The sequence below is a fragment of the Malania oleifera genome, chromosome 11 (genome assembly GCF_029873635.1).
Source record: "Malania oleifera isolate guangnan ecotype guangnan chromosome 11, ASM2987363v1, whole genome shotgun sequence".
Classification (NCBI taxonomy): Eukaryota; Viridiplantae; Streptophyta; class Magnoliopsida; order Santalales; family Ximeniaceae; genus Malania; species Malania oleifera.
Genome location: NC_080427.1, coordinates 80,181,627 through 80,253,715, shown reverse-complemented (window position 1 = coordinate 80,253,715; position 72,089 = coordinate 80,181,627). Strand labels below are relative to the sequence as shown.

Below are 72,089 nucleotides of genomic sequence, written 5' to 3'. Positions count from 1 at the left end.
TATTCTATAATGGGGGTATCAATTTTTTTTGGAAAATGCTGAGAGTTTGGAGTAGTTCAAATACTTTGGTGTTTTCTATGAGAGGAACACCTTGGTTGGTGGGGCTAACTTCCTAACTCGATTTTGGCAACTTAGCATGGTTTTGGCCTTCCCAAAGGACAGCTCGGTTGGTGGGGCCTAGCTTGGTGTCGGCCTTCTCAAAGGGCACCTCGGTTGGTGTGCCTGTTTTAATTTGACCTTAACAAAAACCAATGCAAATATTAAAATGAGTGAAACAAATTTGTGACATTAGAGAAACTTATATGAACATCCAAAACTACTTATCTATACAAAAGAAGATTTTCTCATTTTAATTTTTTTTCTAAAATATCCCTATAAAATATTAATTAATTAAAATTTCATGACAGTATACAAAGTATTGCTGTTTCTCATAATCAAAATTTTTATACATATAAATAAAACAAAAAAAGCTCATAACTAACTCATACTTAATTTATATTTTTTTATTATATGTTTTTGAAACATCTTAAAAAATGATTTAAAAATAGAGTTATTTAAAAATGTTTTTTGGAACATTGGGCTTTAAATTCACTTGTGGGCCGAAGCCCGTCTCTAAAGAAAGAAGTGAGCCCACCTCGCCCTCAGAGATGGCCCACCATGTCTGCCTTATCCACAACCAGGAGAGGAGAACACAAGCCATGTACTGGTAGAAGATGAAGCAGGGGCTTCTGCTATGGAATCCTCCGCGTGACTCTTTCTCTCCACCTCTCCCTCTCTCTCTCCTCCTTCCGATCACCAGAACCAGACGCATCGCAGTAGTTGCTGCGACTACGGAGCCCGTCAATGGCGAACAGCTAACGGCGAGAGAGAGGAGGCGGCTCAAGAATGAGAGGAGACAGAGCAACGCCTACAATTGGAGGGAAGAAGTGGAGGAGAGGCTCCTGAAGAAGCCAAAGAAGAGGTACGTATCTTGGACTGAAGAGCTCAACCTCGACAAGCTTGCTCTTTTGGGCCCTCAATGGTGGATATTTCGAGTTTCGCGGGTCTCTGGTCTGTACACCGCCGAGGCACTCGCCCGCTCACTAGCCAGGGACTTCCCCCACCTCGAGTTTAAGGTAATTCCAGCCTTAAGAGCTCTTATACTCTTGGTTTTTAATTATGAAGAACATGATGTTTAGTTTTTGTATGTGAGAAGGTCGCGCAATTTGCACATTCTGGTGTTATATCTGTACTTTGATTTTCATTCTGCTATGATATACGAATTCTTGGTTTTTGTTTGTTGAGTTGATTGCAAAATCAAATGTTTAAGGCTGTTCTAGAAAGCAGTTTATTTTCATTTACCAAATTTTCAAAAAATCATAAAAATATCATTTATTTTTCAGTTTCTTATATTTGTATATAACTTTTTATGTGTCTGTTCACATTAGAAAACAGTTTTAATTTTTTTTTTCTAATTGTCAAAAAAATTGTAATAATATGTTTAACAGAGAGAGAGAGAGAGAGAGAGAGAGAGAAGTTCAAAAACTACTTTTATTATTTTTCGGATTTACTATATAAATATTGCAAAATTAAGGAGAAAATACACTGACCACCGTGTGGTTTGGAAAAAACTAGGGACTCTGAAGCTGCAAAAGTAACATGAAGGTTTGGGAAATAATTATGGACCTCTCCTTTTCAAAAATTCTGCATACCTTCCTTGATATTTGATTTTTGGAATATTTATAATTTGACAAATCTAAGCTAGTGTTTGAGAGCATGGATTTCGAGCCTTGGATTAGGATATGTGTGGATTGCAAACAATATAATGCACTGTGTTTTGTTCAAATTCATACAAATCCAAACCCAAGGCATGAAATCCATGCTCCCAAGTGCAGGGTAAGGGTACGTCCATGAAATTTTTGAAACAGGGAGGTCCGGGTCCTTTTGTCAAACCTTGGGAAGGTTTTAGGGATTTTTGAAATCTTATGGCTATCTGTTTCTTTCCATCAAACATCATGAAATGCCAGTGCTTTACCCAAAAATTAAAAAGCAAAATGGCATTTTATTAAATGTTTGAAAAACTAAATGAGACTGAAAACTTATCTTCCATAGCTGAAGAAGCCTTTGACTTTCATATAGAACAAAGTGGCCAAATTTCTGTGGTTTCGTTCTGCAAAGGAGATACATATATACATATTTTCTGTATGTGGCTGTGAGTTTGATGCTAACCCATTGATGTAAAGTTAGTTCAAGGATAATTAAAGCTAAAATTTTGTAGGATAAGCTGGTAAAGTTTGAAGGCAGGTTCTTTTCTTGACATTGCATGGTTTAAATAAAATGTGTCTCAATCTGAAAGTTTTGCTGGCAGAGGCTTGCTGGCATGATGAGAGCTAAATGATTGTATAAACCACTGTGACAAGGTAACAATTACTAGCATATTACATATTGTTGTAGATGTACGTGCACATTGGGAGGCATAAGTAACAGCTTTAGAGACTCGTCGAACCATATAATGTTTTAAACTTGCTGCCACCTGTTCCTGCTCCTGCACCATGCTCTGGTAACCTATGCTGCCTGTTGTCATGCTCAAATGGAGCATGAGTTCATCAATAGCGTGTCTGTCTGGTTTCATGCTTGGAATTGGGCTTAGGTTCTTGGGTTCACAGCTCAATTAATGCCAAATGGTTTAAATGAAGGCCATGTTAATGTCATTTTGTTGATATGTCTTTTGTGAGTGTCTATGTCTCTGTATTTTTATTTATTTTGAGACAACTGGGCTATGAGAGATTCAGCAGCAGGGCCTTTCTGAGGCTGAGGATAGAGTGGGGAAGAGTCATTCTTTGTGATTGTAGTTTGTTTTCAGTGGATTTGAGCACTTTCTCCTCTGTGGGCATAGGCAAATCTCCAAACAGTGTAAATCTTTCCGTGCTTGTTAGTATTTGATTAGTTTCTTCATAGTATCCGTTTTAGATCCCAGGGATTGCAGTTAAACACATTTCAATACATTTTAAAGGAAATATCTTTCCTGACTGGGTTGCCAGAGGAACCTAACTGTTGGGACTGAAGGCCTCCCCTTGTAGTGGGACATAAGGAATTTGGACTTAAGAGACCAAACTATAATGATCACAGATAGAATGACAGATTGTACATATACATGGCCCTTTATTGTTTGTTTTGCAGGTTTATGATGCGGCTGTCCATGTGAAAAAGAAATTAAAGGATGGTTCCTACTCAATCAAGCCAAAACAACTATTTCCTGGCTCTATTTTTCTAAGGTGCACACTTAACAAGGAGATACATGATTTTATAAGAGAATTTGACGGAGTAGGAGGATTTGTTGGATCCAAAGTTGGAAATTCGTAAGCATCCAAAATTTAATTTCTTTGTACCTGTTGAATTTCTAGAACCATATGTAATATGTTTATAGTTTCTTAGATAATTCATTGTAAGAAGATATTTTCTTCGTGTCCAAGCTCCTCTGATCTACATTGAATCAGATTTTCACTTCCACTGTTAGGAAGCTCCTGTCTGAAAAGGCAAAGCAAAGCAGTGATGGCTGAATAGAGTCTAAGGATGTTATTGGCTTGAAACCTAGTTAAAGACCTCAAAAAAAAAAAAAAAAAAAAAAAAAATTTAATGTGTGAAATGTTCCAACAGTGAAGATTGACTGGATGCAAGAATAACAATGTGAAGAAATACATATTACAAAAGAGAAAGAACATAATGCAAGAATTAAAAAGTGAAGAAATACATATTACAAAAGAGAAATAACATACTAATTTAATGTATTTTGGTGATAAATAGCCTACATTCACTGGCCCCACAACAAGAGGAAATCCAGTAGGAAACAAGAAGTGTACAAATGGAAATGATCTCAAAGCACTCTCAAGTCCCAAAGCCCCAAAGACACCCTTAATTACAAAAGGAACTCTCAAAAAATGTCTTTGTAACATGTCTCAACTCTTCTTCAAAAGAAATTGCTGTACTAAATAAAAAATCAGAGGATAGACGTCCAATTCAGACTGCAGAAAAGGTGTGATCTCCATTCAGATCGGACAACTAATGGAGCTGAGCTTGGGCTGCTTCTCCAGATGATTGAAGAAGATGGGGCATCTATCCTTAGTGATTAAATGTACAATCTTTAGTGAAAAACAGCCACATTTATCAATATGTCAACCTTATAATTTTTTGGAACTTAAAAAATTATAAATGGTTTTGTTAGGGGTAAAATAACACATACAACCACAAATGGCCGACATGAATTTCCCTCCCTACTCTCATGGAAGATGAAAGTGGAGAGAGTGGTGAGAGATGGTTACAACTTCTCCTAACTCCTATAAACCACCTCAAAGAGCTATGATATATAGGAGAAGTGCTCTCAAAGGAGAGATATGCTAGTCTAATGTTGAAAACACTTCTCTTGCCATTAAGTGCCTTCAATAGATTTAAGCATTAGAGGGTTTTCTCGAAGCTTGGACCTCAGTCGCTGCTGTTCATTTTGTAGGATTGGAAACACTTGTCAAGTTAGAGATATTCATCCCACCTCCAACTTGAAACAATGTTAACAAGCAAAAGGCATTATTCATTTATGATCTTACTGAAATAACAAAAGAAAGGCTATCCAAGACAATGAAAACATAAGCACCCATGGGTGTTCTCTCACCTTGGAGAGCCCTCTAGACAAGAGGATTCCTTGTCACGGATACCCTTAGGCCATATCTTGCTTACTTTTTTCTTACTCAAGAATAGTTCCTTGCCATGCAAGAACAAATTAAGTGTTGCATAAAATGTTCCAACAATGGTGGCCTGCAATACCTCCATCCATGAAAAAAGTAAGCCTTTCCAACTAGTGGGCCTAAAACAAGGAGAAAGCCTTTGAAGCCAAAGGAAGACTAGAGGCCAGATAACAATCAATAGATGAAAAAGAGCTTGAACTTGAAGTAGAAGAATGTTGTTGTAAGAATGCTGAAGCAGATTCAAAGTATAGCAAACCAAAGCAAATATAAAGTGAAAAGTGGTGGAAACCCCATTCTAGGAAGAGATCATGGTTGAATCATTACAAGCCACGATTGAATCATTTGATTGTAGCACATACCCTGTAAATCATCTAGAGGCATTATGGACTTTGATGGTCCTTCTTGAAGACCCTTTTAGCATACAACAATATAATGGGTTGCCCCTGCTTGAACTCAATCAAGGTTGTAACTTTCACCTACCATGTGATAGTGAAGTTTCCAACCTTGAACGGAGTTGGAGAGCTTCAAGGAGGTGTAGCATGGAGATGCTATTTCTCCACCTTAAAAGGGAAAAATGCTTGAGAATTGATACTGACCATTGAAAACATGGAGCCTTCTTTCCTCGGGATCAGCGAACTTATCCTTCCAAGGATATGGAGGAAGTGTAATGGATGAAGCTAATCCGAGTTAGAAGGTTTGGTTGGGGCTTCCATTTATGTAGAAGTGAAACGAAAGCTATTTGAGTTCTTGAGGAGCAACGCAAATGTGTTTGACTCGACCACAAAAGGCGTGTTTGCAATAGGTCAATGAGTCATTTCACATTGTATAGATCCTATGCACAAGACGATAAGGCAAAAGAAGAGAACCTTGTCTTCATGGAAAGTATGTTACCTTTACTAGCTCTTTAATGTTATATTTGTTCAAAAAAGAAAAAATTTGTATGGACTTTATGGATCTCAACAAAGCATTCCCTAAAGATAGCTTCCACTTCCAAAAATTGACCAATGCCCTTTATGATTCAGTCAATGGGAAGTTGAAGAGAAGAACTCCTTTGTCTAAAAAAGAGGGACTTATTTCTATTGGGTTATGCTCTTTGGGCCCAAAAATGTCAAAGCAACCTTTGGAAGGTTGGTCAACCGAATCTTTGAGAACTGGTTAGGACAAAATGAAGAAGCATATTTCAATGACATGCATGTGAAGATCCAAATTCAAAGGATCATACACTAACATTTAGGAAACTTTTGTAGTATTGAGGAATTCATCCAATAAGTGCTTTGGGGTTTCATCTACAAAATCCTTTGATTTTATAAAAATACAGATAGGAATAAAAGCAAATCTGGAAAAAGGAAAAAGTAAATACTTGCATTGCTTTATGTTGAAACCACCCTGCAATGTTCATGAATCACAAGGCTTGGAAACTGATAGGACAAGTGGCAACTTGGGGAGATTCTTATCCCATGCAATAAGTGCTAGCTCTTTTTCTCTATGCCTTGTAAGGTGCCAAATTTTAAGTGGGTAGAACAGCGACAAATTTCCAAAAATTGGATAAGTTTCTTAGATCACCCCTAATACTCCCCAAACTGGACTAGAGAACCTTTGTTGCTATATCTTCTTTCCTGCTACACATTGAGTTTGGTCCTCATTTGGGATGAAGGTCGTCAACACCAACCTATTTATTATGTCAACTACCTTTTGAAAGGTTAGGAATTGAGGTACCTTAACTTTGAGAAGATTTCTTATGCTCTGATAATCTCATCCCAAAAGTTTTACCATATTTCTAAGTCCATTCTATAATATAATTAACCAGTCCATCAAGCAAGTGTTTTAGAAGTTATGATAAAATGTGCCTTATAATTGAGTGAGTTTGATGCACAATAATACCCCAGCCTACAATTAAAAGCGCAAGTTTTGGCTTATTTTGTGGTAGAACGCATGATGCTAGAGTTAGAAAAGGTGAAAGAGAAGCTAACATCAAAGTTATTTGTTGATAAAGTTGCGATTTCAAGTTCATAAGGCATAGGAAGATTCTTATCACCCTAGATGAGTGCACCATGGAGTTAGCTCTCTGAGTCTCTGATTTGGTTTTAAAGTCTTAACTAGTGAAGCAGAAGGATAAATTCAGCAATTCTTGTGCTTAAAGGATCCAATTTATTTCCATCTAAGAGAGGGACCCACCCTGACTCCTCCAAGTAGACAAAAATGAAGCACGGTTGAAGCATAGTATGTTCTCTAAGAAGGGCATAGTGGCATTTGGGGTTTGCAATAATCATCTTGGTGGATGGACCCTGGCATACAAAACTGTTTGTCAAGGTTGTTATTGTCACACCTTATAGAGAGATGCCCCAAACTTTATTTGGAAATGAGACCTTTGTCAACACCGCATACACACTCATCCCAAGAGTACCTTCAACCTTGCTCACCCCTTTAGTGAGCACATGCCCATCTCCTCAATGGGGAATGGGCCTCCTTAGTCCTTTCGAAAGGGCAATTGTACTAAGAAGATTCCTTGTTGTAGCATTTAATTATTTTACTAAATGGACAGAAAGTGAAGCCATAGCCCAAATCTTTGAACAAGGCCGGGAGAATTTTGTTTGTTAGTAATTTGCTAGTTTGGAATATCCCATGTTGCTTTGATGGATAATGGGAAAAAAGTTTGATGGTGCAAGATTCAAGAATTTTGTGTCGAGCTACATATTTGCACCTAGTACGCCTAGTTAGCTAACTACAAGGAATGGCTAGGCCAAGGTTACCGGTAGAACACTACAAGGGGAGGATAGAAGGTGTAGTTGGAAAATGGTTGATTAATTCCCTGTGATTTTTTGGTCTTTATTAGTCAATGAGTCACATGGTGATTAGGGAGACCCTTATCAATTTGGCATTGGCATTTGGAATAGAGGCAAGTGTTAAGATGCCGTTAAAATGGGTTTTGAATTATGTCTTGGAGACTAGCAATGAAGACCTCTTAGAGTAGGTTGAAGAACTAGCTTCGATTCAAGTAGCGACTTTTTAGTAGAAAGCGGTGCCTCTTTTGAGAAAGTGACCTGGTTATTGGAAAGCATAACATGACTTGGAGAGAGGGAAGGAAAACTCCTAGCTAACTGAGAAGGACCTTATAAAGTTTGAGAATTCATCCAATGTGAACTATTATACTACAAACTTTTATAGGGGGTGTTGCAACCAAAAATTGAACAGGTTAATTGGATCAACCACAACCTTGACCATTTGCTAAGAATCAAGAAGAAGAGGCTTGGAGGAACCGAGGTGTACTTTGGTGGATGACTTTGATGCCTAAGTTAGGGAATATGGAAGGATTGAGTTATTGCAACCGTAAAAGAATAAGTAAGAATGAGATGTCTTACCTCTTCCTGGAGTTCCGCTTTTATAGTCGTGGGAGATATGCCTCTACTGAATTCGATATTTATTGGTCAATTATTTTGATGGTGGGGGACTATATTTTTATTTAAGGATATTTAATGGAAAATAATTGTGGTGCCTTGATTTTTGCCTCTTATTAGTGCACTTTATTAATCTTATTATTGTTATTTTATGCTATATCAGTTGTCCCCCCCTCTTTTTTACTCTTGAGTCTTTTAATTATATTTCCTTGAATCAAGAGTACCTCGAAATGCCTAGAAATTTTGCATAACCATGAAATTTAAGTCTTTCTTGAGAGTTTATCACTTTTTGGCTTAGTTCAAATCGATTTTGACCCGATTTTTGGCTCAATTTGGGCCATACATACAATCTTTGGTTTAATATGAAAGGAGTTAAGCACCATTTGGCTCAAACCTGAGTTGATTTGGTTCACTTTGAGCTGTTCATGTAATTTTCGCTTAATCCAAGCTGTTCGGCTCAATCCGAAATGTTTTAATTAATTTCAACTCGATCCAAGTAGTTTTTTTGCCAAGTCGGTAATTCTATCTTTTCTGTTGAGCAGCTCTTTGGTCGAGCAGTTGATTTTATCTGCAGAGCAGCGTTTTGGCTGGGCAGATAATTCTATATCTTGAGCACCTTTCATTAAGCATGCATTTTTAAGCCTCATGAGCAGTTCTTATTGGATGGGCCGTGCTTTGGTGAACTGTGCTATTTTCTTGTTGCCTCATAAGCAGTGCTTATCATGTGGGAATGTTTGGGTCTTATGAGTAGTGCTAATCAAATGCGTTGTGTTTCATGAGTTGTGCTCACTTTTTGTTGTCTCATGAGCTGTGCTCATCAAGTAGGCGTTTTCAGGCCTTTTGACTCATTAGATGCGTTGTATTTTGGTAAGTTGTGCTCACCTCTTGTTGTTTCATGAGCGGTACTCATCAAGTGGGCGTCTACGGGCCTCATAAGCGATGCTCATCAAATGAGCTGTATTTTAGTAAGCTGTGCTCATTTCTTGTTGCCTCATGAGCTGTGTTCACCAAGTGGGCGTCTTTGGGCCTCCTGAGTAGTAGATGGGCCGTATTTTGGTGAGTAGTGTTCATCATTTGAGCTTTTTTCAGCAAGTGGGCCTAGCTGGATTGTTGAATTAGTTTTACAGTCTTTGTAATTTATTACTTCTTTGCATTCAGTATTAACAAATTATATTGAATTCATCTAATATAGATTGATCTCAAACTTCCATAACTTTTTCATTGCACTTGAAAAAGTTTTAGAAAAATGGGTGCACAAAGCACAAAGGATGCATCCAAAAAAGGAAAAAGAAAAAAAAGAAAGGGGAAAAAAAAGCATCATGATAAAGAGGTTGTTGTATCTTGGCCGAGAGCATTAGGGTTCTTTATCAAGAGCGAGCGTTGGTTATTGCTAGGGCTGTTAAAAAATATTTGAAAATTGAACTAATACGAAAAACCAAATTGAACCAAACCAAAAGTTCAGTTAACTGATTTATTCAGTTCGGTTTTAGTTCAAATTTTACAATTTTTGGTTTTTATTTGTATTGATTCTAAACCAATGGTTGCCCAAACCGACCCAATACATAAATATTTATTTATAATATGTATAAATATATAACTATATTAATATAAATATATGATGTCTTAAGATTAAAAAAATAAAACATAAGGTTATATTCTATTGGTTGTTTGGGACCTTAGGTAAGTATAGTGTGTCACTAACCTCACCAAATCAAAACTAAAACATAAGGTTAAACCAATGCTCGTCTCTCAACCGTCATGATCTGCTCATTTTTTTTCAGAAATTCGGACTCGAATTTCCTAGAGGACTTCTTATACCCTCCATCAGATATGCTTTTATTGGGTTTTTAATTTTATGCTCTTATTCAGTTCATGATCTGCTCTTTCATTCACGATCTGATTGAGGCAGTTTCCAACTGCAGTGCTGCACGATCTGCTCGTCGCCCATCACTATCTTGTCAGGTCTGGCATCCCTCACCACCTTGCCAGATCTGATACCAATTTTATAGCTTACAAGAGAAATCTCTAAAACACATTGCTTATTTCTCACTACTCCTTTGTACTTGTTATTACCTTTTTGATATTCTGTTCGGATCCCAAACCGAACCGTCAGTTAACCGTGTTGTGGGTTTACCAAAGTATTCAGTTCGGTTTCGGTTTAGAAAATCTATGAATCAATAGGATCGGTTTGGTTCAATAAATATAGGTTTGGTTCAGATATCCAAACAGTGAACAGCCCCAGTGATTGCAATAGAATCCTCCACAGAGTTGTTGTCAATATCCATGTATAGGGATCCATAGAGCCCCAGTTTCTGGGTTCCTATGGTCTTTTAGAATGGCCTTTTTTGCAGATCTTGAAGCCATCCACCCAGAGTAGGCTGCTATGGTCTTCAAGTTCCTTCTTGTAAATCTTTGAGACTTTGAAACCCTAGACTCCTTGGCCTTAACCAACTTGTGCTTTAATGTAGCCATTGGCCTCAGCACGTTGGCATCATGCTGCAACAGTCTCAAGCTTTTTGCTCTTCCCAACCTTAATCTTGTCCGCTTTCTTTGCAGCCCGACACCTCGTAGTGGCTTCATCCTTCCTGCCACCAACTCCCTGAGCTGAACTGCCTTCTTCTTAGCAAAAACTAGTCTCTTAGAGGCAACTTTCAAGGCAATGCCTACTTAAAGAAGAATAAAGAGCTGGGCATGTTTGTTAACAAAAGAAGAGAGGAGATAGGGCAAATAGAAATGACTACTTACCTGGAGCCAAAGGGGAGTGGCTGTCACAAAGGCTGTCCAAGGAGCAGTTGTCCAAGGAGGCCTTCTCAGGAAATACAGCTAATTAAAGCAAGTGAATCTAGTTGAGCCTTTTGGCTGAGGCTCATTTGTGCAGCTCAATCTCAACAATTTGAGTTGAACCCTTGGGTAGTCATGGCCTCTTTGAGGGCTGATACTCCATCGAAGGCCCATGCTTCCCATCCCCATTCCCTTCACTCCAGCCTGATTTTTGCTGCTTCTCGGCAAAGGGACTGATAATTAGACTTGCCAATTGGCATATTGGCTTCTTCCTTTTGAATTTTTTCTTGGAAGAGCAAGAGCAAAGGAACTTGCTGATAAAGAAGTAGGAAACAATCTCAAGTTCTGAGAAAAAAGAAACAACATTTAAAGCTTATCAATGCTCACCTCCAACTTATTCCAGTGGGGTTGGATTGATCTTCCCAGTCACATTCTAGCTTGGAGAGAAGAATATAGGACGGGGAACTTGGAGCTTGAAGAATCCCTCAATCTTATCCCTTTAACCCTTGGAACAATGAGGATAAAGCTCACGTCCTGAGCGGATTCCCTCTTGGTCCTCACAGGCCATTCCCCATCCCATTGGACAAAGAAGTACTTGTCCTTCCAATTGCAAATGGAGGAGATTGCATTCGAGATGAACTTTTTGTGGGGCTTGGCACACAAAAAAAAAAACTGAAGAGTTTGAGCTCATAAGGGACTCAATGCTCAAATACAAGAACAATAAACCTAGCAAGGGTCCACCATGAGTTGGGAAGCAACTAGGAATGGAAGATCTTGTAGTGGTTGAAAATCTTGATGAAGGGGGCAATTAGGAGTCTCAACTCTAGCCCAAAGAGCATCCTTGTAGGCATAAATCTCCCAAGCTGGGTGGAAAAGGCCCTTTTGGGAGTAAAAGCACAACAGTGTTCGAGATGTAGAAAACGTATGATATGTGTTAGAGGTCCTTAGAGTTTGGGATACTAGGTTCTACCGAAGGAGGCCAAAAGGATCGCCGAGCTCTTGCAATGAGAGTTATGTAGTGTCAACAAGTGAGGGAATAGGAGGAGAAGAAGAGGAGGGGGACTTGGACCTTAGTCTTGTCCATTGAACATTAACAACTATTCAATGAAAAGTAAATAAACACCTCAAGAGATAAAGGGTGTGTGAGGAACATAAAAGAAAACCTTAAAAAAAGATGATGAACTGGAGGGAGAAGTGTAATTGAAGGTGTTGGGGTCGGGATGCAAAGACCTAAAAAAATCCTGGAACTTGCAACTAAGGAAGCTTGCAGGAATAGAGAATGCATAAGAGGAGAAGTCTCCAAATGCTGCGAATGAAAGAAGAAGAAAAAGCTTAATGTCAGGAAGCCTAGGCTTTAAGTACCCTTCATGGTTCGAAATCACGGTTGCGGGTAACGTCGCGTAATGGTCGCGGGTGTTGTGGGACGCGAGAGATGTGGGTGTTACGTAACGGGAAGCGCGCGTAACGGTCGTGAATTTTTTTCATGCATGCACAACCATGCCAAAATCAAAAAAATAAGCATGAAATCCATTAATACATGATTTTTAATAAATTTTGAAGGCTTTCATTCAACCTACAAATGTTTTTTAATAGGCATTATGATTTTTATATTAATTTTAGTGCGTTGTTTTAAAAAAAAACATATTTTTTTATAGTTTACATTACTTTAATGAGTAAAAATATGTAGAAATGTAATTAAAATGAAGAATCAATTAATTAAGACATAAAGTTACTAAAAATGAGTCAATAGACTCAATACTCAATATACACATTACACATACATGAATTTAAAAAGTGATTGATATCAAATATCAATAAATAGTTGGAAATACATGAATACAACATTACAAATTTATACCATAACACATGTCACCACCAAAAAGAATGACGTGGAGGGCATTCATAATTTGCATCTGTATCTTGAGATCAGGATTGGAAATTATCTCCCCATCCTTGTGGATATACATAGTTGAATAAACCCAAGTTTGTGTCATTTCGTTGTTACTCTTGAAAATGTACTGGTAGTGAAAATCCAACTGATATAGGAGGTGCGTAATCTCTTCTTTGACTATATCCTGAATAATGTCCATAAGTTGGGGCTGGGGCTGGCTCTGGGTAATGTGTAGAAGAAGACTCACTAGATCCTGAGATTCCTAATCCACTAGGATAAAAACGTGAGTCACGAGATGCATAATGTGGATATGCTAGATGAGATCCATATGATTGTGATGATGAACCATCTAAACCAAAGTCGCCAAAACTACGAACCACACCATATGAATCTTTAGTAGAACAACTAGGGTCACCACGAGCACTCTTTCTCCTGGGTTGTGAAGATTGATTCCCTGGAGGAATACCCAAGTCATAATTTTCAGGTATATCATGTAGTCCATAAAGATTAGAAGGATATATATCCTTTACAAATGATGTCCCTGTGTCATATCCTTAATCATATTCTACACCGCCGCCGCCACCACCACCACTACCACCCCACCAACCCCAGCTCTAGCACCACTATTACCATCATCATCGCTCGGTGGGCTCAAACCAAGATTGTCATCACTTTGTGTACGTTCAGGGCTTGAACTTGAATCATCTTGCACGTTTCTTGGTGATTGATCACCTCCTTTTGCAATACCACCAACTTCTTCATTTAACCAATTTGAATTGTCCCGACCCTCGAGTGTGGTGTCTGTCTCTCCTCTAACCATTGACTCAAAAGGATCATCTTCTTCGAAAATGTAGTCCAAATTGATAGGATTGAAATCATCTTCAATTTCCGATTGGCTTCTTTTCATTATACGTCTTAACTTTAACCTCATGCTGTAATGTACGAAAACAAGTTTTTGCAGTCTCATGTACTTTAATCTATTTCTTGTTTTCGTATGGATGAGGCTAAAGGTACTCCAATTACGCTCATAGTTCGAAGCTGATGTGGTATGGCTAAGAACTCTAATTGCTATTCTTTGGAGTTCAGGAACACACAAGTCATAATGAATCCACCATTCGGCTGCATGAATAATTAAAGAGAGTTTTATGTTAGTATAACGTATTTTTCAGTCAAATTTGAACATAAAGAGAGAAAATAGAGTCATTCATCCATTATTTAGCTATATAGTATATATTTACCAGGATTTGTTTGTTTCACTGCCCTTTAAGCCAATGGGGTTTCAAACGTCTCCTACCTATCTCAATATAGCAACAACTAAAAAAAGATGATTGTGAAATAATATTAATTCATTAGATGTATTAATAATTATTCTAGAAAGTATTACAGAATACTAGAACAATTCATTATTCAATTTAATGGAACCAATACTTACTTGATTAATAGCCCGAATTTGAGTATCTATATTGGGTATCAATTTGGTTATCACTTTTTTAACCTCATTCATGACTTCTCTAACAACTTCAGGAGAGGGTGGGGCACTATAAAGAAATTGTGGGTTCAAAAAATATCCTACAATTAAATTTAGAAACATATTAATCAATAGTTTTTTAATGCAACTATGCATAATTTAAAAGTTAAAATAATAAGAAATTGTATTTGATTTACACTTACCAGCAGTGTGCAAATCTTGGTGCAATTGAAAATTTCACCAGTTGTTAATAATTTTCCAATAGTCTTTGTAGAACCGGCAATTTTTTTGAATGACTAACTTCAATTGCCTCGTATATGAAACTCATGGTTGGTTTTTCATCACCATCAACCACTTTAATTATATCGGAGGCCTTTTGCCAAAACTCTTCGCCTAGGATAATCTTCTTCAAATCATATGCTGGGTCTGATTTTGCCACCTCAAACCGTGAGTTTTTCCAAGCATCAGATGTAAACATTTCCCTTAATGCTTGTTTATGCCTAACAATAGTCTCCAAAGCAATGAAGTTGGTGGCAAATCGAGTGACGATAGGATGAAGTAACTCTCTATTATTTGTGAATTTCTCCATGAAATTCACTTTCCATGTGTGGTTGCAAATAAAGGAGGTTATTGTTCTTGCATCTTCTAAGACCTTCTTCACGTTACTTTTTTACCAATATCTTCAAGAATAAGGTCTATGCAATGAGCTGCACATGCTGTCCAATAGAGATTAGACCTTTTCTGCATTAATAATTTTCCTCCTGCCTTCATTACAGCTTCATTATCAGTCATTACTTGAACAATATTCTCCTCTTCAATTTCTTCAACCACCTCGTCCATTAATCTAAAATGAAATTATAGATTCAATAATTACTACTATTTAATTAAAAACATACAAGTTTATAATACTATTTGCATATACAATTAAAATTAGAAAATTACTTGAAATAATATTCAACTGTTGTGCTTGACACATCAAAGGCATAAACAGATTTATAATGTGTTTTCTAGTTGGTCTTGACCAACCATCACACATAAAGGTTACACCTCTCTCCTTCAAAATTCCAGCAAAAGAAGTTATATAATTTTTCATTTCTTGATACTCTTGTTCCAAATAAATTTTTGATACCTCATAAGGTGATGGACCCTTCACCCCCTTTCCAACATCTGCAGTAATATCAAGCATAAGCTGCATAAATGGAAAGTCAGTTACATTCGTTGGAATCCGATTATAAATTAGGAATTTTTCAATTACTTTTCCTAATTTATTTCTTAAACCTTTCAGTAACTTACAGTTGAATTTTGGTTGTTTTGCACTCTTACTTTTTTCTAAAATAGGAACCATTGCCTTTAGTCTAGCTTCAGGGGCATCGGGATTGATCCATTGTCATCCACTACCTCCAGCTTCTCGACCACTATAAGATTGAGCTCCTACCCTATCGAAACCACTGGTAGCACCACTGCCAGAGCCACCTCCCTCTTCATAAATATTACCCCCTCCAGTTGTTCTTGCTCAAAATTTTTGTCTCTCTTCCCATTGTTGTTGTGATCGTATGCTTTCTTGTCGAGCAAATCTCATACTTTCTTCTTCTGAGTCTTCTTCATCGCTCAAATTTTCAAAATCTCATTTAATTTGGGCTTCTGCTTCATCTTGCCTTTTTTGTTTATCTCTTTTCTTCTCCGCAAACTGTTGTAGATGTTTCATCATTTGTTCTTTTGTGTGGTCACATTTGAGCATCCAGCTACTTGACCTTTTTTATGTGCCAAGTGTTGTTTCAAGCATCTAATGCCTCCTTTAATTATCTTCTCACATAACTTACACATAATAACATGTTTATTACTGTTCACCATAGTACCAAAATGTCATCCAGTACCCCCAGGGTGTGGTTCAAGTGGTAGTGCGGGCTGCGGGAGTGCCTTTCACGAGGTCAGGTGTTCAAACCCTCCCGGGCTCGTTTTCGCCTCTGAACTCTTGAATTTACCCTCCCTTTGAAGTTGTGGGGTCAATTTCAAGGGGTGCAGGATTAGTCACGTGGACCGTAAAATGGACACGTGGATACCCGGTGCGTATTCCAAAAAAAAAAAAATGTCATCTAGTATCCTCACTAGGTAAGTTCTCATTTCCTCTCTCACGTGGCATCTTGATAGACTTGATTTGATGATCTCTACACAAAACATAGAGAAAATACAAAGTTACGACCTTTATAAAAAAAAAATGACAGGTATAATATAATTAGTAATTTAGTAAATATTAAATAGTAAGTACTAATTAGCCCTTCTAATTTTAAATACTTATTACGTATAGATAAAATATCATATTTGATTAAAAATAATAAGTAATGTTTATTTAAAATATTTAAATAAACAAAATTATAAAATATTAGACATTTTATTTATTAGTAAAAATAAGAGTGTTTATGCATATATTTAAGGGATATGTTCTCTTGTTGAAAGGATTTCAATAAATACATATTTTTAAAGTGTGTAAATAATTACAAAAAAATATATTCCTTTATCTTTAAAAAGATATTTTCATTATTTTTTATAACTTGATTTTATTTTCATTTATAACTATAAAAAATTAACATTGTAATTTTAAAGGTGAAAAAGACTTTTGCTCTACTTTCATATACATCACTAATAGAGATCCATGCAATACAAATGGACTATTTAACTTTTTAAGCATTTTCTCAGTATATGGATTAAAATAAATTTTTTCTAGAAATTCTAGTAGTAAAAATAAGAATTATTAATGTATTAACTATTAAGTTAAAATTTTGTTTATTAAGTTATCAATTTTTACTTTATTTGATAACAAAAAACAAAAAATAGATCATGTAAAGATTTTTTTTAACTAATTTCACATTTAAGGTCAAAATGATGTTTTAAAACTTAAAAAATATTAAGAAAAAAGAAATATGTGATGAAACTAGATTTTCATAATTACTTTTAAAAAAAATAAGATAATTAAAATATTCATAAATTAAGAAAAAATTATTTTACATATGATTATTATTGATTTCTAATATTTTACTCTATTAAATTACTTTTTTTTAATCCAATTTAACATACATGATGCAAGTTACAATTATAACAAAATATAATTTTTTTAAAAGAAAAATATTATGAAAAGTTTAAGTGGCCGTGGGTGGGTGTTGATTGATTGACTCTTAAGACTTATCTCATATGTTGGAGAGTGGCGAAGTTGAGTCTTGAGAGTTGAGAGTGGAGTGCGCAGAGAGTTTGAGACCGAGAGAGGAGCCTCGAAGGAGTTGAAGCACGAACGGCCGATGACTCCAAGCTCCGAAGCCGAAATCGAAGTGCTGGCTAGTGGTGAGTGGCGACGACTAGCGGAGGGAGCTGCTGAAGGGCTATCAGTGACTCGCAGAGGCGACGAAGATGCTGCGTGGCTGTCGCCGGTGACTCGGAAAGCTACTGCAAGTCTGCAACTCTTGCAAGGCTGCGAATGCGACAGTTTGAGGGCGTAGATGAGTAGATCTGCTGATCTGATCTCACTCTTAGGCTTCGAAGAAGTGAAGCCTTCTTATTCAACCTCATCCAACAAAAGTTCAAGGAGTCAAGGTACGATTTTTCCTCTTTGAATGTTAGATTGAATTGCCGGGTGGTTGGGAGAGGGGGAAAGCAGCGGAAAGCCTGGAGGGATTCAGGAATATTGGCAAGCTGTCGGCCAGTGTAATGGACCGTTACGAATTGTAATGTTGGGTAATGGCTGTTACGTCTGTGAATTTTTTTTGCTCCGCAATATCGGCCCATATCGGTTTCGAAGCCTTCAATTTCCGTTACGTAATGGTCGTTATTTAAAACCATGACCCTTGGGGGAAATGATACCTAAAGGGCCTGTAGAAGGAGGCAATATTTGTCACATCTCCCCACCACAAAAGTCAAAGCAATGATGCATGGCCTTGATGAGTGTGGGTTGGGGATCCAAGTGACATGCTCTAATGTAGTATGCAATGTTTGATATTCCCACTACAAATCACCTCAAAGGGTCATCGCATTTGAAGTTTTTTACGGAATTAATTAAAAACAAAAAACAAAAAACACAAATATGGACGGAATGAGCAAAAAGTACCGAATTGTACCCAACCAACTTTTCAAAAGTTGGTTGAGGTTAAATTTTTTTTTTTTTTATAAGTCCACTAACAGCGAGGTGACAGTTGATTGGAAACACGCTAGTCAATGTACAGATTATGGGGCAGACTAATAGCGTGGAAAAAGAAAAAAAAAACCTGAGTTATTGAAAATCGACTTTTGGAAAGTCGGTTTTCTTGATGTCGCAACACCCTAGCCAAGTCTTCTTCACCCCCTATCGCACAAAAAAAAAAAGGATGAGTGAAAGTTGGGGGGGGGGGGGGGTAGATGAACGATTAAATAGGAGAGGGGGCAAGTAAGTGCATGAGCTGCATGGTTTGGTATGTGAATGTCAAAACCGATTTTCCACCAACTTTTGGAAAGTCGGTTTTGTAACTTTTCATGTTTATTGCGTGCATGCATGCGCACAAACGTGGGTGGCCTGGACCAAACTAATTTTTCAAAAGTTGGTTTGGTTATTTTATAGGTTTTTTTTTTTTCCATGCGGCAGGGGATGAAGGCTTGGCTGAGGTGTTGCTACGTTAAGAAAACCAACTTTCCAAAAGTCGGTTTTCAATAACTGGGGTTTTTTTTTTTCATGCCATCAGTCTGTCCCGTAATCCGTGCGTTGATTGGCACATTGTCAGTCAGCTGTCGCCTCGCTGTCAGTGAATTTTAAATTTAATTTTTTTAATCCCAACCGACTTTTCAAAAGTCGGTTGCAAGAGTCGGTTGGGTACAATTCGGTATTTTTTGCCCATTCTGTACATATTTGTGTTTTTTTTTTTATTAATTTCGTAAAAAATTTGTACTGAACTATGGACTGTTTTGTTTTTTTGGTTTTTTTCCCAATTTTAGGGGGTGGACTGGTGGTTAAAATAAGCGGATTACACATTTATGGTCACAAATAGTCTAGCAAAATTTCCTCCCACTGTGGTGGAAGATGGAAGCGGAAAGTGTGGGTAGAGACAATTACAACTCCCCCAAGTCCCCATAAACCACGTCAAGGAAAAGGATGAACTTTCTTAAAAGAGAGGTATACCATTCTAACTTTGAAAAGCCTTCGCGCCTTTTTCTGACTTGAGCATCAAAGGGCTATCCTAGGACCTGGACTCTGGTCACTCCTATTAATTTTGTAGGACTGGAAGCACTTGTCATAGAGATGTGGATCCTCCTCTGACCTGAAATTTGATTGAAGAATTATAAATGCTTTGATTGAAGACCCTACATCATGTTTGGTTTGCTAGATGGAATGGGATAGAAAGGAATGGAATGAAAATTTGAATGGAAAACATGACAAAATCAAGTGAAAAATTCGATTCCATTGCGTTCCTACGCACCGGATGTGCAGCTAGTTTCAGAACCCCGAGGGTCATATGGAAGTTTTACAATGGTAGGGTGTAATGAAGTTAACAAAGTGGGGTTTTGAGTATTTTTTTTTCCTGGAGCTTCTGTCAATAAATGAACAAGGACATTATTATATGACCAAGAGCTGCGGCTCATGTTCCAGCCAAAAGAATGAATGTAAAATTTTGAAGTTCCCTATTTTTGTGGGCCTCTTTTTTGGGTTCGTTAAGCCCCCCATAGACTTTTTATCAACTTCATTTCCCAGGCCCCTATTTTTGATTTTAGCACACCTTTTTCATTACTTTGAGTCTTATGGTGAGTTGTTCTTTTCACAACTGCAGGATAAGACGGATTAACAAACCCAAGCCAGTTTCTGTTGATGACATGGAAGCGGTGTTCCAAAAAGTAAGAGAGGAACAAGAAAAAAATGACCAAGCTTTTAAAGAAGAGCAACATGTTGAAGGTGCCCTTAACCCTGAGATGCTGGATATAGACTCTCATGTAGATTCCAGTGATGATGCAGAACCTGTTATTGATTTCAAACCTAAAAGGAGAACTAGAAAGGCTTCAGAGGCTTTCGCCGGTAATTCTTCAACAGGAAAGGATGATAAGCTCCTTTTTAAAGGCTCAACTGTTCGAGTTGTATCAGGGACATTTGCAGAGTTTGTAGGCAGCCTTAAGAAGATCAATCGCAGGACAGGAAAGGTATGCTATTTCTGTCGCATAATGTTTGGACTAAGAGAGTTTAGGCCTTTAGGGTGAGGGAATGTGCTTACATACTATACGAGCAAATACTCAGAAATGTCCCAGTTCAATGCTTTAAGGAAATATATAGTCGAGGTGACAAAACATGGTGTCTTTTCATTATTGATCTGCTCCTGAGACTGCATTAAACTCTAGGAAGAGGAAAAATGTCTTCTCACAGGCAACTGTTCAATTTACGCTGTTTGGGAAAGAGACACTAGCAGATCTAGATGTCAATGAAATTGTTGCAGAGACTAACTGAAGTAAAGCAGTTCCTGATATGTTGACAGTAAGTCCATTTATTGTTAATTTAATCTTGCTTTTCTCAAAGGTTTATTTTTCTTTTTTCCTGCATATGATGTGGTGCCTCAGCTTAAAACATAAAAAGGCTGGGCATAAAGTGAAAGGGATGTACATTGTTTCGAATAGAGGCAGTGGATACTCAGTTTCATTTATTTGTTTGATTATCCATTAAAAATTAACCTTCCTGAGGTTAGTGTCTCAGCATTGCTTATGTTCGCATTTCTAAAGTTGTCATGGAATTCATTTATATGTCAAAGATGGGTAAACCATGGAGTGGGTTGTTTGTGAAGATAAGTTGCCAAATGAAATCAAAATCATCTTGCAGCCTTCAGATGCTATGCATTCTATAACTCTCATTTCTATTGATTTTTTCAAATTGAGATATCTGTTAGATCGATCTTTTCCAGGTTGGTTGCATGTTGCATGAGCTGTCTCAAATCAGTTTACCAGGGTATGAATTCTATCTGGCAGTGTCAAATATAGGGTTGAGGGAGGCCTTACCCTGCATTTGCTGTTCAGGTTACAAATGTCTAAACATATGAAGCTGCCATGTACTATGAAGAAGTATAAGATGACATTTAATATGCATTATGACATCGGTATGGTGAGGCCATGGTTTAAGATTTAACAAAAAGGAAAGGTAGAACTAATTAGTTAGAACTTTGAAGAGGGGTTATGTCATATCAAATAACCAGTACTAAAAAAAGGAACCTTTTTTTCTGCGTAGTGCCTGTTTGATGTTTTGCTTTCCATGCTCTATATTTTTATGAGGAACTTTGTATGTCGTCAAATTTTTAATCATTTGCAATCTTTCCCTAATTTGTTTGTGGAGGAGGGAGCATGACAAGGCGATTGGTTGCTCCGGTTCAGACTTTATCAGTTTTTTAGATGAGAACAAAGGGTCTTTGCTTCTTTATCTGAAATCTTATGTAGTCAGATCCCAAACTTTCTTATCTTATGTATAGATACAAGTAGTAAAACAGTAGCTCATTTCCAGGAACCCCCTTCGGCATATATATCAACAGTTCTACACAGGAATTCTAGCCAACCAGGCTTTGTGTGAAGTATGAACAGAGTGCACATGGTTCTTTTTACTAGCCAACTAGGACCCATTTCATCTCCCAAGGAGCTCAACTAATAGGAACTCTCTCTCTCTCTCTCTCTCTCTATGCACAGATATGGTTTTTACTTTTTCAAATCTCATTTTTGATTAGTGTATAAATAATGCAGATGAAGAGTACAAAGTTGTCACCAGTGTGGCTGCTTATGTTGACGCCAAAAGATGAGTTTGACAATGCAAAATGGTGGTTGATGAGACAAGTATGCTTATGTGCTCATACACCAGGACTTGTAGATTGAGATCTGTTTTGGATCAGCTAGGTGTTGGTTGTCTTGTGGGTCTGCAATGCTATTGGTTTTTTTTACTTTTTTTCTCTTGCCTGTCTGGTTTTCAAGCCAGACCATACAGGATGTTCACACGTGCCACATTTTTTTTTTTTTCGATATAGAATGTATTTATCGGCATCGTGGGTTCTGCTATGAAACTGGGTTTTATTTAGTTTAGTTGTGTTGTTTTCCCTTGCTGGTGCATATAGGGCTTCTTTGATTTGTAACTTCACATTTTATTTAAAAAGATTGATGTTTATTATTATTATTATTAAGAGAGCGTAGGTGGGTGATGGCATCAAGGAAGGTAGAGAGGGAAAAGTAGAGGAGATTTGAAAGATAAAATAAGTAAAGAAAGAAAAAAGAGAAGGAAATGAGAACGGAGACAAGAAGAAAACAAGAACAATGGAGAGGAGAAATGTTAGGAATCTACTTTCTACTCAACTGCATTTCAATCAAATACCACACGTGACAAAGTATTTATACAATAATTATGAAATATGGTTGTTTGCTTTGCAAAATAGTTATTTCTTTGAACAAGATAGAATTTTATGAAAATTTTGAAAATATAGTAAAATTGTTAATTCATTGTATGTTTCTTATTTTTTCATTTAAAATGTAATAAGAAAGAAATATATATATATATTTGGATGATGAAATATGAGAATTGATATTCTTTGTCTATTCCTTGTTATAACTTTATAAAATATTTCACATCGTAATTTACTTTATGGTACCAACATTAAGTAAATTGTGTCTAACCTCTTGTAACGAACATATATTATTAATGCTGTTTGTTTTTTTTTTTTTAAATAAAAAATTCAATGATCAACATTTAACATTGTAACAAGTTACAAGGGCCCATCATAAGATGCATTACACTTGAAAAACGAAGATGGTTATTATATTATTTCTTTTGGACAATAGATGGATCGTTGCGCCATGAATTCAATAACCTACATTTAATTAGGACAACTAAATTTTTTTTTTGAGAATTGAATTGATTAAGAAGTTGAATTTGAATCTAACTAAAATGTCAATTAATTAACCAATTTGTTCGATTAAATTTCAATCTATATTTTTTTTTTACGATTTTTGATATCCGATTCAAGTTCGATAACTAATGATAAATGGATGATTACATGATTCAAACTAACCAAACTATCAATTAATCTATGACTTTGAATTAATTTTCAATCACAAAAATAATGTTATGCAAAGTATACACCAATGCATAGTGGAAGCACAAATTGAGTTGGAATGTGCAATGCAACAATCAACAATGAACAATATGAAAACAATCAATCACAAAGAGAATAAAGGAAAGCAATAAAAATACACGATACGAGAATTTACATGGTTCGGCAATGTGCCTATGTCCACAGTAGCAAGCGGTTGAATTTTTCACTATCGTAGGGTTGCAAAATAATGTTTATATGCTAACTGTATGCGTACAGAAGGGCTAGAAATTATCTAAAGTACTTTTGTAGTAATCCTCAGAGGAAAATCTTCCGAAATTCCCAATCTATTGATCTTCTCGATTTAAATCTCGCAAACAGTGTTGAATAATACCGTTGACGGTTTCAACAAACCGTAGACGGTTTAATGTTGAGGATGAAGGATGCAGACTAAAGCCATCGACAATTATCTACTCTGAGCACTGTTGACCAAACCATCGACCCAACTGTCGATGGTTTCTTCCTACAGCTCAGCTTCCTTGTTCTTACTTCACCTTGCTTTCACTGAGCATGTATTCTACACAATATGAGCCACATACTCCAACCATCTCCACCTGGGCAAATATAAACCCCTTAGGAGAAATACGAAAGCATAACCCGCAGCTCCACCTGGGATAGTAGATTGGGATGCCTCCCATCTAACACTTGGAGACGTTGATCAAGTCCAAGCAATGCTTGAACTTGTCCATTGTAACAAGCTTTGTTGGTGTTTCGCTTAACTTGAACATGAGTAGTGGAAACACACAATCAAACACGAACACCAACAATCCCTAGTGCAATCACTTGATGATGAAATATACTTAAGAAGCAATCAAACAATAACAAGAAGAATAAAAAACACAGATTTACGTGGTTCGTTAATAGCCTACATCCACGGGAGCAAGGCTTCGGTTTTCATTATGATCAATGAAGTTTGCAAGCCTAATGAAGCTTGAACCAAGCTTAATCTCATCTAAGGTTACATAATGATGTTTATATAACAATCTAATGCATACAGAAGTGTTCTAGTATAACTAAACTACATTTGTAGTAATCCCCCGAAGGAAATCCCTTTGATAAGCCTAATTTACAAGCTCCCAGTTCGAGAATACGTAATTTGCGCCAACGGAAACTTTTGAGGGATTGGAGTAGAAGAAAACTCTTTGTAGCTATTGCTTGAAACCGTTGACGATTAGGCCCTAAACCATCGACAGTTTGCCCTCCGTGGCTACACCTTGCTTGTGTCCTTTTGTTCCTCGGGTCACATAGCTTTTTACAGTACATGTGATATGCTCTGAATATGAGCCACATCCCCAACCCCAATAGGCTTTGTCAACATATCAGATGCACATGTGACCTTTCTCAAGTAGTAGTTCACTAGAAGCAACCAGTTCCCTAATCCTATGAAATCGCACATTTATGTGCTTTGACCTCGCATGATACACTTGATTCTTTGCCAAGTAGATGACACTCTGACAAATAGGTCCTCCTACAAGGGTGAATACGTACCTTGTGGTAGACCTCATGTCATCCAAGTCCCTTGCATAATTAGCATCCACATAACCTACCACTGATGGATCACTTTGTTGTCTACTGAACATGATACCATATCCGGTCGTACCCCTCAAGTATTGGATAATCCACTTGACTGCATCCTAATGTTGTTGACCCAGATTTGAAAAAAACTTGCTCACCATGCTGACAGCCTGTGCCAAGTCCGACCTTGTACATACTATGGTATACATCAGACATCCCACTGCACTAGCATAGGGGACCTTTAACATGTCACGAACATCATCATGTGTCTTTGGGCACTAGGCGGTAGATAGCCTAAAATGATTTGCTAACGGTGTACTCATCGGTTTAGCATTAGCCATACTAAACCTCTCCAACACCTTCTCCACATAGCTGCCTTAAGATAACCACAATCTCCTTGCAGCTTTGTCCCTGTGAATCTCCATCCCAAGAATCCTCTTAGCCGCACTCAAGTCTTTCATGTCAAACTCTTTACTCAATAGAGTCTTCAACTTATTTACCTCAGTCATATTCCTTACAACAATTAGCATATCATCAACATAAAATAACATAAATATGAGTGAACCGTCCTCAAGATTACTCACATAGACACAACAATCGTACTCACCCCTCATGTAGACAATATGAATCATGTAGAAGCCAAATAGTTTGTACCACTGCCTCCGAAACTGCTTCAACCCGTAAAGTGACTTCTTTAGTTTACAAACAAAGTACTCCTATCCAGGTTGGCAAAACCCTTTTGGCTATGTCATGTAAATCAGCTCCTCTAAATAACCATCGAGAAACGTTGTCTTTATGTCCATTTACTCCATATGCATGTTGTAATGCACCACCAATCCCAACACTACCCTAATGGAAGTGTGTCTGATCACAGGGGAGAAGATTTCATCATAATCAACTCATTTCCTTTGCGAGTAACCCTTTGATACCAATCAAGCCTTGAACTTTTTTTTTTTTTTTTTGGAACAGTTTCTTTCTTCTTGTATACCCACTTGCATCCTATCACCCTCTTCCCTGTTTGAAGCTCCACCAAATCCCACTTCTAGTTCTTATGCACTGATTCCATCTCCTCCACCATAACACCCATCCAACTAATTTTCTACTGGATGTGCACTACCTCCTAAAAGGTAGTAGGATCCTTGCTACTAATGATAAGTATATAAGACACTAGATCATCAAAACTGTACCAGGGCAGTGGCCAAATAGTGTGTCTGGGCCTATCTATTGCTATACTGCGATGCTGTTATTGGTCTCTCGAGCTAGAACTCCCTATATCCTGACCATTTTCATCTCCACCTTGAGTCTCTAACTCCACATGCACTACACGCTCATTGCTGCTGCAGATTTCTGGCACTTGTTTCTCTTCTTCTTCTTCTTGAGTACGCTGCAACAGGACTTTCTCATCGAAAACTACGTCTCCACTAATCACCACTTTTTTCACCACTGGATCCTACAACTTGAACACTTTCACCCCTTTATGATATCCTAAAAAGATGCACTGTCTAGACTTCACCTCAAGCTTTGATCTCTCCTCACCAGTAATGTGCACATAGGCTAGACACCCAAATACTCTCAAACCAGAGTAGTCTACCTCATTACTTGTCCACACCTCAGCAACTTTCCCATCTTGTGATCCCTTTAATGATTGGTTAAGCAAGAAACAAGCCATACTCACCACCTTGACCCATAAATTTTTAGCGAGCCCAACATTCATCTTGAGACATTGAGCCCTTTCAGCTAGGGTTCAATTCATCTTTTTCACCACACCATTTTTTTTGCAGTGTCTTGCATACTATAAAATGTCTCCTCATTCCATGATGCTCGCACAACTCTCTAAAGCTTGAATTTGTGTACTCAGTGCTTTTTTCTTACCTAAGGCACTTAATCTTTCTCCTGGTCTGGTTTTCCACCTTAGCTTTCCACAATTTAAACTTGGCAAACGTCTTTGACTTGTACCACATGAAGTGCACCTAGACCTTTTGTGAGAAATTATCAATGAAACTCATGAAGTACATATGCCCTCCTCGTGATGCTACTCTCAACGCCCCCCAAAAATATGAATGAATGTAATCAAGGATTCCCTATGTCTTATGCGTGGCTACCATGAACTAGACCCTATTATATTTCCCAAGCACACGGTGCATGCAGAAATCCAGCTTGCATGATTTTACCCCTTTCAAAAGATTTCTCTTGTGAAGCTCCTTCATTCCACGCTTACCCATATGCCCTAACTGCATATGCCATAAGACAATGCTATTCGACTCAAACTCTGCAGCTATAGCTCCACCTACAGCTGTAGTACTTAGAGGCTTATAGATATTCCCAGTATTTCCTGCCCCTTCATCATAGTCAGTATACCCTTGCTCACCTTTATTACCCCACTTTCAGGCTTGTAACTAAACCTGTTGCAGTCTAAAGTGTTCAATGAAATCAAATTCTTTATCAACTCTAGTATGTTCCTAACATCGCATAACATGCTCACCACACCATTATACATTTTGATTCCGATGTTCCTCATTCCGACAACTTTGCATGAAGCATCGTTTCCTATCAAAATAGAACCAGAATTCACCAATTTGTAAGTGGCGAACCAATATTTGTTGGGATTCATATGATAAGAGCACGTTGAATCTAAAATCCAAGAATCTATGAGCCCATCTAAACCAAATGAAACTGAGAGCATATCACCATCACCACTTCTAAAGTCTCATTCTTCCACTACATTCATTGTGTTTGATGAACCTTCTTTATTTTCAGCATTCTCATTCTTCCCCTCTAGACAATATGATTTTATGTGCCCCTTTTTTTCCGCACTTAACACTTCCACCCCAGAACTTGCTTCTCCACGATCCTGATTACCCTTCACCTTGAGAATTATCATTGTTGGCTTTCTTCCTCTGATGAAAACTCAACAGGGCAATCGTGATATCCTCCAACTCCAAAGTTTATTTTCCCTATGTCAGAGTCGTAATCAGATTCTCATACATAGGAGACATAGGTTGTAGAGACCCGAACTAGGAAAATAAGGAAATTAACTAAGAAAAGAAAAAAGGGAATTTCAGCAGGCCTTGTCAATGAACTCCATATTCTCGTCGATGAAGGCCCTACTGAGGTTCGTCGCCGAAGTTTAGAGCTTCGTCGACGAAGAGATCCAGAACGTCCAAAAAATATCCAGCTTAGGGTTCGTCAACGAGGCTCTTCCTTTATTGACAAACGACCTTATGTGGCTTGTCGACGAAGGCGTCATTTCGTCGACAAATTTGATCGAGTCAAGGGGTCTATAAATAGAAATTTTGTTTGCTTCTTCATTAAGAAACATAATTTCTCGCACTCTCTCTCTCTCTAACCCACGCCCACACTCTCTCTCTCTCTACAATTTCTTGCCGCTTGTTGACAGATTCGACGATCGGAAGTTATTACGAGGATCTAAGGGAGATTCTCTACAAGTTTAGCAGAGCATATCTTTGATCTGAGCATTTTGGGTGTTACTCCAAAATCAGGGTAAGTAGGTTTTTATGGCTTTATGGTTGTTGTTAACTATAGGAAGGCTTATGAAATGATTAATGGTTACTAATCTAGGGTTTGTATTGATTTATTTGGGGAAAATGTGGTTTCAAGATTTCGAACTACAAACGCCGTAGGGCGTGGAGTTTGGGATTTCTAGGGGGCTTTCTTGTAAGTTAGGTAAGGGGATTTGTCTTACATCAGTAATTTTGAAATCTGAACCGGTTAAACTGTATTTTATGATTTTGAAAAAATTAGGGTTTTGGGGTATGTTCTCCATTTTTCGTTAAACTTATATACTCTTATTATATTAAAAGTTAGAGATGCTTGAAACTCTATTTTATGTAAATTGTAGTTTTACAAACCATTTATTATATTGTAGCATATTTAATCAAATGAGTGTGACATGAGATGGTTAATGTGAATAAATTGAACTTGTGGATTATTTGGAATGAAATATGGGAACTAGAGTTCCAAATTATTTTCAAGAATGTGGAAAATCAGATACCGATTTAAGACCGAGGCTGTGTATGCGTGTTAATGCTGATGAATGAATGAGTTTGTGAAAAATATTGGAATTGCTTAAATGCTTTATGGAATGAAAACAAGTTACTGTGCTTTCATTATAAATTGTATATATGATGTATGAACCACCCGAGGAACTGGTTACTATGGAAGCACAATACTGTTGCTAGTGGGTGATACAGTGCAACCAGGCCTTATCAATAAGGGTGGGTATCTGAAAAGTCGATTGGTCACTAGCTCTAGTGTTTGATCCAGGGTGGGAAATGACCAAAGCGGACTTGTAACATTAAAGTGATTAAGCTGGTGGGCCTCCAGAGCTAGATTGGGTCTACGGACCGCACAACCTGTACCATGGAGGAAGTAAATGGTGTTTATGTAGTGTTCTTAGGCAGGGAGGAGTTCGATATGCATATACATGATTTAAAAATAAAATGGGTGAAGTTACAATTTTTAGTACCAAGCCGAGGGATTTTACAGTGTATAAGCCTATATCCTACCCCAACCTTGGGAACTCTAACTTGTAATGAGCCACACTATCTTTTGCAAGAATTATATATATATATATATATATATATATATATATATATATATATATATATCTCCTATATTACAGGCTTGAGAATGTTTTAAGTGTGTAATTCATTTCAATTAAACTTACTATTGTGTTCTGTTGGAATAAACTCATGTAGTCACACATTGATTTAATCTGATCCACCTTACTGAGAAGTGTCTCACCCTAATATACAAATCTAGTTTCAGGTCCTGTAGGAAATCGGACCTAGCATTCTAGTGAGTTATGGAGCATAGTGTTTTTGGGAATCCTTTTGTAAGCACTCGTGTAAGTATTGAACTATGGTCAAGTTATCTTTTTGGGATTGTAATAGAAATATTGGAAGTATTATGTAATAGTATTGACTTAGAACATTAATATGGTATTTTGAAGGTTGAAACTTTTCCGCTGCTTTATTGTATGCTATTTATGGATAGGGCAACTGTGAACCCTTCGGGGTCAGACCCTCTTATTTATGGTATCAGAGAGTATCTTGTTTTATGTTATGTTTTCTAGCACTCCAGGCCCACGTGGCGAGTTGGGGCGCTACAAATAGTATTAGAGCAATTACCCAACCGAAAGTGTGATGGATTCACATCACCTGGGTTTAGAAATGTGGGTTTGCAATGGGGACATTGCGTTCTGTAAATAGGGGAGAATGTGATACCCCATGAAAGAAAGGCTTAAAAGGATTAGATGTTACTACTCATATCAACAATGTGCACCTTTCTTTTCAGGAGCCTTCCCATAAGAACTCCACGGTTAAGCGTTCTTGGCTTGGAGTAATCTTGGGATGGGTGACCTTCTAGGATGTTTTCTCAGGAAGTGTGTGAGTGAGGACAACACATACTGAAAAGGACACGTGTTGGTCTGTGGGGCAGTCATTAGTCCGATAAGCATGTTGTCTGGTCCAGGTGGAGGAGGAGAGATGCAATGCTTCCTGGAAGACTCAGGTTGGGGCATTACATAGGTTGTTAGGTCTTGTAGACTTGGGTATACGAGGTTAGGAGATCATACCAGAGTATAGGAAGATAGGAACGAGTAGAATATGAATGTTGAGTTTTGCTTCGTAAGCCTGGGGATAGAAATCCATTGGCGGACTTCTGTGTTTTTTTTTTATCAGTCAACGAGTTCAAAAAATCGCAGCAATTCATAACGGTTTTGTTTTCGAGTGGAGGGTTAGAACTTGAGTTAGAATGAGAGTAGTAAACTGGCAGAGTATGTCGTCATTAGGAGCGATAAGTTTCTAAACATTTTTCTTAATTGTCTCTTTAGGATGGAGTTCAGGGATAATACTGCTAGTGCTGGAGGCAGTAGTAGTGAGGGAGCTGCCTGTGAGGGTGGTAGTGACTCTATAGTAGCATTTCGGGACTTCTCCCCATAGTTTATGGTAGAGGTTACGTGAAATGCTATGAGGCAAGACCGTGCCACAGCTGAGCTGGGAGGTTCTATTGATCAGTTTACTCGACTGAAGCCTCCTACCTTTGCAAGGAGTATAGACCCGATCTGAGCAAAGAATTGGATTCGGGAGATTAAGAAGATTTTGGCTATTCTATATTGCACAGAGGAATAGAAGGTGCTCTATGCGACATTCAAGTTAATTGAGGAAGCCAAGAGATGGTGGGAATAAGTGAAGATGTTGGAGGAGCAGAGGCCAGTGCAAGTAGCGATGACATAGGGCCATTTCAGAGAGGTTTTCTTTGAGCGGTACTTTCCAACCACGTTCAGGAATGCGAAGATGGAGGAGTTTATGATCCTGACCTAAGGGCAGCTAACGGTGCAGCAATACGCCACTAGATTCATGGAGCTATCTCGCTTTGCTCCTTTTATGGTATCAGATAAGGTAAGGAAAGCTTGGAAGTTTCAGAGGGGACTGAAGAAGGAGATCTAGAAGTAGACGACGATATTGCAAATTCAAGACTTTGCTACGTTGGTGGTTAAGGCCACTGTGGTAGAGGCGAGCCTGCAGAAGGATACCGAGGCTTAGATTCCGAAGAAGAGGCTAGCACCTTCTGGTTCATATTCTAGTGCGAGGTAGGATTCTTGTAGGAAGTATGGGCACGACAGAGGCCAGCATCAGGATATGGGTGATAGGGCATTTCAAGGTATCACATCACACCCTGTTTGCCCTAGGTGTGGCAAGTGGCATTCAGGAGAATGCAGGGTTGGACCAGGTGACTACTACCAGTGTGGTTATCCCAGACATAAGATGCAAGAGTGTCACGTGCCATCAAATGTTCCACCCCCTCAGTAGCAGTAGTATCAGGGTGGTAGCCAAGCACCATGTGGAAACTATCAGAGGTGTATGACTCAAGCAAGAGTATATTCCTTAACTCCTGGCGATGCTAAGAACGCTAGTGACATGGTGACAGGTACTAATTCCATTTTTTTGAATAGTGCTACTGTATTATTTGATTCAGGTGCAACACATTCCTTCATTTCGCGGGAATTCATTAAGTTGTGCAGGGTAAAACCACAGTCGTTAGATGTTAAGTTAGAGGTGGTCATACCAACAGGGGCAGGGATAGTGTGTAACAAAGTAATCCGAGACTTTCTAGTAGAGATTCAGGGGAGAATGATACCTGCTAGTTTGATTATATTTGATATGCATAGCTTTGATCTTATTTTGGGTATGGATTGGTTAGCAACTAGTTATGCGAGTATTGATTGCCATAGGAAGGATGTAGTGTTCAAACCTCCTGGGGAGCCAGAGTTTAGATTTGTTGGGTCGTGTGTGCGCTTTGCACCACGAATCCTTTTGGCTATGCAGATTAGGAGATTACTTCTATAAGGATGCCAAGGTTATTTAGCATTTATAAAAGAGGCACCAAGGGAGGAACGTAAACTAGAGGATATCCCCGTGGTGAGGGAGTTATCAAATGTTTTTCTAGAGGACTTGTCGGGATTGCCTCCTGATCGTGAGGTGGAGTTCGCTATAGAGTTGACTCCATGCACGACATCAATTCCGAAAGCTCCATACAGAATGGCTTCAGTAGAATTGAGGTAATTAAAGGAGCAGTTACAGGAGCTATTAGATAAGGGTTACATCCAACTAAGTGTTTCACCCTAGGAGCACCAATGCTATTTGTGAAGAAAAAGGATGGGGCGATGAGGATGTGCATCGACTACCGAGAGATTAAATAGGTGATAGTGAGGAACAAATACCCATTACACAGAATTGATGATCTGTTTGACCAACTGCAGGCCACACAGGTCTTATCTAAAATCAATCTGCTATTCGGGTATCATCAGCTAAAGGTGAAATCAGAAGACGTACCAAAGACTGCATTCCGAACTAGGTATAGCCACTATGAATTTCTAGTTATGCCTTTCGGATTAACTAATGCTCCTGCAGTATTTATGGACTTGATGAACAAGGTGTTCCACGAGTATCTTGACCAATTTGTGGTAGTTTTCATTGACGACATCCTGGTTTATTCGAGGAGTCCAAAGGAACATGCAGCTCACTTGAGATTGGTACTTTAGGTGCTCAGGGAGAAGAAGCTATTTGTGAAATTTAAGAAATGCGAGTTTTGGTTAAAGAAAATGGAATTTCTAGGGCATGTAGTGTTCAAGGAAGGGGAGTCAGTAGACCCGAGTAATATAGAAGCAGTAGTGAACTGGACGAGAAAGAAGAATGTTCAGGAGATCAGGAGTTTTCTGGGTTTGTAGGATACTACTGATTGGTCGTTGCAGGTTTCTCCAGACTATCAAGTCCATTAATGCGACTCATGAGGAAAAACATAAAATTTGAATAGACTAAAGAGTGTAAGCAGAGTTTCCAAGAACTGAAGCAGCGGCTGGTTACTATTCCAGTTCTGACCATTCCGTCAAGGGATGGTGGATTTGTAATCTACAGTGATGCATCTAAAAAGGGTCTCGGGTGTGTTCTAATGCAACAGGGAAAGGTAATTGCTTATGTTTCTTGTCAACTCAAGGAGTACAAGAAGAACTACCCGACACACGATATGGAATTAGCAGCAGTAGTGTATGCATTAAAGATTTGGAGGTATTACCTATATGGTGAAAGGTGCGAGATTTTTACAGATCATAAAAGTCTTAAACACTTTTTCACCCAGAAGGAGCTGAACATGAGGTAGAGGAGATGATTGGAGTTGATAAATGACTAAGATTGTACCATTAGTTACCACCCAGGAAAAGCAAATGTGGTAGTTGATGCTTTGAGTCGTAAGCAGAGCATGTAGCAGTTTCTGCAGTTGGGGTTTAGCATCGGATTAGTATGGACCTAGAAAGGTTAGGTGTGGAGTTAATGGAAGAAAATCATCAGACTTTCATTTCTAGGTTGGTGGTACAGTGGACCTTATGGGAGAGGATCAGAATAGCTAAGAAGAAAGATGCAGAGTTGGTAAAGGTTATGGAGGGAGTACGAGATGGGTTGAAACCAAATTTCAACATCTCAGATGATAAGGTGTTGAGATTCCATAATAGGATCTGTGTACAGAATGACGCCGAGATCAAGTGAGTCATTCTAGAGGAGGCACATCGTTCTCTTTACACAGTACATCTAGAGAATACAAAAATGTATAGGGATCTGCGGGAATCTTTCTGGTGATCTAACATGAAAAGAGAGATTGTCCGTTTCATATAGCAGTGCCTGACATGCCAGCAGGTGAAGGCTGAGCATCAAAGGCCAGTAGAACCGTTGCAACCACTTTTTATTCCTAAATGGAAGTGGGAGCACATTTCTATGGACTTTGTTATAGGATTGCCATCAGCACTTCACGGGCAGAATGCGATTTGGGTTGTAGTTGACAAACTGAAGAAGACAATCCATTTCATCCCAGCGAAAGTTAGTTATTCCATGGATAGGTTGGTAGAGCTATATGTGTAGGAGATTGTCAAATTGCACAGGGTACTAGTGTCTATTGTCTCTGATCGGGATCCACGATTTACTTCCCGATTCTGGAAGAGTCTTCAGGAAGCATTAGGATCTCAACTCACATTCAATATAGTGTTTCACCCGCAGACCGATGGTCAGTTAGAGAGGACCATCTAGATTTTAGAGGATATGCTGAGGGCGTGTGTACTAGATTTCGGTGATAGTTGGATCAAATATTTGCCATTAGTTAAGTTCGCCTACAACAATAGTTATAAATTCAACATTTGGATAGCACCATATGAAGCACTGTATGGTCAGAGATGCCAATCTTCGTTGTATTGGGACAAGGTCGGTGAGCGGCAAATTTTAGAACTGGAGTTTGTTCAGCAGGCTGCTGAGAAGGTCCAAGTTATCAGGGAGAGAATAAGGATAGCTCAGAGTCAGAAGAAGAGTTATGTGGATACTTGCCAACAAGAACTGGAGTTTGAGAGAGGTGATGTCGTATTTTTTAGGATTGCTCCGATGAAAGGAGTGATGAGGTTTGGTAAGAAGGGCAAGCTAAGCCCTAAGTACATCAGATCATTTGAAATCCTAGAAAGAGTTAGTTCGGTGGCGTACAGAATAGCATTACCTCCCGCATTTTCTAGGATTCACAACGTGTTCCACGTATCCATGCTTATGAGGTATGTTCCAGATCCTTCGCATGTGATCAGTTACGAGTCGTTGGAGCTCAGGGACGCATTAGCATATGAGGAGATACCAGTTCTGATCTTAGACCATAAGGAGCAAGAGTTACGTATGAAGAAGATTTTGTTAGAAAAGGTATTGTGGCATAACCACCACGGTATTGTGGCATAATCACGTGGTGGAGGAAGCTTCATGGGAGTTAGAGTCAGAGATACATCAGAAGTATCACAATTATTCAAAGATGCTCAAAATTTGACAAGTAATCGGAATGGTAAGTAAGCGTCAGTTTGTATGTATAGTGTTTAGAGTAGGTTTGTTTATAGCTTGGTGTATGTTTGGTCTTCGAGAGAGTTTTGTGTGGATATTGTAATCTCCTGAGACAGCGTATGTAACCATGGTATTCCTTTGCTATAAGTGAGGGTAGGTAATAAAATTTGGGACGAGGCCGCTATATGGGTGGCTACCGACTCTTCGGTAAAGATGGATTTAGAGATAAAGAGGTAATTGGTATTAGTTAGAAAATTTCAAGGATGAAATTTTATAAGGTGGGTAGATTGTAGAGACCCAAATTAGGAAAATAAGGAAATTAAGTAAGAAAAGAAAAAAGGGATTTTCAGCAGGCATCGTCGACAAACTCCATGTTCTCGTCAACGAAGGCCCTATTGAGGTTCGTTGACGAAGTTTAGAGCTTCGTCGATGAAGAGATCCAGAACGTCTGAAAAATATCCGGCTTAGGGTTCTTAAACGAGGCCCTTCCTTCGTCGATGAACGGCCTTGTGTGGCTCATCGACGAAGGCGTTATTTCGTCGACGAATTTGACCGAGTCAAGGGGTCTATAAATAGAAATTTTATTTGCTTCTTCATTAAGAAACACAATTTCTCTCACTCTCTCTTTCTCTCTTTAACCCATGCCCACACTCTCTCTCTCTCTATGATTTCTCGTCACTCGTTAACAGATTCAACGATCGGAAGTTATTACAAGGATCTAGGGGAGATTCTCTACAACTCTAGTAGAGCAGATATTTCATTTGAGCATTTTTGGCATTACTCCAAAATTAGGGTAAGTAGGATTTTAAGGCTTTATGGTTGTTGTGAACTATAGGAAGGCTTAGGAAATGATTAATGGTTGCTGATCTAGGGTTTGTATTGATTTATTTGGGGAAAATGTGGTTTTAGGATTTTGAACTGCAAACGCCGTAGGGCATGGAGTTTGGGATTTCTAGGTAAGGGGATTTGTCTTACCTCGGTTATTTTGAAATCTGAACTGGTTAAACTGTATTTTATGATTTCGGTAAAATTAGAGTTTTGGGGTATGGTCTCCATTTTTCGTTAAACTTATATATTCTTATTATATTAAAAGTTAGAGATGCTTGAAACCCTGTTTTATGTAAATTGTAGTTTTACTAACCATTTATTATATTATAGCATATTTAATCAAATGTGTGACATGAGATGGTTAATGTGAATAAATTGAACTTGTGGATTATTTGGTATGAAATATGGGAACTGGAGTTCCAAATTGTTTTTAGGGATGTGGGAAATCAGATACCGGTTTAAGACCGAGGGCTGTGTATGCGTGTTTATGCTGATGAATGAATGAGTTTGTGAAAAATACTAGAATTAAGTAAATGCTTTATGAAATGAAAACAGGTTACTGTGCTTTCATTATAAATTGTATATATGATCTATAAACCACTTGAGAAACGAGTTACTGTGGAAGCATGGTACCGTTGCTAGTGGGTGATATAGTGTAACCAGGCCTTATCGGTGAGGGTGGGTATCTAAAAAGTCAATTGGTCATTGGCTTTGGTGTTTGATCTAGGTGGGGAAATGACCAAAGCGGACTTGTAACGTTGAAGTGATTAGATTGGTGTGCTGCTAGAGCTAGATAAGGTCTATGGACCGTACAACCCATACCATGGGGGAAGTAAATGGTGTTTATATGGTGTTCCTAGGCAGGGAAGAGTTCGATATGCATATACATGATTTAAAAATAAAATGGGCAAAATTACAGTTTTGAGTACCGAGCGGAGGGATTTTACAGTATATGAGCCTGTATCCTACCCCAACCTTGGAAACTCTAACTTGTAATGAGCCACACTCTCTTTTTCAAGAATTATATATATCCTATATTATAGGGTTGAAAATGTTTTAAATGTGCAATTCATTTCAGTTAAACTTACTATTGTATTCTATTAGAATAAACTCATGTAGTCACACATTTATGTAATCTGATCCACCTTACTGAGAAGTGTCTCACCCCAATATACAAATCTTGTTCCAGGTCTTACAGGAAATTGTACCTAACGTTCTAGTGGGTTCTAAAGCATAGTGTTTTTGGGAGTCCTTTTGTAAGTACTCGTGTAAGTACTGGACTATGTTCATGTTATCTTTTTGGGATTGTAATAGAAATATTAGAAGTATTTATGTAATAGTATTGACTTAGAACGCTGGTATGGTATTTTGAAGGTTGAAACTTTTCCGCTGTTTTATTGTATGTTGTTTATGGATAGGGCAACTGTGGATCCTTCAGGGTCAGACCCTCTTATTTATGATATCAGAGAGTATCTTGTCTTATGTTATGTTTTCTAGCACTCCGGACCTACATAGCGGGTTGGGGCGCTACATAGGTAGGGAATTCAGTAGCACCAACACCTTGTCTTCATTCTTGAACTTCACATTAACCCGCTTCAGATTGTTGATGATTTGATTGAATACGTTGATGTGTTGATTTAGATCCGAACTCTCTGCCATCTTAAGCCCAAAAAGTTTTTGCTTAAGATACAATTTATTCGTCAATGACTTGGACATGTACCGGGTCTTCAGTTTCAGCCAAACCGTAGCCGACGATTCCTCATCCATGAAGTGATACATCATGTCATTGACCAGACAAAGCCTGATAGTAGCCATAACTTTCGCTTGCGACTCCTTTCAACTCATGTTGTCCATGCCCTTCGGCTGTTTTCCGTATAGTGTCATCACCATACCTTACTGCACCAAAAAGTTCTTAACCATTCTTTGCCAAAGTCTGATATTTTCCGTTCCATTAAACTTAACAACATCGAACTTTGCCGAAAAAATCCCAACCATTGCAACCATCTTTGATACCAATTTGTTGTGCAATGAGTACACCAATGCGCAGCGGAAACACAAATTGAATCGGAAAGTGCAAAGCAACAATCAACAATGAACAATACGTAGACAATTAATCATAAAGAGAATAAAAGAAAAGCAGTAAATCAGACGATATAAAGAATTTACGTAGTTCTGCAATATGCCTATGTCAACGGGAACAAGTGACTGGTTTTCAATGTTGTATCAAACAAGAGTTATAAAATAATATTTATATGATAAACCTATGCATACATAAGGGATAGAAATTATCTAAAGTACTCCTATAGTAATCCCCGAAGGAAAATCCTTCGAAATCTTTATCTACCGATCTTCCCGATTCAAATCCCATGAATAGCACCGAACAATACCGTCGACGATTTCAGTAAACCATCGATGATTTTTTCTATGCAGCTCAATTTTCTTATTCTTACTTCACCTTACTTTATCTGAACATGTAATTCAAGATCCAACACGTACTCCGGTAAATACTTAACCAAAGTTAACCAAAACCTTCAATTGGGTATTATGAACAACCTACATTCCACATCAACGCGGTTGGATCCATCGTGGGTGGGCATTCAAATCAACACCGTCACATGGGGCATGCATGGATCCACTCGCGCGAAGAGCCACAATTGAAAAATGAAAATGCCCAATCGGAGGTTCATTAAATGCAGCAACGGCGGCTCCGTGAGTTGTCCTCGTCTTTGCAGAGCCCCACTTGTCACGCTGTCAGATGACTGTGTTTTATCAAAGAGACCCCACCGTCGTCTTATCAAAGATGCCAAACAGGCACGCGCGCATAGTAGTTTTGGCGTTGGAGGCTTTGCTAAAGTGGGCACAGTGCACAAGGCCTCCCAGCCGCTGTCGGATGATTGGATGAATACCACCACTCATTGAGCCATTAGGGGGGTGCCAGTTAGGCATGGTCTCTCCGGATCACATTCTCTTTGCCTGAACTCTCAAAATAATAATAATAATAATAATAATATAAAAGCCACCAAGAATCTTGTATAAATGCGCGTCTTAGTTACTCGCGAGCTGGTGCGGCCAGCTGTCCATTTGGAAACAGTTTAATGGAAGCGATAGGCGGTGTCGGTTCGGGAGAGTATACGAATCAGTTCTTTTTAAGCAGCATAGGACTTCTGGACCACTAGGTCTTGCGAATTTTCGGATACGTACATATATTTTCCATATTAGCATTTAATACCCACAACTTTCTAAATTTATTTTCCATATTAGCATTTGGTACCCCCAGCTTTATAAAGAATATCAAACTCGAGCAAGCACCATCCAATATAATTGTCCAAAATAACATCATGTATATCCAACTAGGCAAAATGTCATATTTGATAAGTTGTCCCCTTTTTTTATCTTTGAAAATAAAGCTGTCACTTTGTTTTAATTTTTTAGAAGACAAAATAAAGGAAAACATTTTTAAAGAGATTAGGTTTGGAAGTGCATTTGTGAATGGAGAAGGTAACACATTAAATTATTTCAAATTAGAGTTCAAAGCGTGAGCACCCTAAAATACCCATTCCTTTGAATGGTTTTCGTGCATACCTTGTGTGTGTGTGTGTGTGTGTACATCCAATCTTGAAAGAATTTTCTGAAAACAAACATTTGAATTCTTTTTAAAAAAGGAAGAAAGCAAATTATGAAAACCAGGCAGTCAACCATCTTTAGAGGTCGATCAACTGCCCTCTACTATTGCACTTTTCTTTTTTGATTGTTCCCTCAACCCATTTGAAAAGGCTTTCATAGGACTTGTGTAGAGGTCTAATCCTCATGAAAGTCCCTACTATGTTAATTTCTAATCAAACTATGCATATAAACACATTAAGAACGCAAACAACAAAGAGGAAATGAAAAAAGATGGAGGGATTTAGGTTAATTGATTTCATACGACTAGATCTACAAGGTAGACTGCCTATATATCCTCAAAAGAGGAATCAAGTCATCTGTAGTTCCCAAAAAGCATTTTAAAGTCAAGTTTAAAAATATTTTTTGGGTTATTTAGGAAAATATTTGGAATTTGCATAATTTTGGTTTCTTTGAGAGGAAAACCGTAAAATCCAACTTGAAATCCCTTGTTTTATCTTCTAGAAAAGAGCCTTTTTAATCAATTCAACAGGTGCACAATGAATAGCTCATTAAAAAGTTAATTTTTTAAAAGACATTTTTGGTTTAGTTTAAAGGAAAACCACAAAAACCATTTGAAAAGTGTAGATTTTTGGAAGGAGAACCACAAACCCGACTTGACTGTCATTTGAAAAGATTGGAGAACACCTAAATGCCGCTTCATAGATGTATGGCCTCAAGTTATTTAAAAACTTTTACAAAAACATAGATATTTTTTAGAAAACTTATGCAAATCCATTTGCTCTTGATGAAAAAGTGTTTCTTTAATATAGAAACCAAGAAAACTCTCAACAAAAAAATCAATTAATATCAATTAAACGTGCTCCACCATGTGTAGAGGCACTAAAACACTTTAAATACTAACAAAGTCAAGAGAGAGTGCAAAATATGCACTCTCAAGAATCGGTGGTTGACCGCTTGTAAGGGCCGGTTGAATGCCTATAGCTAACGACTATATTTTCAAAATGGAGAGAGGCTAGTCGACCGCCTACGTAGGCTGGTTGACTGCCTAACAAAGAACTTTAATATAAACATAGATTTTTGACATCCTAGCATGCTTTTTCATATGCAATCATGATAGAAACATGTTCTACAACATCAAACATGTAATTTTGATATAAGTAAGTGAGGAAATAATGAAGTACAAATCATAATATTCAAGAAAACATAAACATGCTTCAACATGCCAAAGTTGATGTAATGAATGGAAATGCATGAAGCAAAGGGTTAGGAACTGACCTCTTTGAAGAAAAATCCTTTGTAGATCAAGTGGGAGGCCCCTCGCTTTGAATCATACCCCCAAAGTCTCTTTCAAAAGAAGAGGATTGTGATTTCTCTTCTCTCTCTTCGTCAAATGAAAACCCTCTTGAAACTATGAATATGCCTTGAAACCCTCACCTTGCTCTCACTTGGGCATGTCCTAATGTGAAGAACCGATTTTTCTAACATTTTTTCTCCATACAATAAATAAATAATAACATTCTATCATTTACCACATATCCCTGATACCCTATATCAATATAGTCCGACTCGAAATGGGATACCGGGTATCTGACCATCAATAATCACAAACCATGCAGCGGAATATATAAAATTTTTGGGTCTTAAAATACAATACCAGAGTGTTATAACCTCTACACACACACACACACACACACACACACACACACACACACACACACATATATATATATATACATCCCCAAAAATCCACAAAATACTCTGGGAAGTATGCAAGTCATATCCCCAACTCTAAAACACTTACCCTAAATACTACGGTAACAGGACCTCCTCTACCTCAAAGCTCTCTCTACTCATCTATCCTGATTTCCTGAAATGTTTAGATTCTGCGTGAGACACCTCTCAGTAAGACAGAATAAATTATTCACAGTGTGTGGCAACGTGGGATTTTATTATTTCATAACACATTTATTTCAATGATTATATCAACTAGGAAAAATATACAAATTTGTACTCAAAATCATATATATGTAAAACATAGTTTCATAAACTTTCATATCATTTTTTCATAATCATATACTAGCTCATATTCTCATAGGTTTTTATATCATTACTCAAGTTCATATTCTAGCTTGTGAGTATCCTCCAGCATATAGCATAACACGTCTATAACTCACGGCTATTCATTCTCATTTCATTTCCCATATTCATATTCTAACCCATGAGTATCCACCAACTTATAGCATTACACGTCTGTAACTCATAGTTGTTCATCATATCTGGGATATACAATTATCTTTCATTTTCACTTTTCATAAACAAGTTCTAACTTATGAGCGTCCACCAGTATATAATACTACGTGTCTGTAACTCATGGTTGTTTATCATATCTGTCATATAATTATCACGTATGTAATGAGCAACCATCCTGAGGATATTCACATCACATCGTCATGTATTCACCCTACATGACCGTGTTGTGTGGCTCGAATGCTAGACCTAACCGCGGTTGGCCTACCCGATTAGATCAAAATGAGGAATGCGTCTGTAGTATGATTGGCCTACCCAATCCTGGTTCAGACCACAGGAGGTAACACAACCCTTCTCAAGCTCAAACGACTATCTCGCCACACTCTGCACCAGATGTGTGGTTGCACTAATCACAAATACTGGCAACGGTATCGTGCTCTCTGTATATCTATGGTTCATCAGGGTTCTCATTTCCACATTTCTGTATTCATATTTCATTGTGTCTGTATATCTCATCATATCAATATAATTCTCATCATTTCTGTATAAAAACATCTCCATATAACATATATATACACATTCCATTTTATCGCAATCCCAGTATAAAATATTATTTCACATTCCTCATGCCACACAATTTCGTCTGATATTCACAATATAATATTCACAGGGAAAATATCATAATATAGAGTTCCCAAGGAAAATATTCATATCACCGTTTCCCCAAAACTATATTCCGAATTAGCATTTTCACATATTATACTCAACCAATAATTTCAAAAATAATTTTCATAATTTATTCCCCTTACCCGACTTACTGAGAGGTTTGCTAAAATTCCTAATTCCACGCCCGCGGTGTTTGGAGTTCAAAACCCTAAAATCATTTTTCCCCAATTCAATCAACTCAACATCAGAATAATAATTATTTTAATATTTCCTAGGCCCACACACTCCCACTAGCTAATTAAACTTTAAAAATAATTAATGGATATAATTTCATTATCCTTACCCTAGCCTTGGAGTGGTGCCTAAGAAACCCAAATTAAAAATCTGCTCCGCTTAAAATGACGAGGATCAATGCTAGGACCCCGTGGTAGTGTCCAATCATCAATTTGGCTAAAGATTTGAGAATAATTGAGAAAAGAGAGAGATCACCTTATCTCAGAAGTGGTGCCTACGACGCTCTTACGACCAATCCACTTCGGTTAAAATGTCGGTGGCGGAGAATGAAACTCAGGGGTATTTTCCATTTTCTGATCTTCGCATGTTTGGCCGAGGAAGTCGAGGAGAGGGGGAGAGGGATTGAGGAGAGAGAGAGAGAGAGAGAGAGAGAGAGAGAGAGAGAGAGAGAGAGAGGGAGAGAGAGAGAGAGAGAGAGAACTCTATATCTCAGTCAATTCAGAGTTCTCTATATCTCAGTCAATTCCTTCCTGAAGGATCTTTTGATCCTTCAGGTGGATTGATATATATATTATTAAATTAATAATAATAATAATATTTTATTTTATTTAATTATTTAATTTACTTTATTTTATTATTATTATTATTATTTATTATTTATTTTTTTGGGATCACTACACCTTTAGTCTCCTGTAGGAGATCTTTTTATAGGCCTTCAATGGCAGGGAGGGAAAACTCCTTTTAAATTTAAATTTCAAAAATTCAAATTTGAAAATAACTATTAATAACCTCCAATAATTAACTTCCAATGTCAAAGTTTGACATGTGACATCAATGAGGCATTGGTTGGTCCAAAATCTCCATACAATTTCATGAAGACAACTCAAAAATTAAAATTTTAGGTAGACTAGTCGAACGACCCTATAAGGAGTCGGTTGACCGCCAAGTGAAATTTTTATCTTTTCTCTTTATTTTTCCTAAATTTTTGTATTTTTATTTGGGTCAAAGTTTGTTTAGTCAAAAATTAACTATCGACAATAAAGATACTAACATCATGTAAGTCAAAACATACATAACCTTGTGATCATACACATAGGTCTAGAATGAAATCATACATATCCAATAATGTAAGTATATATACTCAAAGCGGTACTAACATTACATAGTCAACATATATATAATCTCATGATCATATGTGCAACATGGGAGTATGGTCAAAACAAAATCTCAAAATGTGGTTAACATGTTTGTTTTTCAAATAGTTCAAGAATTTGCCGAAGATGCTTCAGTCAAAGAAACTTATTAAGATAAAAAAAAAAAAAAAAAATTTCTTGGTACATCATATAATAAGAAAAAACCAATTATGTCTCCAATAGCATTAGCATCTGTCGACACCGAATTTGGTCCAAGGGGTATGTCGATGGATGGGAGTCGTTGCATGATGATCCCCTAAATAGGAATAGTTAAATATAGTGAATAAGATTTGAAAAGAAATACAAAGATGAAAATGTGGAGTCACCACCTTTATTATTATTTTTGTTTAGGGAAAACAAAGAAAAAAAAATCCTAAGAAGGTCTATGATACAAAGAACAAAGGTTTGGGAGTATATTTGTGCGTAGGGAAGGTGATAGACTAATCATTCTAAGGGGAATTAGTCAACGAGCACCTTACAAACACCCGTTTTAAGAACGATTACTGCTATGTGTGTGTGTGTGTGTGTGTGTGTGTCCTAAGTAAGAAAATAGGAAGGAAAATAGAGAAAAGAAGTTCCCCTTTTGAATAATATAGTGAAATATCACTGTCCAAGAGTCCAAATAGTAAAAATGAAAGTCTTAACTTACTCCTATTTGAAAAGGTGAATTTGACCTCATATTATCCTAAATTTTGAAAATATGAGATAAAATGGAAGAAATTAATGGAAAATGTTTTGATTAATTGCCTTTAGGGGCTTGGTTGAGCATCTGATTTAAGTTTTGTGCTTCCCAATTACTCCCTTGGCTTCTTACATTGCTTAACTCTTTGGTTTTAACCTGTTTTTTCTGAAACATAAACAAACCTTACATAACTCTGAACTATGGTAAAAAAGGGTAATTACAAGATAAATAAAAGCAAAATAAAGGTAAATGGGGGCCTAAAATAGTACATTTTAAGAACACATCACAACCCCCAACTTATACTTTGCTAGTCCTCGAGCAAAGCAAAAACTAAGAAAACTATAAAAGATAATAACAAATCCTATCTACCTCCTCTTTCGTGGGAAACACGATTGCATTTACCATATGCAACAAGGCTTTAAACCCCTAGGTGACCATAGTGGATGAATTATAGTCTCGTAAGGGTTTTTAGGGCAATACCCACAAACACCAATCTCAGTGGAAATTAAATAAGAGCAACATGTAACACAATCATGCCATTTTACATATATAAATATAACCTAATTACAAGCAAGTTCTTTCATGCATAACTTTATTATACAAAAAACTTCGCAGAAAATCACTTATACAAGTCTCAACTGTCTATAGCCATCAAGAAAATCATAACTTATAAAGAATCAACCAGCAATTGCAATGCAGAGTTAATATCATCATATAAGTTCAAGTATAAGTAGGTATTATCACAAGGCATGTGTGAAGTGAATGATTTATCACACTCGGGTCACCCTTGGAAACCTATAGAACCATCGTCTTGACTCTGCCTCACTAGTATACTTTCAAAAACACTCAAGGAGATGGGTTCACTCTCATATATGAGAAAAAACATGAATGATCAAATGTCTCACATATTTCGAAGAACTAACGCTAAGAATGGAGTGAACTAGTCTCATAAGAATGGGATCCAACCTATGATTGAGGTGTCGGATCCTTCACCCTAATGTCTTCTTACCTACTCGCCACATCCAACTAAGAACACCTTAGATTGACTTATTCATAAACCAGGTGTAAGTACATCATATGCATCAGACAATTGAGGAAGCCTTATATGTGCATGAATATATGTGTTGTGCCCCTAGCTTGACCCTTTTGCATTTGGAGCAAATTTTCTATTTATTTTTTATTTCTTTTTCTTCCGCTCATTCTTTTCTTTATATATTTCTCTTCTATGGTCAACTAGGATAATCATCACAAATTTTATCATCTTCATGTTACCGATAGGAAACTAAGCTTGAAAAGGAGTTTAGGAATTATGTCCATCTCTAGGGGTGGCTTAATTTTTTCACGTCTTGAGTAGGCTATAAGACTTAGGTTTATATCTCCCCACTAGACATCACCTCTAGTCTAGCAAATGCAAATACCGAGACTAGCATCCAAAGAATATCCAGAGAAGGAAAGTTGAATACTGTGAACTCAAAGTTCATGTACATGACTCTCACAAAAAACGAAAGGCTCAATATAACCTCACAAGGTGTCATAGTTGCCACAGTTATTCTCTTAGTGCTCTCAGGGAACCCTAAGTGTTACAAATCATGTAAAAGTGCGTCCTAGCCTTGTGAAGTACCATATGAATACAAGAATTTATACAACAACATGAAAACGAACGAACTCCTAGTCAACCATCATAGAGTTGTAAAATAGGTAAATTGGCTATATCATGTGAGACTACACACAAGCAACTCACTACATTGTTAGTGAGCATAATAGAGTCATAAAAATAATTTAGCCTAAACATGTAACAAACAAGTTATATAGAAGTATTTAAAGGGCATCAAATGTGTTAACATGGCATGAAATAAGTAATGTTCACTGAAAATTTTAAAATTAAGTCATTTCTCTGCTCAACGTGTGGCATGTAGTGCTTTCCTAACCCCACTACCCCCAACTTAAAACTTTAGTATTCCTACTGAAGTGTGAAAAGAAAGAACTTGTAAAGCATAGGAAGGAAACACTGCACAGTGCTCAAAGATCAACTTGTGTACCTGCATAAGTAACATCCACATAAAATCCAAAAATATAAAGAAAAGAGCAATAGTACATTGAAGCACAAAAGACAAAGAGAAACAAATCACCATATATTTTCATTAATTCCAAAGGCAGTACACAGAAGATAGCAACTTCAGAATCACAAGTACAACCACTTATAAGCATGGTGATGCAAAAGAAAATAAAATACAAAGAAAAGAAGAAAATAAAAATGTGTGCATGAGCACAGTACATATATAGAGAGTGCAGATGAAGGATCCCTAATAGCTTATCCTAATCCTCCTTGGTAGACCCGTCAGGGCCATAATTAGAATTTCTACCCCCTAAATCTCTGGACACATTAAATGGAGTGCCCTCCTCAAACTAGCAAGTCGTGCCAGATCATGGGCTTGAAGTAGCCTCCTCCTCAGAAAAACTACCAGACACCACTGGTGACTCGGGTGAAGCTGGAGCGGGAGGTGACACATGAACAGTCGGGGCCTGTGTCGGCGTGGGTGCAAGAACTGGTGGGCGCAAGACAGTAGCCACTAGGGGAGTAGGTGCACGCGGGGGAACCGATGGCGGTGGGACAAATGAAGTGGCAGCTCCACTGGCAGCCAGAGAACTAAACAACTCCGCCACTTGTGGCATAGAACATGAAGGACTGGGGTAGGTGGTGTCATCACCTGAAACGGTGCTAAGGCCCACGAGACATCCATTGGTAGAATAAGTGCAATCGTCATGGAAAGAACCGGCGGGGCAAGTGCCGAAGTATCAGATGGCTCAGCGGCCGGTTCTGTAGTAGCAAGCACCTTAATAGAACATGCGGGGGGATTGAGCCTCGCCCATGGTAGTTGAATCTGATAGTGGTATCTCCTTAGTAGGGGCTGCTGCCGCACTCTCACCAAATGACTCAACATCGATCATGACCGCTAGACTTGCTGGTGGAGTGGCCTAAGGAGGTGGAGGCGGATGCGATGACTGTGGTGGGCATTGGGTAGAGGATGAAGATACATCCTGAATGGGAGTAGGAGATGGGGGAGCTAGAGGTACAGAAGGACCAAAGGTCAAGGCTAGAGTAGCGAATCCTAGAAATGAGAACGTTGAGAGCGCACTGAGGAAGCAAACTCCAAAAGCCTCGACTAGTGCTCCAAATCCCTGAGAGATGGTCTCCCTAGTCTCTAACATTTCATGGAGCACCTCAGCTCTAAACATCTCGAACTCCTGTAATAGGAGGCCTAGGTCGTCCCCCACCTGAGGCATATTGGGGGATACTAGTGAAGGAGGTGTCGTCGATAGAGGAGCAGCCTTTAAAGGTGCAGTTGAGGTGGAGGGCTCAGCAATCATCCTTATCTTCTTTTTTGGCCCTCAATTAGGTGGGGGCACTGGAGGACTTGTGGGTGCATCCATGGGGTCATAAAAGAACTCAGGGGCTAGGAACTCAGACCCCGGTACTCCCTCAAAAGGTGCCCACCTATTGACCTTCAATCGGGTCGTGGCCACCAATTACTGGCTCTGGCACCATGTCCACTCTATGGTGACCTCTCCAAATGGAATGTGCATGTCAAGGTTGCCCCGATTGACTTTCATACACATAAAAATTGCATAACAAGATGGTCGTATGGAATGAGGGGCCTCTTCAGCTCTCGTATAGTTTGACCACGCACAACCTTCGGCGTTAGCCTCCTCAGCTTCAGGTGCTTCATGTTCCTCTCGTAGAACATGATCATCTCATCCATAATCAGCTAAAGGATGTCCACCTTCATGTTGTTGTGCATGGCATACAGGACCTGCAGATGAATGTTGCGCTGCTCTGAATGATGGCTGGTTGCGCAAATGTTGTGCTGAAGAACGAGGTCTAGAAGGTGTAGGTAATCAGAAACCCTACTCTTGTCATGCACGTGCCACACTACATGTTCACACCATCATAATAAATACCTTGGAAGAGTCAAGGGCCTCTTACGGTGTGTCATCATTGTAAAGCCCCAACCAGGGTCTGCTAGAGAGCACTACGTCTCTCCTCCTCCACCTGGACCAAACAATAAGGGGCGGGCCTTATCAGACTAATGACTAGCCCCACAGACCAACACGTGTCCTTTTCAGTGTATTTTGTCCTCACTCACACACTTCCTAAGAAAACTTCCTAGAAGATCACCCATCCCAATATTACTCCAAGCCAAGTATACTTAACCATGGAGTTCTTATAGGAAAGCTCCCAAAAAGAAAGGTGCACCTTGTTGATATGGGCAGTAACATCAAATCCTTTTTAAGTCTTTCTTCCATAGGTATCACATTCGCCTTCACTTACAGAATGCAACATCCTTATTGCCAACCCACATTTCCAAACCCAGGCGATGTGAATCTCATCACACTTCCGACTGGGTAATTGCTTTGATACCATTTTGTAATGCCCCAACTTGAGTTTGCCAGGGAGCACTACGTCTCTCCTCCTCCACCTATACTAGACAACAGGGGGGCGAGTCTTATCAGTCTAATGACTAGCCCAACAGACCAACACGTGTCCTTTTTAGTGTGCTTTTTCCTCACTCATACACTTCCTGAGAAAACTTCCCAGAAGGTCACCCATCCCAAGATTACTCCAAGCCAAGCACGATTAACTGTGGTGTTCTTATGAGAAGGCTCCCGAAAAGAAATGTGCACCTTGTTGATATGGGTAGTAACATCAAATCCTTTTTAAACCTTTCTTCCACGAGGTATCATAGTCTCCCTCCGTGTGGGACCACACTCTATCAATCAAGGCAAAGGTGAGCACAAACCTGATGGCCTGAACTGCGGTGGACCAGAAACCCAACTAAGGATCATGGTGCAGGTGTTGGTAGAACTCTCGGACCCGGGCTAGATGATAGGTGGTGGTGGATAAGGTTAGGTAATGATCCATCTTTCTCCTCTCAAGGACCTCGACACAACATCTCCTCTTGGTGTGGGCACGAGTCTCATCCAGCTAGAAATGGTGCATAAGCCGAAAGTCGTAGTCCTCGAGGGTCATCCTTGATGCCCTCGGCCTTTGGGAAGACTGTGTCTGCACGTTCTAGGAAGCTTGACCTCTTGACATTGTCGGTGCAGGTGGCGGGTGCTCGGACTCGAACGACGGCTCATCCCTCAACTGACCCTGAACCCTCTTCTGCTTGGTTGTGATCGTGAGGATGGGGGTTGCCTGGAGGTAGCATAAGACTATGAACAGTGGGGCATTTTTTATGAAAGTGGATGGAGGTGGTCGAGAAGAAGGTGAGATATATGGGTGAGGTGGAAGATGAAAGAAGGGGAGGATGAAAGAACATATATGCTAGAAGGGGAAGGGAAGAGCCACGGTCGCAGGGAAAGACCAATCAACCGAAACCCTTGGTGCACTGGGTGAAGTGTCGCACAAAAGAGGGGTTCACCAGAGCTAAGGTAATGAGATGGAGGGTTTCCGAAGGCTCAGAGAAGGTGAGGGAGGCTCGAGCGACTAGGTCAGAGAGGGGTGCGATGAAGGAAGTCCAAGAAACCAAGAGAAAGAGTGGTTCGAGCTTCGCAGGAGAAAGGGTTTAAACATGATTTTTAAGAATCTCAACCAAGTCACACCAACCCTATGCTGGTCGCACCCCCAACTAAAACAAGAACACCAACTCTCGACCAGGTCATGCCAGAATGGAGTGTTGGTCGCGCCATGGTTGAACCTCTTGGTAATTTGAAAGTTTAGAAAAGTCAGAGGCTCGACTAGGTCGTGCCCAGTGCTACTTGTGCCAATGGTCAAGCTTTTCGGTTCTTTGGAAGTTCATAAGACTTTCAAGGTTTTGACCAGGTCGCACCTATGCATGCTGATCGCGCCTTAGTCACACCCTCAACTAACCTATGACTTATTCTAAGGACCCTAAACCCTATCTACTCTACAATATACAACCAAAGGACTCAAAAAAAGAAATACAATTGGGTTGCCTCCCAAAAGCGTTAAGTTTACCATCTTCAGTTAAATGCAATGAATGCTCATTTTAAACTCACCCTAGTCCGAAGATAAGAGTTTCTTCCAACATTTCCTCCTTTAACCACTTCTTACTTACCCATAGTGTAGGAACCTGAACCAAGAAAATAAAAGTGAAAGGAAAAGAAAAAAAAGGAACGGTTTGGTACAAAGACCAAACCATCGACGGTTTGAGGAATCTCAAAAAATCATCGACGGTTTTGAGTAAGCATGGTTTGGTATGAGACCAAACCATCGACAGTTTTGGCAATCTCAGGAAAACCATCGACATCGATGGTTATAAACAACTAAGAGCCAATATGAAAAGAACACAGGAAATTTGGTTTGGTGTAGACCAAACCATCGACGATTTTCAGCATGCTTATAAATAGGAATGGGCTTATTTTTTTATAGGAAAAACTCTCTCTCACTCTAGGGTTTCAATTTCTCTCTCTTTGTACATTTTCTTGTGTTTCTCCCTCTCTAAAGCCCTCTCAAGCTCTCTTTTGCTCTCTGATCACTCTCTCCCTCCTCTCGGCTTGACAACTTCTCTCTCCTCGACAAGTTTAAGGAAAAGCTAGGGTTTCCTCCGAACGTTGTAGGCAGATGTTTAGGAATAGGTAAGGGGAATAGATTATGTCAATTAATTTTAGAAATTTAACCTGTTAAAATGAAGTATGTGATTACAAGAATACTGTATATGATTTTCTGAATGAATCATGTTATGAAAATGATGGTTTTGCTTATTATATACGTATTTGGGAAAAACTAAAGTGAGTAGGGTAATCATCTCCTTTTCCTATAAACAGGTATTTTGAGTTAAGGTAAACCCTAGAAATTATAATACCCATATTTTCAACAAAATATATTTTTCCCAGGCAGTTAGTATATTATGATATATCACTCAAATCGTGTGGCATGAGAATGATTATTATTGCATAATTAAGCCTGTCAGTTTTTATGGTATGGTATGGTAAAAGTTATGGTTTTATACTAACCTCATAAAATATTGAGAATATTGTGAAATTATGAAATGATGGTTTGATACCGAGTTATGAAATGACAGTTTGATACCGAGTTATGATATGACAGTTTTATACCGATATGTGAAATGATGAATTATGAAATGACGGTTTGATACCGAGTTATGATATGACTGTTTTATACCGATATGTGGAAATACGGATATGTTTTATATGTTGAAAAAATGAGATTGTTTAATTATATTTATTATTTATATTGCATTATATAGTTTAAAAACTTTGATGGGCTAGATATGTAAAGGAAGCTCGGTACCGTAACTAGTGATATATGTCAGTGCAGCCACACTATTCTGAGAGTTTTGGTAATTGGAGAGTAGATTTGGCCAGAGAAGGGTTGTGTACCCCCTTGGAGTTCGGATCAGGCTAGGTAGGAAAAAAAGACTTACAGACGAGTATGTTGACTTAACCTAGTGGTAGGCCAGCCTTGGCTAAGTCCAATCTTCGGACCGCTGGGGGTTTATACATGATGTTATATGATTGTCCAGTCAGGGAGGTTCTTCTATGCATATATGTAGATTTATGTAAAAAGGGCTATTTATTGAGCCGAAGTATGTTTTGAGAAGAAAAGTACGTATTTTCAAATTTATAGGTGTGAGTACAGATTTCAAATGCTATTTCAGTAAAAGTTAAATTAATGGTTCTATTTTGCTTACAATAAAACTCATGTTAGCCACATACTAATAATAATCTATTACATCTTACTAAGAAGTGTCTCACCCGAATAATTTTATCACATTTCAGGAAATACAGGGAGCCGAGCTTAGCGAGCTTTGGGGAGGGGGCTTAGATACTATAACTTAGAGTAAGTACTAGTGAGACACTGATATGTATATAGATATGTTTTTATATACCTTTGGTTGTAATATTGTTTTGGGAAGATACTTATGTAAATAAGAAGGTTTAGAACTTTTGTATAGTTTTTGAGGTTTGATGTATTTTCGCTGCATGTTTTAAAATTGAGTTATGGATAGGTGTACCCGGTACCCCACTTCAGGTTCAAGTCGTTATAATGATGGTATTAGATATATATATATATATATATATATATATATATATATATATATATATATATATGGATAATAGCACTTTGGGCCCCACTATTATTATGGTATCAAAGATTGTAAAATGGATTTATTTATAGATTTGTAGCACTCCGGGCCCCATCGGGTTCCGGGCACTACAATTGTGGTATCAGAGCCTAGATTGTTAGGTTCTACAGACTTTAGCAGATAATAATACCATAGTATAGGTATGGAATTTGATGAGGGTAGGAATGGGTAGATTAGGATTTTAGTAAGTCATTATTGGATGTTAAATTGGAATTTTGGGTTTTGTCTCGCAGCCTGAAGGCAGAAATCCCTTGACGGTCTTCTATAATTCTCCTAAAACGACAATTTCATGAAAACCACGCCAAACCATCGACTCTTTTATTTTTGAGCAGTCAGTATGGAACTTGAAATGGGGAGCATAGACGTTAAATTGGTTTTTTGGTGTGAGGGAAGTTCCTAAGAAATCCTAAGTATTTTAGTATGAGGATATAGTACATTTTATAGTTTCTTAGTTAAATGATTGTATTGGTCGTGTTACGATATTTGGATTTTAAGATTAGTTTTTGTCCTATCTTCAGGATGGATCCCACCGATGGCAACGCAAATGCTGGAGGAAGTAGGAATGTGGGGACTTCCAGTGGGGACGACAGTGATTCTAATCTAGTACTATGTGTTATAGCCTAGCAGGTCATGGCAGATATTCATGAAACTCTAGGGGACAGAACTACCCACTTGCTAACTAGGGTTGCTCTATCAAGCAATTTACCTGCATGAATTGGGTTCAAGAGATCGAGGAGATACTGGCAGTCCTTCGTTGCACTGATGAACAGAAGGTCCTTTATGCCACCTTTAAAATGAGGGAAAAGGCCAAGCATTGGTGGATAGCTATGAAGTTACTTGAGGAACAAAGGCCAGAACCCGCAGCTTTGACTTGGAACCATTTTAAAGAAATCTTCTTCAATCGATACTTCCCCGCTTCCACCAAAGATGCTAAGGCGAAGGAGTTTTTAAACATTACCCAGGGGCACTTGACCATTTAGCAATACGTGACCAAGTTTGTTGAGTTTTCCTAATTCACCCCGTATATGGTGCCAAATGAATCAAAGAAGGCTTGGAGATTTGCAAAAGGCTTAAATCTGAAAATCTATGAGTAGGTGGTGGCATTTCAGGTTCATAATTTCTCGAAGTTGGTAGATAAGGCAACGATATTGGAGACAAGCCTACAAAGAAGTGTAGGGGTACAGAATCAGAGGAAGAGGCCCTTACCTCTTGGTTTTCAAGATGGTACTAGTCAGGGTTCATGGAGGAGAAATAGCAGCAAAGTGATCCTGAGACCGAAAGTGGGGAATCGAGCTGAACAGGGTAATCCATCACACCCTCATTGTCCTAGGTGTTATAAGAGGCATTGAGGGGAATGTCGGGTTAGATCGGTGATCTGCTATTGGTGCGGTAGACTCGATCACATTGCACGAGACTGTCATGTGCTTCCAAGTAATTCGCCCACTTCTTGTCAATTCCGAGGAAGCAATTAGGCACCCCAAGGCAACCAGCAAAGGAACACTGCCCAAGCGTGGGTTTATTCACTTACACCGGGAGATGCGGAGAATGCAGGTGACGTGGTGATAGGTAATATCTTTATTTTTGCAAATAAAACTGTTGTTTTGTTTGATCTGGGGGCAATGCATTCATTCATATCTCTGGAGTATGTAAATTTGTGTGGAGTGGGAACTCGGCTATTGGATGTTGATTTATCTATAGTCCCACCGACAGTAATAGTAGTGATATGTAGAAAAGTGCGTAGAGACTATCCCATCTGTATTCAGGGAAAGATGCTACTTGCCAATTTGGTAATGCTTGATATGCACGGATTTGATGTGATTTTGGGAATGGACTGGTTAGCCTCCAACTATGCCAGTATTGATTGTTACAAAAAAAGAGGTAGTGTTTAGACCTCCTAAGGAGTAGGAGTGTAAGTTTGTAGGGTCGTGCGTGCGTTCGTGACCACAAATTTTGTCCATTATTCAAGAAAAAAAGGTTACTTTTAGATGGATGTCAAGGGTACCTAACCTGTGTGAAGGAAGCACTAGAGGGAGAATTAAAGTTTGAAGATATCCCAGTTGTGAGGGATTTCTCTGATGTATTTCTTGAGGATTTACCTGAGTTGCCTCCAAACCGTGAAATTTAGTTTGTTATTGACCTACTCCCAGGGACGACACCAATATCTAAGGCTCCCTATAGAATGGCTCCAACTGAATTGAAGGAATTAAAGGAGCAATTATAGGAATTACTAGATAAAGGATTCATCAAACCCAGTGTGTCACCTTGGGGCGCACTAGTTTTATTTTTTAAAAAGAAATACAGGTCGATGAGGATATGTGTCGATTACCGAGAAACAAATAAGCTGACAGTTAAGAATAAGTATCCACTTCCCTATATAGATGATTTGTTTGACCAACTCCAGGGAACACAGGTGTAGCGCCCCGACCCGCCACGTGGGCCTGGAGTGCTAGAAAAACATATAATCTCTCTGATACCACATATAAATATACTGGAACTCGCCCTAACCAGGGAATCCCCTGTGCACCTATCATTACAAGAATTAAAACCATACAAAGGAAGATGCTAAAACATTAAAACACTTTACCATAGTTCTAACTATTCCCAAATACATACATACAACTACTTGTCTATATAATACAACCCAAAAAAAACAAAAGCTTTTGTCTAATGTCTAACAATCACTATTAATTGTCTAATCCCAGCCTCATAGTATGCTAGGCTCGATTCTATGAAGGACCTAAAAAATGATTTGTATAACGGGGTGAGACACTTTTCAATAAAACAAATTATATTATTATTATTGTGTGGCTAGCATGAGTTCCCGTGTGAATATAAAACTTCCATTATTTAACTGTATATGAAATGACATTTTAAAACTGTACTACACTATATATCTGAAAATACATCATTTCAAAATAATAAACTGTCGATTCACTATAGCCCATTTTATAGTAAATTTGCCCATATATGCATAAAAGATACAACATGGACTGTTAAATTAGTGTCGTCATGCTATCACATACTTATACGACATGCTTCCCCCCATGACGGGTTGTGAGGCCCGAAGGCTAGACTCAGCTTATAATCGATCGACCATAGCTGAGTCAAATAACGGTTGTAAGTACGATTGTGCCTACCTGTGGTCACCCAAAACTGCATCGGATGGGGCCCCCCCGGCACTATCCTCATTGGAGTACTGTGCCTAGGTCTCCAATCGACTATCCACTATCACACTTCCATCCTCGTGTGACTACACCTCCTCCACATCTAGCTACGATACCGTGCTCATAATATCACATTTAAAAACCCTAAGGACAAATTGTATTATGAGCACGATACCATTGTTAGGAACTTATATTGAGATCGTGTGCACCCACACTGTACTGAGAGGTGTAGGGTGGTCTCCACCGTTTAGCCTACGTAAGGATGAAGTACCTTTCCTAGGGACCCGGGCCAGGAAGTGGTAAGGCTAACAGACCTGCAACTAAGTTGTGGATGCCTGCAAACACACTTGCAGATGGTTACTTTGACTGTGTCTGGGTTGATCCCCCAGGGCATAAGTCCAGCCTTCGGGCTGCACAACCCATACCATGGGGGAAGTAAATGGTGTGTTAGTCCTAAGTAGTGTCTTTTACGCATATATGTTAATTTATGTAAATGGTGTTATTATTTATTGAACTGATTTATACTGAGGAAGCAAATGCATATTTTTTTTAACTGTAAAAATCTTTATAACAAAGTAAACTCTTCCCCCGAGGGCTTGTTAAGAAAGGCGAGTACCCTGATAAGTATTAGTTGTAGCCATACCAGGTTGCATAACATGTTAGGGCAGAGGGGAGCTACATGTATGGGCGTGTAATCTCCCCTATCCTCGGGAACTTTCACCTATAAATAATGTGTGTGTGTGTGTGTGTGTGTGTGAGTATGGTCGGAGAATGATTTTATAACTGTGATTAATTAACAACTGACGATATTTTGTATACATTAAAACTCACGTTGGCCACACATTGATATTAACTTAATCTGCCTTACTAAGAAGTGTCTCACCCCCAATATACAAATCATCTTTTCAGATACACCAGGGATCGTGCTTAGTAGGCAAGAGGGATTGAGTTAGACATGTAGTGTATGTACGTGGTGTGTACGGATTGAATTGGTTTTGTATGATATTATGGGTTGTAATATGGATATTTGGAGACCTTTATGTATAAAGGTAGTTTATAACTCTGGTAATGTTTTGGAAAATGTATCATTTATTTTCACTGCTTTTATATGATAAATATGTTATCAGGTATACAAATGTCACTAAAGTAGCACCCTGGGCTCCACGTGGTGGGTCGGGGAATTACAGGTGGTATCAGAGCCTAGGTTTGCTAGGTTCTACAGACTTCGGTGGTTAATAATTACTAGGGTATATGTTGAGATAAGATAAGAATAGGAATGGGTAGATTAGGCGAGTCTTGATCTGGAAGCTTAGAGATGGCGAACCTTTGATGGTCTTCTGTTTTTTTCCTAGAATGACGATTTTAGGAAAATCATGGTAAATCCATTGATGGTTTCATTTCTAGGTTGAGAGACTAGAACTTGGGAACTTAAGCTAGAATGTTAGGTCAGGTGAGTTGTGTTTGGTCCCAGAATTGTGATTAAGAGTCGATACTTTAATATGACTAAGTTTATATGAGAAACGGAGAGTATTATGGTTTGCAAGAGACAAATAGTCAACGATTTTATTCAAAAAAAGGTCTCTGTAATTTAGGTTTTTCGACAATGATTTTGGGACCCCCTAGAAAATATCGTCAACGGTTTTGGGGCAGAAGTGTGTAAATCATTTTTTCTAGCTACGAATTCATATGTTATATTATTTCTTCATTCCATACTTGCATCAACCATGATAAATGTGAAATTTCTAAGTTGGTTTCTATCCTAGCTTTAGGATGGATTCTAGGGGAAAGGACATTATAGCTGGAGGGGATAATCATGTGGATACTTCCAGTGAGGATGGTATGGATGCTTTGGCAGTACTACGAAGTATAGCGTGGCGGACGAGAAAGGAGAACCAAAGAGACTATAAAGAGTAGGACAGCCACCAGTTGGTTGGGGCTGCACTTTTCAAAATTTTACTCGGATGAATTCGTCGGCATTTGCAGGAGGAGCAAACCTGATTGCAGCTGAAGATTGGGTTCAAGAGATTGAGAAACTGCTGGGTGTGCTGGAGTGCATGAAGGAGCAGAAGGTGTAGTATGCCACTTATAAATTAGTGGGGGAAGCAAATAGGTGGTGGAGATCAGCAAAATTGGTGGAGGAACAGCAGCCATGACCTGCGGCTATAACTTGGAGCCGTTTCAGGGAGGTGTTCTTCAACAGGTACTTCCCTATTGCTACCAAGGAGGTTAAGGTAGGGGAGTTCCTGAATCTGACTCAGGGACACTTAACCGTACAGTAGTACATGGCAAAGTTTATGGAGCTATCCCACTTCGCTCCATATATGATCCTGGATGAGCCAAAGAAAGCCCGGACGTTTAAGAAGGGTTTGAGGCAGGGTATAAGTGCACAGGTGGTGGTGTTGTTGACTCAAAGTTTTTTTGAGTTGGTGGATAAGGCCATGGCAGTTGAGGCCAACATTCAGGAGGGTGAGCAACTAGCAGTAAACCAAAAGAAAAGACCTTTGCCTCAAGGATTTCAAACTAGTACCAGCCAGGGTACATGGAGGAGGCCTGGTAATTTCACAAGCCAGTGGTAGGATATGGGATATCGAGCCCATCTGGGGAATCCACCGCATCCTACTTGTCCCAGATGCCATCAGAGGCATTAGGGCAAGTGCAGAAGTGGACCAGCTAGCTACTACCAGTGTGGCGAGGCTAGACATATAGCACGCGACTGTCATACGACGTTGACTCATATTCCTCCACAACAATAGCATTGGGGAGGTAACCAGACACCCTGAGGTGGTCTCCAGAGGGGTACCGCCCAGGCACGGGCGTACTCACTTATGTCGAGAGATGTAGATAATGCCGGTGATGTGGTGATAGGTACTATTTCCATTCTTTCAAATAGTGTTGTTGTGTTGTTTGACTCAGGTGCGACACACTTTTTTGTATCTCGAGGATTGGTTAAATTGTGCAGGGTAGAGACTCAATTGTTAGATGCCAAGTTAGGTGTGGTCACACCAGCAGAGTCAGTTATGCTGTGTAGTAAGGTGATTATAGACTACCCAGTGGAGATTCAGGCAAGAATGTTGCCTACTAGCTTAATTGTTTTTGACATGTATGGGTTCGAAATTATTTTGGGGATGGATTGGTTAGCATCCAACTATGCAAGCATTGACTGCCACAAGAAGGAGGTAGTGTTTAGACCTCCGGGGGAGCAAGAGTTTAAATTCATTGGGTCATGTGTGCACTCTACACCACAAATCCTTTCAGCAATTTAGGCAAAGAGGTTACTTTTGGAGGGTGACCAGGGGTACCTTGCATTTGTAAAAGAAGCACTGAAGGAAGGACTTTAGTAGGAGGATATCCCAGTGATAAGGGAGTTCTCAGATGTTTTCCCAGAGGACTTACCGAGATTGCCTCCTGATCACAAAGTGGAGTTTGCAATTGAATTAAATCCAGAGACAGCACACATTTCTAAGGCTCCATACAGAATGGCTCCGGCTGAATTAAAGGAGCTAAAGGAGCAGTTGCAGGACTTCTTGACAAGGGGTCCATCAGACTAAGCGTATCACCCTAGGGAGCACTGGTGTTGTTTGTAAAAATAAAGGATGGGTCGATGAGGATGTGCATTAACTACAAGGAAATTAATAAGATGATAGTGAAGAACAAGTACTCGTTACCCTGTATTGACAACTTGTTTGACTAGCTAAAGGGCACACAGGTTTTCTCTAAGATCGATTTGTGATATGGGTATCATCAGGTGAGGGTTAGGGTAGAAGATGTTCTGAAAACGAAATTCAGGACTTGGTATGGTCATTATGAATTCATGTTTATGTCGTTTGGATTGACAAATGCTCCTACAGTGTACATGGATCTGATGAACAGGGTCTTCTTCCAGTATTTGGACCAGTTAGTGGTAGTGTTTATTAACGATATATTGGTGTATTCAAAGATCCCAAAGGAACACGAGGAATATCTGAGGATAGTGATTCAGGTGTTGAGAGAAGGAAAGATGTATGCTAAATTTAAGAAATGCGAGTTTTGGCTGGAACAAGTTGCATTTCTAGGACATGTAGTGTCCGGGGAAGGAATTTTAGTGGACTCAAGAAAAGTAGAGGTGGTAGTGGAAGGGCAAGACCGAAGAACATGCACGAGGTTAAAAGCTTCTTGGGTCTAGCAGGATACTATTGCTGGTTCGTTAAGGGGTTTTCAAGGCTATCAAGTCCTCTAACATAGCTTACGAGGAAGAACAGGAAATTTAAGTGGACTAGTGACTGCGAGCAGAGTTTCTAGGAGTTGAAGCAACAACTAGTCACTGCCCCAGTGTTGACTATTCCATCAGGAGAGGGTGGATATGTGATCTACAGTGACGCATCTCAGAAAGGACTCGGGTGTGTCTTAATGCAACAAGGAAAGGTTATTCCATACGCTTCTCGCCAAGTCAAGGAGTACGAGAAGAACTACCCTACGCACGACTTGGAGCTAGTAGTTGTAGTTTTTGCATTAAAGATCTAGAGGCACTACCTATAACGACCTAAAATTTTTATCCATTTTTGTATATATTAATATAATTCCTAATACCTTACATGAGCATAGCTATCACCATCACGGCCTAAAATGGGACTGTGGTATCCTGTGCATTTCATATAACACCTAAGTAGTAGAAGTACATATATATCCAACATATTCCAAAATACAATACCAGAGTACTATATACCTAGTTGTACTCATACACACATATACATAACACTTCCCAAAAGTCCCAAAAATATTGTGGGCTCCACAGACCAAACCAAAACTCGCCCTAAAAACTGCGCGCCGACTCAATACCACCTCTACCTCTGAGCCGGCCCTGCTTGCCTCTCTGGATTACCTGAAATGTTTAAGAATTTGGGGGTGAGACACCTCTCAGAAAGGAGAAACATGTTATTACCAGTGAGTGGCATATGAGCTAATTGGAAGCATTTCATTTAATTAACACTGTATACAATATACAACAAGAAAAACATTTGTATAATAGCACATGCTTATGTCATTTAGAATATGAAAATTGTTGAATTTTCTATTCAAAAGTACTTCTATCTATAATAAGTAATCTTTGCTTTCTATGTGTACTATACATAAACATAAATCTATAAATTTCCCCCTAAATGGCTATATGTCATGACTTACCCCCTCATGATTGGGTTGTACAGCCCGTAGGCGGGGCTAAACAATAGTTGGCTCTCCAATGCTTGCCTAATTGTATGCATATTTGGATTCCTATAGCACGAAAGGCCCACTCCACCTGGTCCAGATGCTAGGGAGCTCAAAACTCCACCTAAGGGCACAATCGGCTGTACCATACTCTATCTAAGACATATGGTTGCACCGTCTATACTGTATAACAACGGTATCGTGCTCTGTAAATTGTTGTATTCCATCAGGATCTGATACTATATAATAATATTTCTATATAAGTCTAACAGTTTTACCATGATTCTGTATTTCTGTAATAACTATGATTCTGTATCAACTATATAGCCATGACGTTGTAATAACTGTATATCTGTATATTCTATAACTCTGTAATTCTGTATATCATGGCTCTATGCTCTGTATAATTTGTATTTTTGTATATCATGGTTTTATGTTCTATATAATCATGGTACTGTATAATTACTATATGACCATGGTTCTATAATGTACTGTAAAGTCATGGTTCTATAAGAATACTATATCATCATATTTTGTAATTCACTGTATATGCTCTGAAACATAACATATTCAATCATATAATCTATAAATCTGTAAAACTTGATATGGTTGTAGCCCTGTAAATAATACTGTGTAAGTTGTATCTCATAACTCTGTAAAACTATATAATCATGTTTTGTAAAATTGTATAACATATTTCTATAGAAACTATATATAAGCATAATTTTGTACTCTATTTGAATAATGTATAATATTTCAGTAATTCTCATGCCACACAACTGAATAAAATTCCATATAAATATATTCTGTAAATCTGTACAATTTTCATACTCTGATCAAATACTATGTTATACTAGTAAAATGTCTAATAAAGTTGGCATAACATGTATTCCTCTTACCTGACTATCTAGCTCTAGATACTATTTTATAATCTCACACATGCGTCGTTCATAATTTTCAACACCCTAAAATAACACCTATAGAATACCTAGTAACACAACTAGATTTATCATAAATATTATCACATTCATATTTTTTTCCCCAACTCCACATATCCAAAATTTCTAAACTATAATTTACCTAGGCTCCTGGAAAGATACTTGCTCGGTCCTCCACCCATACCTACAGGGTCCCAAAAACACCCTAATCCTAAAAATACAACACCCCAATGTTACTTCACAAAACTCCAGTATATTCTCATACCATACAAAATCTAGGCTCAGATAAATCTGGTAATACTAAAAATACCCAAATAATCTACTTATCCTGGTTTTGGAATGGTGCTCAAGTTTGCCTAACCAACAATCTACTCCAGCAGACTTGAAGAGAATCTTCCCAAGAGTAACGTGGCGATTTCTGATCATTGAACTAGTGAAGAACGAAGCCGGAATTGTATAAAGAAGGAGAGGAGAATGAATTTTAGAGAGAGAGAGAGAGAGAGAGAGAGAGAGAGAAAGTCTGGCATGCAATCCTCACAGAAAATGTGATTTTTGGCCTTATATAAAGTGCTTGTCCACGTGGCCTTGTTGATAAGCCACGTCATCTCGTCGATGAGTCCAAGAAGGGGGTTTGTCGACGAATACCTAACCCTTGTCGACGAGTTTCAGACCCTGAAATCAGCCCTCTCTGTAGGTTCTCGTCGACAAGACACATGTCCTCATCGACAAAACCCTACTGAGTTCCCTTTGAAATTTCCTTTTCCTCTCATTTCTTTAATTATTGAATTTTTATAATTATCCAGTTACTACATTCTTCCCTCCTTATAAAATTTCGTCCTCAAAATTTGCTATCTGTATTAAACACCATCCATTGAGGAAAATGGGCTACTTATTTTATTAATTACCCTTACTTATGGTGGAGGAATATTGTGGTTACATAAGTAGTTCTGATAGATTACAAATTTACCCATAAAGGAAAAATTTCCCCCAAAACCAAAACACTAACTACCCTATAACCTTAAATACAACTATACATTCATCACTCTGTACTGAATAAAATAAAACTATCGTTATCTGAACAATACTGATTATTACTATATCCCACCAAATAGGTGTGGGTATTTCTATCTGATTTCCTCTTCAATCTCCCACGAAGCTCCTTCTATGAGATGATTCCTCCACAGGAATTTTACTAACTGAATTTTCTTGGTGCGCAATTCCTTCTCCTTTCTGTGTAGGATCTGTACTGGTACTTCCTCATATGACAGTGAATCTCTGAGCTCTATCTCCACATAACTTATCACGTGAGAAGGGTCTGGAACGTATTTCATCAACATGGAAACATGAAGTACATCGTGAATTATAGACTGAGCTGGTGGTAGAGCTAGCCTATAGGCAACTGACCCACTCTCTCAAGTATCTCAAATGGGCCAATGTACTAGGGCTCAGTTTACCCTTCTTCCCAAATCTCATAACTCCTATCAGTGGAGCTACCTTCAAAAATACTCGATCTCCCATGTCAAACTCTAACTCCTGGTGGTGAGTATCTACATAACTTTTCTACCAACTCTGAGCTGCACTGATTCTGTCTTTAATAAGTTAAACTTTATCTTACGCCTGTTGCACCAACTCTGGTCTCAATACTCACCTTTTTCCCACTTCATCCCAGTATAATGGAGAACGACACCTCCTACCATATAGAGCCTCATAAGGTGTCATTCTAATGCTGACCTGATAACTATTATGGTAAGCAAACTTGACCAGTGACAAATACTAAGTCCAACTGCATTCGAGATCCAACACGCACACTCACAGGATATTCTCAAGTATCTGGATCGTCCTCTCTGTCTACCCATCTGTCTAAGGATGAAAAGTTGTACTGAATGCTAACTGAGACCCCATAACCTCCTAAAAGCTCCTCTAAAATCATGAAGTAAATCGGGGGTCTTGGTCTAAGACTATAGATATTGGCACACCATGAGAGCGCACTATCTTTTGAATGTATAACTCTGCCAGTATATCCATAGAATAGTTGACTTTGATAGGGACAAAGTGAGCAGTCTTCATCAGCCGATCTACGACCACCCATATAGCGTTTTGTCTCTGCCATGCTTGTGGTAGCCCTGTCACGAAGTCCATGGAAACATGATCCCATTTCCACTTAAGGACGTAGAGTGGCTGCATCTGCCTTGCTGGTCTTTGGTGCTCAGCCTTTATTTACTGGCACGTCAAGCACTGTTTCACGAATTCAACAATCTCCTTCTTTATGCTGCTCCACCAGAAGGATTCTTGTAGATCCCAATACATTTTTGTGCTACCCGGATGCACAGTGTAAAGGGATCTATGAGTCTCCTCTAAGATTGTCCTATTGATCTCAACGTCTGCAGGAACGCATAGTTTGGCACAAAAACTCAAAGCTCCATCATTTGAAATATTGAATTCTTCCCCCCGTCCGTCATGTACTATATCCATCAGTTCTACTAATTCTAGATCACTCCTCTAGGTGGCTTTAATTCTTTCTTGCAAAGTAGGTTGTACCACCAGGTTGGCGTTGAATGCCTGGTGATCACCCTCTAACAGCTCCACGCCTAACCTCTCCAAATTCCTCTGGATAGGGTGCTGGATCTCCACTACTGACAATATTGCTCCCACTGACTTTCGGCTAAGTGCATTAGCTACCACATTTGCTTTTCCTGGGTAATAGCTAATAGTATAGTCATAATCTTTAATGAGTTCCAGCCATCTTCTTTGTCTCATATTTAGTTCTTTATGAGTAAAGAAATATTTCAAACTTTTGTGGTCCATGAAGATTTCACATTTTCCTCCATAAGATAGTGTCTCCAAATCTTGAGAGCATATACCACTACAGCTAACTCTAAATCATGCACATGATAGTTCTTCTTATAGTATTTAAGTTCCCTAGATGCATAAGCAATAACTCTCCCGCACTGCATCAACACGCACTCGAGCCCCCTCTGAGACGCATCACTGTAAATGACAAATCCATCCTCTCCTAATGGAATAGCCAACACCGGGGTAGTAACCAACCACTGCTTCAACTCCTAAAAGCTCTGCTCACATTCATCAGACCATTCAAACCTCAAATTCTTTCTCGTGATCCATGTCAAGGGACTTGACAGTCTGGAAAACTCATTCACAAAGCGCCGGCAATACCCTACCAGTCCTAGAAAACTCCTGATTTCTTGAACATTTATCAGCCTCGCCTAATCTATCACTGCCTCTATCTTACTTGGGTCAACTGCTATACCATTCTCGGATATCATATGCCCTAGAAAAATGACCTACCTCATCCAGAATTCACATTTCTTGAATTTCGCGTACAACTTTCTTTCCCTCAATACCTACAACACCAGCCTTAGATGATGTTCATGTTCCTCAAAACTCTTCGAATAGACCAGTATATCATCTATAAAAACCACTACAAACTGGTCCAGATACTAATGGAACACCCGATTCATCAAGTCTATAAACGTTGTCAGTGCATTCATTAAACCAAACGGCATAACGAGAAACTCGTAATGCCCATATCTGGTCCTGAAAGTCGTCTTTGAAATGTCCTTTAACTCTTACCTGGTGATAACCTGACCAGAAATCAATCTTGGAGTAGACTTGAGTCCCCAGAGCTGATCAAATAGATCATTGATTCTGGGAAGAGGATATTTATTTTTTATTGTCACTTTGTTTATTTCTCTGTAATCAGTGCACATCATCATAGCCTCATCTTTCTTCTTCACAAATAAAATTGGTGTTCCCCAAGGCAACACACTAGGCTTGATATAACATTTTTCTAACAGCTCCTGCAATTTATATATTGGTGTCGTACTTGGAAGATGATCAATTGCAAATTCTATCTCTCGATCAGGTGGTAATCTAGGTAACTCCTCTGAAAAATATCTAAAAATTCTCTAACCACTGAAATATTAGCAAGCTTTAATTCTCCCTCTAGACTCTCCTTTACATTAGTTATGAATCCCTAATAATCGCCCTAAATCAGCCTCCTCACTTGTAAAGCCGACACTAACTGCGGTGGGGCGCGCACACACGATCCTACGAATTTGAATTCCTGCTCACCCAGGGGTCTGAAGATCACTTCTTTCTTATGATAGTCACTACTGGCATGATTAGCTGTCAACCAATCCATACCCAATATCACGACAAACCCCTGCAGGTCTAGTACCACGAGATCATCTGGTAGTACTTTCCCTTAAATGGCCACTGTAAAATTCCTAGGTACCTTTCTACACCTCACTGTAGATCTAGTCGACGTGACAACAAACAACTTTACATCTAATAGTTGTGCCTCAATCCTAGATAATTTTGCATAACCCGATGATACAAATGAATGGGTGGCACCTGTGTCAAACAAAACAATAACTTTATATGGTAAAGTGGTAAGGATACCTATCATGATGTCTGTGGTAGTCTCAACGTCTCCTGGCGTCAAAGCAAAAACCCTCGTTGGTGCTACATTCCTTTGCTGGCCACCACCCCTTGGTGCCTGATTATGTCTTTGGATCTTTCTAGGGGCTGGTGATCTATTCAGTGACCACTGACACTCCTGTGCTATGTGTCTAGGTCTTCCACAACTGTAGTAAACATTACTCCCCAACCGACATGCTCTTGTATGCCTCCTACCAAAAATAGGGCAAATAGGGTATGCTTGCTCACACTGATACCCGTGATCTCCTCTTTCTTGTCTCTGAACTCTGCCAAACCTATCTTCCCTCCAATGGCCTCATCGAGAACTCATACAATTCTGAAGATGCAAGCCTCTTTCTCTGACATAAGGTCCCCACATCCCTTTGGCTCGGTGCTCCTGCATCTTTTTGCTCGCTCTCCTTCGCCATAGTGGCCCTGTCAACAAGCTTAGAGAAATCTTGTAACTTTAAAACCACCACTTGTTTATAAATATCCCGTCTCAAACGCCTCTCAAACATCCTAACCTTTTTCACTTCATCTGGAACAATATAAGGGATGAAGCATGACAGCTCAATAAACTTCACTACGTATTGGTGGACTATAAGATTTCCTTAAGTCAATCCTAGAAATTCTACCACCTTCGCCTCTCTGACTGTGATGGGAAAATAGCGATCAAATAAGATTTCTTTAAAACAGCACTAGGTCATAGCTACTAGTACTTGTCTCTATTCCTCCAGTAATCTCATAGTCATCCACCACCTTTCAGCCTCACCTATTAGTTTATAGGTAGCATAAAGAACCCTCTATTCATCGGTGCAATGGAGGACCGTCACTGTAGGATCGGCTCTTCTTGAGAATGCTGGAGGATTCTTCTTCATGAACTTTTCAATAGTACAACTTCAATCTGTCGATGGTCCTCCCTACTCTCTGGAGTTACGTGCTGAAATTAGGAATAGCTTCCCAAGAGGGGGGTGAATTGGCTTTTAAAATTTCTTTTAATTCTTTTTTAGAATTCTTAAACTTATTTTATTTATTTTAACCAATTCGTGACTGATTTGTTTAATTTGTTAAGCACTCAAGAACTTAGTTTCTTTACTTAATTTTTAACCATACAAACATCCAATCATTCAACCAAACCAATCAACTAAAATTATAAAGTAAACAAACAAGCCAATACACAACACTTATATAATATAACAACTCAAGATGGTTGTTTGTTTATGTTTGCCAAATTTGAACCAAGCCCTGTAGTGAATGAGAATTTATGCTTGTTGATGTAAAGCCCTGTATAAATGAATCAAATCACTCTTTCCAAATATTTAGAACTCAAATAAACTCTTGGTAAATTTATCTTTGGGATGTTAACCAAGTAACGTACTCCCATAAGGTTTTTGCAAGATATGGTGTAACCAACGTACTCCCTTTCGGTTTCCACAATCCAAATAAAAATTAAACCTTAAGTTTGTTTGATTTCCAAATATTACGTAGTATATATGATTATCAAATAAACCATCCACGCAATTTAAATATGATGAAAATAAAGAGTAAGGGAAAGAGAGAATGAGATGGAGATTTTTACGAGGTTCGGCGTATACCCAGCCTACATCCTCGCCCTTGGCAATCCACCAAAGGATTCACTAAACCTGTTCTATTGATGGGTGGAACAAACCTTTACAACCTCCTTGGTTAAGGCTAGAGCCCGCCTTCTCCAAACAATATTCCCTCGTTCGGTCACTCCTTTAGGCTAAAGCCCGCCTCTCTAAGCAGTTTCCCCTTGCTTAGCAAATGATCCAAAAAATGCTTGGAATGTCAAAAAATTACAAGAAATACAAGATAAGATCTGCGTATAAGTATACTCTCTTAAAGAGCAAGTTAGTACAATTTCAACACTATATACTTGAATGTAAAATATCAATACGAAATACAATGAAGCTCAAGTGTAGAATTCACCAATATCCTTCTTAGATGAGGATTAGCAGTAGAAATTCAGAGGACGAAGGATTAGCACTTCAGAATATCTCAATAAAATAGTTTTGCAATGAGTGAACAAGAGAGCTTTGGAAGAACAAGAGTGCTTCAGCTTTACAAGAAAAATTTTCAATTCTTGGATGACTTTTGATTTGCAAAACCATGTATTTATAGGCTTTCAAACTTGTTTCCATGTTGAAAAAGTTTCCTTAGAGAGTTTCCCAATTTTTTTAGAAAGTTTGGAGTTCAAACGGCTATATTTTAAAATATTAGAATTTAAAAAATTTGTCCGTTGAACAGTGTTCAGATGTCTGATAGTAGTGACCCCATTTCAGTATTTTGGCCATAATTTTTTCTATATAACTCCAAATTAGGTGTTCTTGGTGTAAAAAGAAATATAAGAGAAAATGCTACAACTTTAATGTTGACCACTTTTTAAAATAATGAGTTTTTGATAGAGAAAAATTCACCTCAATTCGGCTATATAAAAACTGACAGCATTTGGGAAAACTCTTTTTGGTACTTTTTATTCCAAAAATGATTCTAACCTTTTTTAAAATAATTTTTGACCTTATAAAAATATTTTTCAGGTATTTTAAAAGGTATCTAAGTCTAAGAAATTAACCTATGAGCTTCAAAATATTTCAAACGATATTTTAAACATGAAAGCACTTACATAAAGACTTCTAAGATATTAACATTCTAAGTTCTTGAGTCTTCATGCTTTGTCCTTGGATTGAGTTCATATTTTCTTCAAGCTTCCATATTCTTTGAGCTTTCTCACTTTGCCTTTCTTTGTCTCTTTGTACTTTAATATGCCTTGGCTTTCAACAACTCATTCATGACCTCATATTCTTCAAGGTTTCATATATCATCTTTAAATCCATGCTTTGACACATTTAAACTTCATTTGATCCTTGTGAGCACTTTCACCTTACTTTCTCATATGTGAGCCCTGAAATAACATTACTCACACAAATACATTAAATTTCACTTGTTTGTTAGTATCAAAATAAGATAACAAGATTTTAAGCCTTGTAAGGCCAACACGTGCAATCTCAGTCATAACCAGCTAAGCCACGCTACGCAGTACTGCGTATAAATTACCGCCGCCCGCACCAGAGGGACTTCTACCATAATCCCCACTAACGTGAGCACTGCTACCCCTAGGGTCCATCCTATAATAAGATAAACATAGTCTGAGGACCTTGTCTGTATAACATAACCAGTACATTTATGAAATTTTGAAATCTCATAACATCAATTAATCTATCGTCCGTACCCCCAATTCAAGATTCAGTCCAGTAATTGAGAAACACAACCCTACCATAGTTTACTATGACTTTCCTGAAATCATCATCCCAGGAAAGACACTGAAACCACAACGAAAATTCTGGTTCTCGATCACTAAAAAACACCCTAAATACTTATTTTCATTTCCCCAACATTGATTCATCAAATTCCTAATCTATTCCTATACTTTGGTATTGTTTCCACTACACTCTATAGTCTACAGAACCTAACAACTTAGGCTCTAATACCAAATTGTAACGACTTGAAATTTTCATTCATTTTTTTCTATATTAATATAATCCCTAATACCTTGCATGAGCATAACTATCATCATCACAGCCCGGAGTGGGACCGTGGTATCCTGTGCATTTTATATAACACCTAAGCAACAGAAGTACATACATATCCAACATATTCCAAAATACAATACTAGAGTACTATATGCCTAGCTGTACCCATACACTCATATACATAACGGTTCCTAAAAGTCCCAAAAATATTGTGGGCTCCACAGACCAGCCCAAAACTCACCCCAAGAACTACGCCGACTCAATACCACCTCTACCTCTGAGCCGACCCTGCTCGCCTCTCTGGATTACCTAAAATGTTTAATAATGCCGAGGGTGAGACACCTCTCAGTAAGGAGAAACATGTTATTACCAATGTGTGGCATATGAGTTAATTGGCAACATATCATTTAATTAACACTATATACAATATACATCAAGAAAAACATTTGTATAATAGCACATGCCTATGTCATTCAGAATATGAAAATTTCTGAGTTTTCTATTCAAAAGTACTTATATCTATAATAAGTAATCTTTCCATTCTATGTGTACTATACATAAACATAAATCTGTAAATTTCCCCCTGGATGGCTATATGTCATGGCTTACCCCCTCATGACTGGGTTGTGCAGTCCGTAGGCAGGGCTAAACAATGGTTAGCCCTCTAGTGCTAGCCTAACTATATGCATATCTTGATGTCTATGGCACGAAAGGCCAGCTCCACCTGGTCCAGATGCCAAGGAGCTCACAACTCCACCTAAGAGCACAATCGGCTGTACCATACTCTATCTAAGACGTATGGTTGTACCATCTATATTGTATAGCAACAGTACCCTATAAACTGCTGTATTCCATCGAGATCTAATACTGTATAATAATATTTCTATATAAGTCTAATTGTTTTACCATGGTTCTGTATTTCTGTAATAACCATGATCTGTATCAACTATATAGCCATGACGCTATAATAACTATATATTTGTATATTCTGTAACTCTGTAATTATGTATATCATGGCTCTATGCTTTGTTTAATCTATATTTCTGTATATCATGGTTTTATGTTCTGTATAATCATGGCACTGTATAATTACTATATGACCATGGTTTTGTAAGTACTATAAAGTCATGGTTCTATAAGAATATTGTATCATCATATTCTGTAATTCACTGTATATGCTCTAAAACATAACATATTTAATCGTATAATCTGTAAATCTGTAAAACTTGATATGGTCATAGCCCTATAAATAATAATGTATAAGTTGTATCATATAACTCTATAAAAACTATATAATCATGTTTCTGTAAAACTATATAACATATTTTTGTAGAAACTGTATATAAGCATAATTTTGTACTCTATTTGAATAATGTACAATATTTCAGTAATTCTCATGCCACACAACTAAATAAAGTTCCATATAAATATATGTAAAACTATATAATTTTCATGCTCTGATCAAATACTATGTTATACTGGTAAAATGTCTAATAAAGTTAGCATTACATGTGTTCCCCTTATCTGACTATCTAGCTCTAGATGCTATTTTATAATCTCACACATGCGGCATTCATAATTTTCAACACCTTGAAATAACACCCATAGAATTCCCAATCACACAACTGAATTTATCATAAGTATTTTCACATTCACATTTTTCCCCAACTCCACATATCTAGAATTTCTGAACTCTAATTTACCTGGGCTTCTGAAAAGATATTCGCTGGGGTCCTCAATCCATACCTGTAGGGTCCCAAAAACACCCTAATCCTAAAAATACAACACCCCAATGTTACTTCACAAAACTCCAGTATATCCTCATACCATACAAAATCTAGGCTTAGATAAACCTGGTAATACTAAAAATACCCAAATAATCTACTTACCCTGGTTTTGGGATGGTGCCCAAGTTGGCCTAACCAAAAATCTACTCTAGCAGACTTGAAGAGAATCTTCCC

General features: G+C 38.4%; 2 protein-coding genes across 4 annotated transcripts; one reads left to right on the top strand and one right to left on the bottom strand.

Moving 5' to 3' along the window:
* The first annotated feature begins 667 nt into the window (after positions 1 to 667).
* LOC131168377 (uncharacterized) lies at positions 668 to 22,393 on the top strand. Of its 3 annotated transcripts, XM_058127750.1 has the most exons (5): positions 669 to 1,115; positions 3,160 to 3,338; positions 20,031 to 20,394; positions 20,615 to 20,722; positions 21,734 to 22,314. In XM_058127750.1, exons 1-4 carry the CDS (start codon positions 714 to 716, stop codon positions 20,693 to 20,695), a joined length of 1,026 nt encoding a protein of 341 aa, XP_057983733.1. In that variant the 5' UTR covers positions 669 to 713; the 3' UTR covers positions 20,696 to 20,722; positions 21,734 to 22,314. The 3 variants fall into 3 exon arrangements, with proteins under 3 accessions (XP_057983731.1, XP_057983733.1, XP_057983732.1); XM_058127748.1 differs by lacking the exon at positions 20,615 to 20,722 and having other exon boundaries at positions 668 to 1,115; positions 21,967 to 22,393; XM_058127749.1 differs by lacking the exon at positions 21,734 to 22,314 and having other exon boundaries at positions 20,590 to 20,695.
* Positions 22,394 to 47,146: 24,753 nt separating this feature from the next.
* Positions 47,147 to 47,671, bottom strand: LOC131167597 (classical arabinogalactan protein 4-like). Its single transcript, XM_058126392.1, has 2 exons — positions 47,568 to 47,671; positions 47,147 to 47,441 (listed from the first exon to the last, which is right to left on the bottom strand). Exons 1-2 carry the CDS (start codon positions 47,669 to 47,671, stop codon positions 47,147 to 47,149), a joined length of 399 nt encoding a protein of 132 aa, XP_057982375.1.
* Between the last annotated feature and the right edge of the window lie 24,418 nt (positions 47,672 to 72,089).

Bases quoted from the DNA above. Each gene is read 5' to 3' on its own strand.
- LOC131167597 (XM_058126392.1), bottom strand. From the start codon at position 47,671: ATGATCGATGTTGAGTCATTTGGTGAGAGTGCGGCAGCAGCCCCTACT. The intron at 47,442-47,567 runs GTTCTATTAAGG...CGTGGGCCTTAG, and splicing joins GAGGCTCAATCCCCCCGCAT to CACCGTTTCAGGTGATGACA.
- LOC131168377 (XM_058127748.1), top strand. From the start codon at position 714: ATGAAGCAGGGGCTTCTGCTATGGAATCCTCCGCGTGACTCTTTCTCT. The intron at 3,339-20,030 runs GTAAGCATCCAA...TCACAACTGCAG, and splicing joins GGATCCAAAGTTGGAAATTC to GATAAGACGGATTAACAAAC. The intron at 20,395-21,966 runs GTATGCTATTTC...TAAATAATGCAG, and splicing joins TCAATCGCAGGACAGGAAAG to ATGAAGAGTACAAAGTTGTC.